This window comes from Macrotis lagotis, chromosome 4, assembly GCF_037893015.1.
Source record: "Macrotis lagotis isolate mMagLag1 chromosome 4, bilby.v1.9.chrom.fasta, whole genome shotgun sequence".
Classification (NCBI taxonomy): Eukaryota; Metazoa; Chordata; class Mammalia; order Peramelemorphia; family Peramelidae; genus Macrotis; species Macrotis lagotis.
Genome location: NC_133661.1, coordinates 187695165 through 187767253, shown reverse-complemented (window position 1 = coordinate 187767253; position 72089 = coordinate 187695165). Strand labels below are relative to the sequence as shown.

Sequence of the window (72089 nt, the reverse complement as noted above, 5' to 3'; positions counted from 1 at the left end):
AGAGCACATTATAAACTGCAGAATGGATGATTTTGACTATAGTAAATTAAAAGTTTTTGTATTAATAAAATCAATGTTGCCAAAATTAGAAGAAAAGCAGAAAGCTGGGAAACAATCTTCACAACCAGAAATTCTGATAAAGATCTCATTTCTAAAATATATAGAGAATTGCATCAAATTTATAAGCTCACAAGTCATTCCCCAATTGATAAATGGTCAAAGGATATGAACAGTTTTCAAATGAAGAAATCAAAGCTATATGTGTGTGTGTGTGTGTGTGTGTGTGTGTATAAAATCATGTGAAAAGATACTCTGAATAACTATTGATTAGAGAATGCGAATTAAAACAATGAAATATCATCTCATACCCATTAGATTAGCCAAGATGAGAAAAAGGGAGGACGATCAATGTTGGAGAGGTTGTGGTAGAACTCGGAACTTGATGCATTGCTTTTGGAGTTGTGAATGGACCCAACCTTTCTAGAGAGTAATATGAAATTGTTTCCAAAGAGCAATAAAATTGTTCATATCCTTTGACTCAGCAATTCCAATTCTAAGACTATATCCAGAAGAAACTGTAAAAAATGGGAAAAGTCCTACATGTTCCAAAATATACATAGGAGCTCTTTTTGTAGTTATAAAGAATTGGAAATTGAGGGGATGCCCATCAATTGAAGAATAACTAAACAAATTAGGGTACATGAATACTATGGAATATTATTGTTCTATAAGAAATCATAAATGGTTGGACTCTAGAGAAGCATGGAATGACTTATGGGATCTGATGCTGAGTGAAGGGAGTAGAGTCAAGAGAGCAAAGTATACATCAACATTATGAGATCAACAATCTTGATGGAAACAACTCCTTTCAACAGTTCAGAGAGCTAAGACAATTGTATTTGACTGGTCATGAGCGATTTTTATCCCCAACCAGAGGAAGAAAAATAAAACAAAACAAACCACACAGAAAAAAAGAAACAACCCTTCCGAATCTGATGAACACTTTATAAAAATTATCTTTTTCCTGTAATCCTAAATCCTCATGCCAAAAATTACTAATTTGTAAATATGTTTAACAAAATATGTATGTAAAATGCTAACCTGACTATTCCCTGCTGAGGCGAGCAGGGTGGGAAGGGAGGGTGGAGGGAAATTTTGTAACTTGGATATATGCATGTTCAAATGGATGAAAATAAACAAACAAATAAATAAATAAATAAACAAGCAAACAAATGAATAAATAAGTAAATACATAAATAAGTAAATGAATGAATGGATGAATGAATGAATGGATGAATGGATGAATGAATAGAATTTTTAAAAATTTATCATTGCCTTCTGGGTAGAGCTCTGGATATGAATACTGAGTTCTGCTTCAGATATGTACTAGTTATATGGCCCAGGCAAGTCATCTAAACTCTCTGTCTCAGTTTCCTCATCTGTGAAATTAACAACTCACAGAATTTTCCTCAGGACCAGATGAAATCATGTGTCTAAAGTTCTTTGCAACACTTAAAACAATAAACATCTACACTAAATAATTAATACATTTAGGTTAAGAAAAGAAATAACTAAGTTCAGAGAGCTAGGACAACTGTATTAGACTGGCTACAGACAACGTAATCCCCAACTAAAGAAAGAAAAATAAAACAAAACAAAACAAAACAAAAACCTTTCAGAATCTGATGAATACTTTATAAAAATTATCTTATGAATCTCTTTCTCTTAATTCTAATTCCTCATACCGAAAATGAATAATATATAACTATGTTTATAAAAAATGTATGTCCAAGTTCACCATTGAAGGGAGGAGGGGGAAGGGGAGGGGGGGAAAGAAATTTTGTAACAAAAATATACATGTTCATATGGATGAAAAAATAAATGAATGCATGAGTTTTTAAAATAACTAAATGGGAAAAATTCTTTGCATCAAATTTATCAGATCTTCATCTGGTACCTAACAGAAATATATGACCAAAAATAATTTTCTAATAGATAAAAGACAAAAGAATTCCAAATTATTAGCAATCATATGGAAGAATGTTTCAAATCACTAAGAGTAAGAGAGAAACAAACTAAAAGAATCCTGAGGAATCACCTCACACCCAACAAATAACAAAGAAAATATAAATGGTAATAATCAGAGTTGCTAGCACTAAAGAAAGGTCTATTGATACTTCATAGGGATTAGTGAATTGGTATAGGTATCTTGGAAAACACTTTTGGAACTACATGAATAAACATAATTCAAATATAAAAATACTAAAATGTCCATATCTTTGATGCAAAGTTTTCACTATTATAGAAAAACCTGCAAGATCATTGATTTAACTAAATGTCCCATATATACCAAAATATGTATAGCGGTATTTTTGTGCAAGCAAAAAATTAGACAAAGGTAGATAACCATTAATTAGAGAGAGAAAAATAACATAGTTGAGGAGTAGGAAGAGAATTGTCCAGTAATATGAGAGGGTCAGTTAAAAAGCATTGGCTTATTGTCAGGTTAAATATTAAAACTCCTAGAACAATACCATTTATTGAATTAGTATTTAATAAATATTTTGTTCTTCATTATTATGAATATATTATTCCTCCTATTTTTATCTTCTTTTTTTAATTTTAGAAAGGTTTTGTTTATTATGAGTTTTAAAATTTTTCCCCCAATCATGCTTCCCTCCTCCCACCCCCCACCCACAGAATGCAGTTTGTTAGTCTTTATATCATTCCCACCTATCTAAGTTGAATGTGATGAGAGTGTAATAATTTATTTAATGAAGAAACATATAGTATGAGATATAGCAGCATTACATAATAAGACATTTTTTTAAAATTAAAGGTGTATAGGGGTGGCTAGGTAGTGCAGTAGATAGAGTGCCTGTCCAGGAGTCAGGAGTACCTGAGTTTAAATCTGGCCTCAGACACTTAATAATTGCCTAGCTGTGTGGCCTTGGGCAAGCCACTTAACCCCATTAGCCTTGGGAAAAAACCTAAAAATAAATTAAAGATACATAGAATTTCTTTGGTCTTTGTTCCAACTCCACAGATACAGATGTCATTCTCTATCACAGATATCCCAAAATTGTGCCTGACTGTTGCCCTGTTGGTATGAGCAAGTCCATTAAGGTTGATCATCACTCCCATGTTGCTATTAGGGTATACAGTGTTCTTCTGGTTCTGCTCATCTTGCTCAGCATCAGTTCATGCAAATCCTTCCAGGCTTCCCTGAATTCCCATCTCTCCTGGTTTCTAATAGAACAATAGTGTTCCATCACATACATATACCACAGTTTGTTAAACCATCCCCCAATTGATAAACATTCCCTAGGTTTCCATTTCTTTGCCGCCACAAACAGAGCTGCTATGCCCAAAAGACAACAAAAATGGGCATATTCTTTGATCTAGCAATATCACTACTGGTTCTATATTCTTAAGAGATAATGTAAAATGGTAAAAGCATCATCTGTATCTTCTCTTTTTAATTGCAGTTCAAACAAAGAAAATTCTATTAAACAAATACTGCAGTTAAGAGCACTGTACTGTGGCTAAGAAGAGATACAAAGTATAGCTATGATACAGTCCCTACTACTGTGAAATTCATAGGCTAGTAGAAATATATAATATATATACACAAATAAACATTTTTAGCAATGAAAGAAATATTTTATTCTTAAAGTTAAAAGCTATCTCCAAAGTCATTTGGTCTATTCCAAGCCTTCATAGAAATAACAATTTAGTTTTAACTTTAAAATCTTCAGTTATTAGGAATTCAAGGTGCAGCTAGGTGGCACAGAAGATAGAGCACTGACCCTGGAGTCAGGAGGACCTGAGTTCAAATCCAGATTCAAACAATTAATACCTACTTAGCTGTGGAATCTTGGGCAAGTCTTTTAACCCCATTGCCTTGACAAAAAAAAAAGGATTCCAGTACCTATGATGGCAACCTATTCTATCTTTATCTGGTCTAATTTTAATAAGTTTTCTCTTATCACAGTGGTGACTCTTTTTAAATTTATGAATAGATTGCTAAAAATAGAAGAAAAATATTTAAGTAAGGAAAATTGATCCAATCAGTTTGAGGAGAAGCTCTTTGGTAATTAACAGAAAAGAAACTTCAAGTTGGGAAGTAATTTCACCCATTGAAGACAATTTCTAAAATGACAAAGAAAATCAGGACCCATAGACCAGAGTTATGAATGTGTTTTCCCACTCATTTACCTCTCTGCTAGGGTCTACCAGTAATATACCCATGGTCACTGCATGCATTGATGAGAGAGTATGACCCAAGTTTATTGGTAGACTGTAATGTTTTTATTATTTCTATTTTTTCTCCTATTGAGTAACTGTTATGTTTCATTATTACTGCTTTTGCTTTCTGTTGAACAAATATTATAACATTATTAATTTTACATATTTTCATAAATTGTTTGTATTTTAGAATAACTGGTAAATTGGTGACTGATTTTGTGAAAATGCAAACAAAATGTTGCTAACCCAAGAACTGCATTCATAAGTAGCAGAAATATATTAGACTGTCACACTGTAACAAATACACACACACACACACACACACACACACATAAACAAAAGCATACTAGCATTATACTCGTAGGGTCCTGAGGGAAAGTTTATCAGCTATAGCTGTATGATAGTGGTTATGATTAGTCCCTCTCTAGGAAAACTCCCATACATCCTTGAGTGAGGGCAAGTAGGGTGCATGAACTACCCAGAGAAAAGGAAGAAAGTGATGTCATCTTCATGTGATAATGCATCCAACACCACATCCATGAATAATATTGCCCATGAAAGAGTGCAATTACACACACACACACACACACACACACACACATATATATGAAGCAAAAATTTTCCTCTGCATTTATTATGTCTAGCTCTGTATTCTTTGTTAAAATAAAATGGGAACCGATTTTACCAAAAGGAGAGAGAGTCAAAGAATTTAAGGCATGAGGAATAATTTAGGTAAAGTGAAGAATCAGAAAAACAAAAGGTCTGTATTGTTAATCTTGGAGAGTCCAAAGTGAATGGATTATATTTTAAATTTAAAAAAAAACATAGAAAGGCCAAATAACACTGGATTATGAGGCACCTAGAAAACAAGCAATATGTTTGACTTTCACTTAATAGTGAATAGGGTATCATTAAAGAATTTTGAACAGAAAATTGACATGAATACACCTAAGACATGAATGAAGATAGCAAGTCTCAAAGTGTTATTTAATCCAGTTTGAAGGAAAAAGGGAAAAAATGTAGACTTTTTTTAACTCTGAAAATTATGAATTCCTCTTCAAGTATACATTTATTTCATTGAACCATAAAAAATCAAAATGAGGTAGAGTGGTAGAAGATAGCTGGCAGAAATGATAATTCTCAGATTGGATTATTCATTGACATTGGTAATGTTCCTAATGAAACCCTCATTAACTTTTTGAACTATGAAAATTTCAGTTTATCAAGGCATTAAGGAGGCTTTGACAATAAAGTATTTCTCAGTCTAAAGTCTTCTAATTTAAAAGATGTAATCTAGGTGGTAAGAGTTTAGGTAAATGTTGGATTAGATAAATAGCTCACATTTATTGCTCTCCATTGTCAATGATATCTAATGTTTGAACTATGTCTATGATTTCTCTTTGCTTGGAATCAAGTGATCATTTTTCATAATCCAGAATGCTTTTTTTAAAAATCCTTGCATTGCTATTTGATCCCAATGGCTGGAGCAAGATGATGAAGGGGACATATTCATTTGGAACACTGGAATAAGATGCACACTTTGTGCCATTTATGTGATTCTAAGGCATACCACCTTCAGAAGTTAACATGTGGCAAATGTGATTATCCTGCTAAACAGAAGAGGAAGCATAATTGGAGTGCAAAGGCTAAACAACACAAAACCACTGATACTAGTTGAATGAGGCATCCAGAAATGATCTATCACTGATTCAAGAATGGATTCCATGAAGGAACAACACCTAAACCCAAGAGAGTAGCTGTTGTAGCATCTAGTTCATCTTGAGTAGTCAACTGTTTGTTTAAAAAAATGTCCTGAATTTAAAAAGTAAAAAAAAAATTTAAATTAAAACTTTCACATCAACTCATAAGCAAAGAGACAAAAGTTATGACAGCACCACTAGAAGGGAAAAGAGATAATGGCTTTGTAGTAATCTAATAATCAAAAACTTGGATATAATACTGTCTCCATCATTAACAAGATATGTGATCTAATTTGATAATTCATTTAACTTCCATGAGTCTTAATATATTTCAGGAATAAATAAAGAAGTTGAACTGCATAAGTTTTAGTTCTAATATAATCAAAAGGGTAATTATTATAAAAGCATACTTCTCAATAAAAAATCTTCATCAAAGTCTTCCACTTCAATAGGATATTTTCAATGTTTTATTCTCCTGTAGTCATAGTATTGTCTTTGTATGTCTATAAGAGGACTATGTGTCTCTGAATGAAGATACCACTGACTGAGAATGGTTATGTCCAGAATAAATAATAAAAAATATTATTTAACATAGCTCATAATTGACTTTTAGATCTCAAATGAAGAAATGCACCCAGCTGAAAAAAATTAGCATCAAAATAAGTCTAGACACATTCACAGTCAAATATAAAGGGGTTATATATTAGATATTTTGGAATATTTTTATAATATTCCTAACTATTTAGGATAATGAGATAAATTTCACATTGTGACAAATTTCCTTATTTTAAAATTTTATTTGTGGATTCATTATGAAAAATACTTTCCACATCCAGAGAAAGAACTGAAGGAATCTGAAATCAGATCAAAAGATATTTTCATTTTCTTTATTTTTTGTATTTTTTCCTTTCACAAACCATTTTTGTTTCTTTTACAACATGATTAATATGTAGATAGATTTTACATTACAACACATATATTGAAAACATATGCAGCAAATTGCTTACCATTTTATTAGAAGGAGATGGAGAGGGAACAAAGGAGAAAATTTAGAATTCAAAATTTGATTTAAAAATGAATGTCAAAGGTTGTCTTTACAAGCAATTTGAAAAAATACAATTATATTTCTTTGTGAAGAACTAAAATATCAATAAATATGGATATTTCTACATGCAAAAAATAGAATCATATATGAAGCAATTAGTCTCTACTATATATAGCTTATTAAGCATATAAAAAATTTAATACAATAGTGCCAACACTGGGCTGCTTATCTATATCCCCTTCTGAACCTACTTCAGCTCTCATGTACTATTAATTTTTATTGCCACTTTTTCTTTCTTTTCTTCTTTCTTTTTGTATCACTTATCCCTGCCCACTCATTTCCCTCACCACCAAAAGGTAAAACTATACCAAGTACAAATAAGTAGAATCAAGCAAATCAAATTCATATATTGTCCATATCCAGAAATTTATGATTCGTTCTTCAAGAACATACCTCTCTGAAAAGAGCTGAACAGTCTGTTTCATCTTTAGTCCTTTGAAACCCATGATTGGCCACTTAATTGATCAGAGTGATAAAATCTATCAAAGTTGTCATTCATTACATTATATAAATTGATCTGCTGGTTTTTTCAAATCATTCAATCACTTCATACACATCTTCTTTGGGGTGTATGTGTGTGTGTGTGTGTGTGTGTGTGTGTGTGTGTGTCTGTGTGTGTCTGTGTGTGTGTGTATGTGTGTATTCCTTTCATTGTTCCTTATAGAACAAATTGCATTACATTATATGGATATAATATTACTTGTTCAATAGTTCCCTAATTGATGGGCCACCTGCTTTGCTTCTAGTGCTAATACAAACATTATGTACATTTTGGCCATTTCTTCTGATTTTATCCTTGGTGTGTATGTGTTATAGTGGTAAGACTAATACAAAGGTTTTGTAGAATCTGATGATTTCTTGAGTGTAGTTTTTCATTGCTCTCCAGAATGGGAGGACAGCAGTTATGATTTTTTTTATCAAACTTTCTTGAAGACACAGTGCTTTTAAATTTTTTTTCAATTTTAAATTCTCTCCATCCCCTTGACCCAACACCACACTGATGGTAAAAATATATATATATAAGCTATTCTGTTGATATGCTCTGATAGCCTCAAGGACTGAAGCATGACATGGAGAAAGGATGTTTACAAAGCCACATTAAGCATTAGGTAAAAGGAACAAAGAGTAAGAGCTTAAAGAAATTTTGAAGGCTGGTAAGCCCAACCTTTCTTCATTTTACAGATGAGGAAGTTGGATGTAGAGAAGTCATGTGTCTTAACCAAAATCTTAACCAAAGCAAGTATCTGAGGCAGTATTTGAACCCAGAAAATACTGACTCAAGGCCCATTGGCCTATATACCTGCTTTTATCCCTCATAACTCAAAGAAGAGAACACTATCATGGACTCATACTAGAGGGTCCAAAGCTAGGACTCAAATCACAGTGAAGAAAATTAATAAGAAGGGAATAACAAGGGGGCAGCTAGGTGCCACAGTGGATAGAGCACTGGCCCTAGAGTCAGGAGTACCTGAGTTCAAATCCGATCTCAGACACTTAATAATTACCTAGCTGTGTGGCCTTGGGCAAGTCACTTAACCCCCATTGCCTTGCAAAAACTAAAAAAAAGGAATAACAAAATTAGGTTCCTATAAATTAACATTGCTGTCCTACCAGCAGAATATGTTGTAACAATTGAACTTTTGCCAAATATGTTAGACACTGAGAGCATTTCTGTCCATTTAAAGCACAGAAACAACAAAGTCTATTAAGAATATTCTTGCTATTATTAACTAACTAGCAAGGATAATTAGTTACACAAGAAATTTACCAGAAGTAAAAAAATTAAAGTAAGGTCTACTTCTTCCCTCCCACCCCCATTTCCCTTTTCTGTCCCTGTGTGATGACTTCCTAATCTTCTGATGCTTCTTTGATGATCTACATTTTTCAATTCTCCAACATGGGATAGCATTATGCACACCTCACCTCCTTTCAATGAAAGTATAATTTATATGCTATTTGTGATATTTGCCCTGGATTCAGAAATCCTAGTATGTCCCTTATCCAGTGACTCTAAATGATCTCTTCACTTCCTTCCATCCCTGACCCTAACTACTGGTTGCCCAGAACATCATATGCTCCTTCATTCAATTAGTTTCTCAACCAGCCCTCTGGGAGTCAGGAAGCCTGCCTTTTTTAACAGTAAGGGATGGTCTTAGAACACATAAGAGACTCGGAGCATGCCAAAAAGTGTATCCTAATTTCATCTCTTCTTTCTGCATCCTTCTCACCATGGGAAAAAAAGTGTGACATATCCTTTGATTCCAAAGAAACTAACCTTGCAGAGCAAAGTGAACAGAGAATTGAGATTTAGGAAGAAGGGTAAGTAAATTAAAAGACTAAGATCCTATAAGTTTTGTTTCTTCATACATCAAAGATTCCTCTAAGTAGAAGAAATTGTCTCTTACTGAGAAAACAGATGACGAAGATACAGCTTCTAAAAAAGACTTAAGAAAAATGTTAAAAGGACAGAAATTCTAAGAAACTGTGAACTGGGATACTTTTTAAGGACACCTGTCTCCATGATACAACACTGGACAAAACATTCAATTAGAATGGTATACAAACCAACAAAGGCTACAACTTGGTGAGTACTATCTACTTCACTAAAAAAAAAAACTAGACATTTTTCTTAGCATTTAATATTTTTATATGAATGGAGAGAGGCTAGGATCTAGCTCATGTATATGATTTTTATCAGTGTAGGGATTGCCTGATGAGAAAACATCTTCCACCTATGCTTCACTTCATAGGGAGCTATAAGAACTAAAAGGAAAAAAATTGTTGAGGGTAACACAATCAGTAAATGGAACTCAAACTGAGGTGTACTTCGCTCCAAGTCCAGTTCTCTATCCACTTTATCCAAATACCACCACTACCTTGTCTACAGGGTTTTTCCCCCTCTGTCTCTTCATTCTTCCTTCTGATTTTTATTTTTTTTTTCAGAAGCCCTGAGCCCCATTTCCTTGTCTCCTGTTGCTCATTCATTTCAGTTAATACCTGACTCTTCATGACCCCATTGAAGGGGTCTTGGCTCTAATATCTTGGCAAAGATACTAGAATGGTTTGAAATTTATTTCTCCAACTCATTTTAGTGAATAAATTGAGGCAAAGCAAGGTTAAGTGACTTTTCCAGGGTCACCAAGACAGTAAGTATCAAGGGAAAAACAACTCTGAAAGATCAGTCTTCCTGACTCCAGGAGGGCATTCTATCCACTTCAGCAGATAACTGCCCCCATCTGTCTCTATCAACCTGAAAAATTCAAACAACTTATAGAGGTATGGGTTAAAGTTGTCCATAAAATAAAAATAGTAACCTAGTAAATTGTGGGGTGTGGAATGTAGGATCCTAGTCCCAAAATATCCAGAATCAATCCTGGCTGTCTGAATTTCTCAGCACTGTTGGGAGGTATATTGAATTAATGTATATATGGGGGTTGGGGGGGGGAAGGAGAGAAGATGCTAGAAAAGACTAAAAGTTATGGGATTTCAGGGCAGAGATAAATCATGAAGTTCTGGCATAATTTAAGAGAAAAAACAAGTAAAATATTTCATGGGAATGATCTGCACTTTGGTAGTCAGGAAAGTCAGTAAGTGAATCAAAAGTGACATAAGGGAATAATTTAAGACACCAAATAGAGGAGTTTATATTTTATGCTCTTCATCACCAGTTGCCTCTGGAATATTTTAAACTATATGGCCTGAAGATGTCTAAATTCAACATATATAAAAAATAACTCATTAATAACCTCACACCAAATATTCCCCCTCTAAATTTTCTAATTTCCATTGAGAGCACAACTGCGATTTTTACTGTTACCCAAGCTAAAATTTCAGTGTCATCCTCAATTTAGTAGCTCTCACTCCTATAACTTCTATCATTTCTATCTCACAACATCCCTTTCATCTGTTCTCTTGTCTCTATTCACACAGTTGCCACCCTCTGTAAGAAATTTAACATTTCTCATTTGGACTATTGTAATGATTTTCTATATAGTGTCCCCACCTGAAGAATCTCTCCACTCCAATCCATCCTCCCCTCAAGTGTCAGTCTGATTATATATCTTCTATGTTAATAAGTAAATTTTAGTTTATAGTCATTTATAATAAACTCTCTTTTATAATAATAAATAAGTTATATTACCTCAAGCTCAAAATAACATGGTCCTAACCTCCCTTTGCCCAGCCCTATTGTACATCATAGCCCTTTCACAATCTTTGTACAAACTACCTTTCTCTCTATTCCTCATACATGGCACTCCACTTCCTCTCTCATTGACCTTCCCCTGACTATCCTCCATTCTAATCTTAGCTTCAATTCGAAGAATCCTTAGTTTCCTTCTAAACTCTATTCTTCCCTGGGTACTTGTGCCTTGACTTCCCCTCTTCCCACTCCATTATCAAATCATCTGTTTTTATTTTGTATATGTCTCTTTATATGAATCTCATCTCCCCAAACTATATGATAAACTCCTTGAGATGAAAGCCTGTCTTTTTTTGTTTGCACCCCTAGGACCCACACTAATATTTGGTATATATAATAGGTAATTAACAAATGCTTGTTGAATGATTGAGATCAGGGAATATAGTTTGATATTTCTTGATCATTACTTTGGGCAAATTTTGATATTAGCTTCTGCTTCTTCAACTATAAAATAGACATAATACATAATAATGTAAACATTGACTTTATAAATTGTATTTTAATATTACAAATAATAATGCAAGTATTGGTTATCTCATAGAACTGTGATGAGGAAAGTACTTATAAAGAAAAAAGCATTAGATAAATGAGAGCTATTCTTATATCTAACAGTTCAGTGGAAATTCTGGCACAGAATATTGAAAAGTGACTGAGGAGGAAGCCAAGAATGCTGACTGTTTCCAGTGACTAAAGTTAAAACATAATTGCCATAATTCACTCAGGTCACTTTTGGGTTACTTAAAGACTTTCCTGAGAATAATAAAGTGCAGAACATTTTCATGAAATATTTTAATATTTTTTTCTAGATCATATCAGACCTTGGTAGTCTATTTCTGTCCTGCAGTCCTATAACCTTTATTTTCTACTGTTCATTTGACATTTATTACATTCAGGTAGCTATTAATTTACCTACAAAGCATTTAGGTACATCTCTCAAATATGAGCCTGTTGTATTAGGAATATCTTCCACAATCTGCTTCCCATCTTTTTACTGCTGACTATCATCTACATTCCATCTAAATTTCTTTGTTCATGTACATATCCTGGACCAATCCAGGATATAGATTGTAGGTCAAACTGGATTTCACAGGAGTGGAAAAGTAAAAAAATAGCAACACCCATGGTCACTCTTCCATCACCCATCCTCAATAATAAATGGTGACATCAACTCCCTTAACTAAAAACCTTATCTATTTGCCAAAGTTATATCTCATTTTGCCTCATAGCAGAGAACCCCTATTCCTGATCCTACAATACAATGCTCAGAGTAGGTAGAATCTGGTTCCTCTGAAACACAAATGAATTTCAACTTTAGCCCATTGTAGAGACAGAACCATTATCACTGGTACTCGTGGAAACTTTTTTTTACCCCTATGTAATCTAAGGGAGGGTCATAAAAGAGATATTACAAGAAAATTTGAAGAACGTGGAACTTATTACTTAAAAAGTATCCCCACTAAAATACATTCATTGTCCTTTACTCAATCCATGTGAACCACATATTTGGGAGACACCCTACTCCCATATCCTGATTGACAAGTTAGGACAGAAAGAATCTTCTAACACAGTTCAACAGGCATAATTTAATTGTCTCTAGTACTATAGGAATTCTAAGCACATTTTAATAGAAATATTAGTGATTATAAATGATTTTTAGTAGTGTCATAGTGTCATAAATTCCATATAATACCTTGAATACAATTATGGATTTAAGCTTTGTGAGTGGCCTGTGGTCCTGGTACCAAAAAGAAGCCAAAAACATTCCAAAAGACTTCTGGACTTAAGAAATATAATCAATTGTTAGGTTAGGAATGGTTATAATGAATATGGTGTTGTTGGTTATCTCTTCATGTGTCTTATCTACCCATATAAATCTGAGTAGTAGAATATCTCTTAGGCTGTTTTGTATTGCTTGTTGGCCCATTAGAATGTTTACAAATAGAATATCTTTAATAATAATAATTTCATTATTATAAATCCTATAAATGTTATTGATAATGATATCACTAATAAACTTGCATTTATAGAATGATTATATTTAATTTTACACAGTGTTTAAGATTTACAAAGTAAATCATTTCAGTCAGATGACAACTGCATAAGGTGGTTTACAAACAATATTATTCAATGTTTAAAATGAATGAATTAATAAATATTATATTATTGTTCTACTGAAGTTGAAAGATAAAACCTGAATTTTATGTATAGCAGTTTTTTACATATATCATCTTATTTAACCCAGACAGTATTCTGATATTATTGAGACTATAGATAATTCCTCACTTTGCAGTTGAGAAACAAGAATCAGAATGATTAAATGATTTATCCATAGTTATTCAACTGTAAATATTAGTGATGGGATTCACCAAAGCAAGAAGTGTTCCAACCCCAACATCAAGAATACTGAAGGGGAAACTGTGGGGTAGAGTATAACCAAAGTTGGAAAAGTTGACGAGAAATATCATGTCATCATGGGGGAATCAGGTTTCAATAAATTTCAGAAAATGTAAAGATTGAGAGAGGAAAAGATTTAGGAAAAAAAGGTTTTGGGGGTTTTTTTGATATTATTTTTATACTGTGGAATAAACATTCCAAAAGACATTGTGAAAAGGGTCAGCCAATCTAGAAGAGGACATTGTAGGGGATAGGACATAGTTTAGAGGAATGAGAGCAGGAGCAGCTAGGTGGTTCAGTGGGATAGAGCACCAGCCCTAGAGTCAGGAGGACCTGAGTTCAAATCCATCCCCACACACAATACTTACTTAGCTATGTGACTTTGAACAAGTTACTTAACCCCACTGCCTTCCTAAAACAAAAAAAAAAAAGAAGAAAAAAGAATTATAGTAAAGGAGTAATTGGGGAGCAGGGAAACATGTGTACTTTTGCAGCTGGAGTATCAGAAACACTGGAATAAGAAAGTATAAGGACATAGAAATATGATAATCAAAGACAAATGAGTACCAATACAAGGTAAGAATTTATTAGCAAGCACCATTACCAGACATTGTGCTAAACTCTACATTAGTGATTGAAAAAAAGTCTTTTGGGGTAAGAAGGTGATGAGGCTGTTTGAGTCAAAAATTCAACTCCATGGCAGTTTGTAATTTTGTGTCTGAGGCCAAGTGAGATCTGCCTCATAGTAGACAAAAAAGAGGGAAAGGCATGGCCTGGAGGCACATAGCCAGTGGCAATTTTGCCAGAAGCAGCTGAAGATATCTACATAGGAGAGGTAGTTTCTGAGACTGAGGATGGTTTCCAAAGCACTAGAGAATGCCTTAAGATGGAAACAGAGGACAAGAGGCTGGTGCCTGGGGAGTGCAACACAGAATTTAAACAATTTGCCCAAGATCAATCAATTAGAAAATACCAGATGTGTTATTTGAACCCAGTTCTTCCTGACTCAGAGTCCCACACTCTACTAGTTATTCATGATTCCTGCTTTATTGTCAATTAATCAATCAACAAGTATATTCTAAATGCTTATTATATACCAATCACTGCTCTAGGCATCATGGATACAAAGAGAAAAAGAAAAGACACTTTTCTCTAGAGACTTATAGTCTATCAAGGAGACAATGCACATGAAAAATTAGAATAAAAATATCATGTAATTTTGGGGAGGGAGGCATTAGGAAATCAGGGGACTCAAGAATGATCTCAGATGGAAAGAAGATCTTCAACTAAGCTCTGAAGGAAGCTAACTTCCAAATGGTGACTATAAGGAAGGTGTGCTTGGAAGCACAAGAGACAGCCCTACAAAGACACAGAGGGAAAAAAAGGAATAATTTTTTAGAGTAAAACACAAATGATTGTTATTATTAGAGAAACAGCATGGCATAGTGGATATTGATTGAGACTTAAAGTCATTAAAGACTGGATTCAAATCTTGCTTTGGATACTTTGCTAAATTCACATGAAGGCTATAATATATATACATATATATATATATTTCTGTAAATAAAAGATAATGGATATAAAACCCTTTAAAAACTAAACAAAATATAAATTTGAATGATACTGTATTCTTCCTGTCAAAAACAGAATTTTCAGAACAGAATTTCTTCCATTTTTTGACTATAGATACAAACTTTATAATAAAACATTAACAAACAGAAAGGAGGAAAGGGGAACTCAGTTGGAGATAATGATATAGATTTGAGGAAAGAAATGGAACAGTATAGTTCTTCATTGGGGGATAATACATAATATAGTCTACTTTGATAGTAGCATCAGCATGAAACTTAACAGGAACAAGAAATAGAAGCTATATTGTAGAAATCTCACTATAATCTCAATAATAATCTATTATACAACTGAATAATTGAAAAAATGTTTCCATAGAAGTTGTTTGGTTTTGTCTTTTTTTTGTCAAAATATCTACATTGGAGTATATGAAACCATAGTCATGAGAGTTTTAGAAATGGGAGAGTTCTTAGTCATTTTGCAAATTTGAGGAATCAATGAGAGACAAGGAATAAGGCAGCCTGTGTCATGGTCATTTCTGGCTTTTCCATAGGGTCAGGAGCCATGAATATATCAGGAGGAAACAGATTGACTGAATTCATCCTCCTGAGCTTCCCCTGCCCCAGAGAAATGCAGATCCTACTCTTTGGAATGTTCTTTCTAACCTATTTCCTGACCCTGATGGGGAATGGATCCATCATCTATGCAGTGAAGTTGGATCACCAGCTCCACACCCCCCATGTACATTCTGCTGGCCAACTTTTCCTTCTTGGAGATCTGCTATGTTAATACCACAGTTCCTAACATGTTGGCCAATTTTCTCTCTGAGACCAAGGCTATCTCTTTCGCTGCCTGCTTTCTCCAGTTCTACTTTTTCTTTTCCACAGGTGCCACTGAGACCATCTTTTTATGCCTCATGGCTTTTGATAGGTACCTGGCCATTTGTCAGCCTCTGCACTACCCCAGAATCATGACAGGACATTCTTGTATAAAACTAGTAGTCCTCTGCTGGGTGAGTGGCTTCCTTTACTTTCTAGTCCCTATTTGCTTCATGACTCAATTACCTTTCTGTGGTCCAAATATTATTGATCACTTTGTCTGTGACCCAGGACCCCTGTTGGCTCTGTCTTGTGCCCCTACCCCAGGGATTGAACTTTCCTATTCTATCCTAAATTGTGTCCTCCTCTTTGTCACTTTATCTTTTATCCTTGGATCCTACACTCTAGTATTCAGAGCTGTCTTGAGAGTTCCTTCAGCTGCTGGCCGGAAAAAGGCCTTCTCCACATGTGGCTCCCATCTGATTGTGGTCTTCCTGTTCTATGGGACCCTCATGGTAATGTACATCAGCCCAAACTCTGGAAATGCATCTGGTTCACAAAAACTTTTCACTTTATTCTACTCAGTAGTAACTCCACTGGTGAATCCCCTGATCTATAGCCTGCGTAACAAGGAAATGAAAAATGCTCTAAGAAAAATCCAGATGAGAATAAAAACTATCCAAAGAAGATGAAAGATCTTTGGTTGATTTCCCTAGAGTCTTTACCTAATCCTTTGTCCTGTAGTGTATCAACTGTGGCCATTCCCTCATACACAGCTATGAACTCAGGGACTTAGCCCTTCATTGGATCAGTCTGTGCCCCATCAGATTAGGGTGGTATTGTAGATAAATGGATAGTGGATAATAAACTAGACAGAGTAAGAAAAACCCGGATTTAAATTCTACCTCTAAAACTTACTAGCTATGGTTCCCTTAGAATTTTTTTTTAATTTTCTTGGGCCCCAGGTACTTACCTATAAAAATGAGTGTCATCCTCAATTACTTCTAAGTTCCCTTCCAGTTCAAAATCAATTATCCTAAGTTAAGCCAACCTGGCTCAAAATTAGATTCAAATCACTCTACTCTGACTGCTATCTTTTTATTCTTAGCTATCCAACTGGTTGTATTTACCAGCCCTGACTTCTGATAACTTCTTATTGTTTGGTTGCTTTTCAGATTCTTTGTGACTTCTTTTGGGATTTTCTTAGCAAAGATACTGGTTTGTCATTTCCTTCTCCAGTTCACTTTACAGATAAAGAAACTGAAGAAAGTAGGGTTAAGTGATTTGTCCAGGGTTATACAAATAGTAAGTGTCTGAGGCCATATCTGAACTCAGGAAGATGTGATTTTCTGATTCCAGGTTGAACCCTCTAACCACCATACCACCTAGGAGCCCAGGGTCTTCTGATAATTACCTGTACCTTAATGTATTCCAAGTCTTCCTGAATTACTTCTTCCCTTAGAGCTCTGATATTTTTTAATATCAAACACACCAAAACACTGGAAATGACTTACACACCAAAATCCAATGGTGCTCTATTATTGCCTTTCCTCTCAGGTTAGTCTCAAAGCATCAAATTAAGAATATAAAAGTAAAATGTTGCATTGCATCTCAAGGCACTGACCTAAGGCTGAGTTCTATATATGAAAAGATATTGGCACACTACTAGTGTAAAAAGTTGAAATTTTGCCATTCCAAAGGTCCCTTATACTGCACTCCCTGGAATGTTAAAAGTAATTGACATAGGACCTGAGTTTCATTAATGTAAGTTGTAATTGATAAGACTGACTGATATGAAGGTATTGCTGCATAGTTAAAATAGAGAGTTGGTCTTGAGGTTAGAACAAGATGCAATACAGAGTGAGAAACAAAAATATATTTAAAATCATAATGAAACTGACAATAAATATGATTTGTTTTATAGAAATTGCTTTTTTAACCAATCTCCCCCCCATAAATACATAATCTTGTAATTTCAGGATTCCTAGAGTAGTATTTAACTTACTTAGCCACTATTCTTTTTCATTTGAGATATTTAGAAAAGTCTCTTCCACCTCTGAGAATCTATGGTTGGGACTCTAGCAAAGCTGGCATAAATTTCACTTATAACTGATATTCCAAATAACAAATCTATCTTTTCCTTGTAGTTTATGAAAATGAAACTTCACAGTTTTTCCAGTATAATACATATATAAATACATATATATATATATACATATATATACATATATATTTGCTCACATAACTATCAGTGTAGAGGAAGGAAGTAAAATTGAGGGAAATGAGGCAAGCTTTTTACTCTTTCAAAAGAATTCATTGGTATGGGTACTCCTTCTTCTGAAGCAAACAGCAACCTTATATGCTTTGGCAGGTGGTTCTGCAGGAGTTAGTGTGGTCCAAAATATTGGCCAGCTCTTTTGGTGTTGAACTCAGGAAGATGTGATTTTCTGATTCCAAGTCCAACTCTCTAACCACCATACTACCTAGAAGCCCAGGGTCTTCTGATAATTACCTGTACTTTAATATATTCCAAGCCTTCCTGAATTACTACTTCCCTACAGCTCCGATATTTTTTAAGATCAAACACACCAAAACACTGGAAATGACTTACACACCAAAATCCAATGGTGCTATATTGTTACCTTTCCTCTCAGGTTAAAATTTATCTATGATAGTTCTCAGATCAATGGACTCCCCAGTAAAATCATTTCCTGTTAGAAGAATCTGTTAGAGAGCCTTTGATAATCTCAAGATCACCTCTATGCTATGGAGCATCAAGATATGAAGCTTTAGACACTATTTTTTCTTCTGAAAGCATTTTAAATGAAATTGACAGAGAGCTCATAGGCTTTCCATAATTTTTGCTATTGTTAGCTTAATTGTCTTAAAGCTCTTTTAGCTTCTAGGGAACCATAAATAATGCTCCCAAAAAAAGGGTAGTCCTTCTAGTATTGATTTTATACAGAATTTCATTACTGGGTGTATTTTATTGGTTTTAGTGATTCCAAATGTGTGTCCCAATGACTCTAGAGGAAATTAATTTTAAGTGGAATCATATAAGAATTAAAATCAGATACCTATAATAAGACCTACGTTTACATTCAGACATTTTCCAAGCCTAATTTGGAAGAATCTTCTTTCTTCTTCTTTTACTTCTTCCATCTCTTTTGGTTAGATGGCATCAAAATCCTAGGGCCCTAAGTCCTCAGTCCCGAGTAGAGTATAAATCAAAATGGTTGCTAGCCTTAAAAGGCTATATAGAAATTTTTTTAAAAAAATTGAAAGGGAATACATATGAAGTTGAAAGCACAGGTTTGTTAGGAAAGTAAATTACAAAACATTTCAGATGACATCTTTATATCCCTTTAAGGTATTTAGGGTTAATATGGGGGCAAAAAGGATTCTTCCTTTACCAACACTATCCAGAAATGAAGGAATTCCCTATTCTGCTTTGACTAGACCTATGTTTTCTTTTTTTAGCTTAATCTTTTTTGAATTTATTTCTTATTTTATATTATTACAATAATTTTGTTGTGAAAGTAATCATAAACCCCCCACCCCACCCCCAAAAAAAAGGATGAGAGAAAAATAAATGTACTTCAGTCAGTATTCAGATTCCAATGGCTCTGTCTCTGGGATGAGTTGCCTTCTTTATCACTAGTCCACCAAAGAACATGTTTTAACATTTTTCCCACAGTTGCTATCACTAGCTGTATTTCCCTCCACCTTATTCCTTCCCACTCTCATTTTTTCTATTCTCTCTCTCTCTCTCCTTTCACCCTGTCCCTGCTCAGAAGTGTGTTGTATCTGAGTACACTCTCCCACAATCTTCCCTCTCTTCTATCACCTATTCCTGGTTATCCCATCCTTTTCTTCTCATTTTTCTCTAGGGTAAGATAGATTTCTATACCCTATTTAGTGTGTATGTTATTTCCTCTCTGAGTCATTTCTGATGAGAATGAAGGCTCATTCATTCCCCATTACCTTTCCTCATTCCACTCCATTGTAAAAGCTTCCTTTTGACTCCTAGGTGAAATATCTTAGCCCCTTCTTACTCTCCTTTCCCTTCTTCCAAGTACATTTCTTTATCACCCATTGACTCCATCTTTTTTACTATATTATACCATCATATTCTGTTCCTTCCTGTGCTTTGTCTATATATATATGCTCCTTCTAACTGCTCTTATGAATGAGAATGTTCATAAGAGTTATCAGCATCTTCTTCCCATGAAGGAATACAAACAGTTCAACATCATTAAGTTCCTCATAGTTAGTCCCTCTTATCCACCCTTTCTATAGTTCACCAAGTCCTGTACTTGGAGATCAAACTTTTTGTTCAGCTCGGTTGTTTCAACAGGAAAGCTTGAAAGTCTCCTGTTTCATTGAAAATTCAGCTTTTCCTCTAAAAAAGGATGTTCAGTTTTTCTGGGTAGTTGATTCTCAGTTGTAAACCAAGATCTTTTGCCTTCCACAATATCATATTCCAATACCTATGAGCCCTTAATGTAGATGCTGCCACATCCTGTGTAATCCTGACTATAGAGCCATGACAGTTGAATTGCTTGTTTCTGGCAGCTTTTAGTATTTTCTCTTTGGAGTTGTGGAGTTTAGCTATAATATTTCTGGCAGTTTTTCTTTTGGGATCTCTTTCAGGAGATAATCAGTGAATTCCCTCAATTTCTCAGGGATCAGGGCAATTTTGCTGTATTATTTCTTGAAAAATGAAATCTAGGCTCTTTTCCTGGTCATGACTTTCAGGTAGCCCAATAAATTTTAAATTTCTCCTGCACCTGTTTTCAAGGTTGGTTGTTTTTCTATTAAGATACTTCACATTTTCTTCTAATTTGGGGTTTTTTTTGGTACAATTTTATTTCTTCCTAGGTCTACTTCCTTTAGTTGCATTCTGTATTTGAAGGAGTTATTTTCTTCAGAGAGCTTTTTTATCTCCTTTTCCAGCTGGCCAATTCTGCTTTTTAAGGTATTCTCCTCATTTGCCTTTTATTTTGTTTTTTCCATTAGGCCTGAACTGGTCTTTAACATATTTTCTTCAGATTTCTTTTTTGTGTATCTTTCATCAAGCTGTTGGTTTTCATGATTTATCTGCATTGCTCTCATTTCTCCTCCCAATTTTTCCATCTCCCTTAATTGCTTTTCAAAGTCTTTTGAATTCATCTATAGTCTAAGCCCATTTTCTATTTCTCTTGGAGGTTTTGGATATGGAAGCTTCGATTTTGTCATAATCTAAGTATATATTGTGGTTCTCCATGGGATCAAAGTAATTTTCTATGATCCGATTCTTCTTTTTCTGTTGTTTGCTCATTTCCTCAGCCTATGACTGATTTACCATACTTCCAAGGGTTTTTTTTTTGGGGGGGGGGGTGGGACAATCCACAGGGATCTTAATTCCTCTAAGATCTTATGAGAGGCTTGAGACCCTCTTCTCTACCCTGGAGCTGAGAGGATGGTCCTGCTTGGCTATGGTAGTGTGGAAGCCCAAACTGCAACCTGGATCTGGGTGTGGACAAACAACTGAGTCCTGACCCAGGGAGAGCAGAGAGATTTCTGAAGTCTCCCTATACCCCCTTACTGTCTATGGGATGAGAGCTCTGAATGAGCTAGGTGGCTCTGCCAACTCCACTGCAGGTTCTTACTGCAGGACTGCTTTGAAGTCAGAGATCCTCTCCGCACTCACTCTGGTGCAACAGAGTTCTCTCATCACCCCTGACGGCTGTTCATGATGATTAAATTGCCCCCTCTGCCACAGACCCAAGTGTCCAACTGGGCTGTGCTATGCTGCGGCTGAGGCTGTGCTGCAGTTTTCCCAAGCTCCAGTCCTGACAGAGCATACCTGTCCTGGAGATCTTCTAAGTGGTCTTGGACTGGAAAATTGTATCACTCAGTCCGTCTGTGGATTCTGCCCCTCTATATTTTGACTAGTCATAATTTGATGGCTTTTGGAGTTTGGGGGGGGGAATGAGTTTCCAGAAATTCCTGCCTTCATGCCACCCATGTTTTCTTATAAACTATTATATTGTGTCTGCTCACTTCACTGTGAATCAGTTCACACAAGTTATCTCAGTTTTCCTAAAAACCATTTAATTCATCATGTCTTACAACACAATGTTATTCTACTACATTAATATGACAACTTGTTCAGCCATTCTCAAATGATGGGCACCGATTTAATTTCTCATTCTTTACTACTACAAAAAGTTTCTATAAATAGTTTTGTACATGTGGAATTCTTTTTCTTTTCTTGATCTCTTTGAGATATAGACATAATAGGGTGTGCACAATATGCTTACCTTTTGCTTTTCAGAATAGGTGGATTAATTTAGTGTTCCACCAACAATGCATTAAAATACTTACCTTCCCTATCAAATATTTTTTATTTGCCTTTTTCATCAAGTTTATTTGGTTGATATTTAAAAGCAATGGAGGAAGAGAGTGTGTTAAAAGATATAGGCTAAATAAATGACTGGATGGTTACATAGTTTCAAGGAATTTTTTTCTCTGTCTTTGGCCTCAGTTTCCCCATTTATAACAAACTCCAACTTACAAAATATTATCTTTCCTAGTGTATATGAAAGTGTAGGGCAGCTAGGTGGCACAGCGGATAGAGCCACTGGCCCTGGAGTCAGGAGTGCCTGAGTTCAAATCTAGCCTCAGACACTTAATAATTACCTAGCTGTGTGGCCTTGGGCAAGCCACTTAACCCCATTGCCTTGCAAAAAAAAGTGTATCAGTGGAAGGGTTGCTTCAAATATAGGTGTTTAAAATCATATTAATATGGCAATACACTAAGATGAAGTCTTTAAGGTTTGTTTCATAATAGAGGAAATCTAAGACAAAATTACATAGACCAGAAAATAGACAATCAGACCATGGACAAAAACATTCATCAAATTGACACTGAGATTCAGAATCAGGGATAAAATTAGACAAAGGTATGGAGAAAAAAGACAACAAACTAAGCAGCATTATATCTCTTCATGTTCTAAAATTAGTTATTAAAGAAGTAAAGTTCTTAACTTCCGACCAAGATGGCAGAGAGAAGACAGGCACAGTTTTAAAGTCTCCTGATCTTTCCCCATCTATGATATGAAACAAACCTCTTAACAGAAATCCAATCAACAAATCCCAGAAAGAAAAGGCAGGAGAAAGAACATCTACCTCAGGACTTGTCTTCCACAGTTGTGGGTGAGTCCAGGCAGGGAGAGCAGATCAGCCCTGCATCAGTCTGATTAGCAACTGGGTTGGAGCCCAGGAGCCTGAGGGCCTGAGAACCTGACTTGCATGATCAGAAGTGGGCTAGAGCCTGGTTGACCATGGGGGCCTGGGTCAACTAGGGAACAGAGGCATTGGTGTTGGCGCAGACCTTATGGAGCTTACTGACAGGACTGGGGGGAGAGTTCTGCTACAGGACAGCTGCAGATATCATGCCTGGGCACCTCTGAAATGGAGGAAATCCCAACCCACCCCTCCGTTTCAGACTGAAGCCTCTTCCCAGAACACAGTTACAGACATTCTGCCCCAGGCAGAGGTATATAAGCAGGAGAACCAGTTCAGCTGACAATAGGGAGAGTGATGAACTCACCCCAGGGTATAGTCTACCACTGATTGAAAACAAAAGTATTTAATAGCTTCAATCACTCCCTCCAGGACTAGGGAGAAGGCCTCAATCAAGGTCACAGATACTCCAGAGAAAGCAACCAGCACCTCCTACTGGCCTGTCAGAAAAATTGCACTCAGTGAGTAAAGCCTCTAGGGATCCCAACACCAAACTTCTGTGAACCATCCCCCCCCCCCCCAACTCAAGGTCTTAGCAAAATGAAGAAAGGTCAGCAGAAAGGTGGATCCATAGAAAAAAAAATTGGAAGGGAAAGACCCTAACTCAGAGAGACCAAGAACCTCTGAGGAGAATATGATCTGGTCTTCAGCACAGAAAGATTTTCTTGAAGAAATAAGGAAGGAGTTTAAAGATCAATTGGAAAATTTGGGATAGTCAATTAACACCTTGCAACAAGAAAACCAATCATTGGAAAACACAATTGGACAAATACAAAATGAGACTAAGTCAGATCCACAATTGGGCAAATGCATAAAGAAAATAATTCTCTCAAAACCTCAATTGGTAAAATGGAAAGATCTTTCAAAAATAGAATTGACCAATTGGAAAAGGAGTTGCAAAAGGTAAATGAAGAAAACTCCTCTCTTAAAAAAAAAAAGAATGGAGTCTGTGGAAACTAATGACTTCATGAGAGAGCAAGAGTCTATTAAACAAAATGAAAAAATAGAAAAACTTAGAAGAAAATGTAAAATACCTCATCAGCAAAACCACTGACCTCAAGAATATATTGAGGAGGGGCAACCTGAAAATGAATGGAATTCCTGAAAACATTGAAGAGAAAAAAAAATCCTGGACTTAATATTACAGGATCTAGTGAGGGAAAATTGCCCTGATATCATGGAACCAGGGGGCAAAGTAATTATTGAAAAAATACATTGATACCCTCTGTAAAGAGATCCTAAAAATAAAACACCAAGGAATGTTGTGGCCAAATTCCAGAACTATCAGATAAAAGAGAAAACCCTGCAAGCAGCCAGAAAGAAACAATTTAAATACCAAGGAGCCACAGAAAGGATTACTCAGGACCTGGCTGCATCAACATTAAGGGATTGAAGGACCTGGAACAAGATATTCCAAAGAGCAAGAAAGCTTGGAATACAGCCAAGAATCCACTATCCGGCAAAGCTGAGCCTTCTTTTTCAGGGAAAAAGATGTACATTTAATGAAATGGAAGAATTCCAAAAATTTCTTATGAAAAGACCAGCGCTAAATAGAAAATTTGGACATCAAACAGGAGGCTCAAGAGACACATGAAAAGGTAAAAAGAAAAAAGAAAAAGGGGGTAAAGAAAAAAAATACTGCCATCCAATAAGTTGAAACTGGCTATATCCCAGCTTGGGAAAAAAGATTCTCATAACTCGAGAACTGTAACTCTAACAGAGAGAATATACCTAGCCAGAGGTGATGGACACTTATGACTTATCCATGAGGCTTCTATCCAATGGTATGAAACTGGCTATAACCTTACTTGGGAGAAAGACTCTAATAACTCTCAAGAATTCTAACTCTATTAGATAGAATGTACTTAGCTAGAAGTGATGTATGCTCAGAATTTTCTATGAGTCAGATAGAATGATTTAAAAATACCTCCTCCTTAAAAAGGAGGACAAAAAGGAGATGGGAAGATGGAAGGGATTGAATGGGTTGAATATCCTTACACTGAGAGGTACAAAAGACCTATGGTAATAGAGGGGAAGAAGGGAGGATATGAGAAACACCAGGATCTTCTTCTCATCAAACTTGGCTTAAACTTAATTTACATTCATACTCAGTTAGCTTAAAAAACATCTAACCTTTCAAGTATTAAAAGGGGGAAAAGGGGAGGGGGACAGAGAAAGGGAAGGGGAGGAAAAGGGGAACTTCCAGAAGTAATGGAAGAAGGGGAAAAGGAAAAGGGGAAAAAAGGGGGAGAGGTCAATTTAAGAGGACAAACACACTGAAGGTGGCAGTATTCAGAAAAAAAAATACTGGGGCATATGAACAAAGGGAAAAAAATGGGAAAACACAAACAGAAGGAAGATAGCATAGAGGGCAATCAAGAGTCAGTAATTATAACTTTGAATGTGAATGCGATGAACTCTCCCTTAAAACATAAGTGAATAGCAGAGTGGATTAAAAACCAGAATTCTACAATATACTGCATACATGAAATTTATTTGAAGAAGAGAGATACATATAGAGTAAAGGTAAAAGGTTGGAGCAAAATATATTTTGCTTCAGCTGAAGTGAAAAAAGCAGGGGTAGCAATCTTCATCACAAACAAAGCAGCTGCAAAAATAGCGTTAAAAGACATAAGGAAGGAAACTATATCCTCCTAAAAGATACCATAGACAATAAAGTGATTTCAATAATGGATACATATATATATATATATATATATATATATATATATATATGCACCTAATGAGATAGAATCCAAATTCTTAGAGAAGAAGCTGAAAGAACTACAGGAAGACATAACATAGACAGCAAAACTCTACTAGTGGGAGACCTCAACCCCCTACTCTCAGATCTAGATAAATCGAATCATAAAATAAACAAGAAAGAAGTTAAGGAGGTAAATAGATTGTTGGAAAAACTAGATATGATAGACTTATAGAGGAAATTGAATGGGGACAGAAAGTAATAAACCTTTTCCTCTGAAGAACATGGCACTGATATAAAAATTGACCATGTACTAGGGCATAAAAGACTAATGATCAACTGCAGAAAGGCAGAAATAGTGAATATATCTTTCTCAGATCACAATGCAATAAAAGTCATATGAAATATTAAGCCAGGGAGATATAGACCCAGAACTAACTGGAAATTGAATAACCTCATTTTAAAGAATGAATGGATCAAACAACAAATTGTAGAAAGAATTAATTAGTTTATCCTAGATAATGACAATAATGAAACAACATAGCAGAACCTATGGGATTCACTCAAAGCAGTTGTCAGGGGATATATGATGTCTTTAAATGCTTACATGAATAAATTAGAGAAAGAGGAAATCCATAAACTAATTATGCAACTAAACAACTAGAGAAAGAACAAATTAAAAATCACCAATTAAATACCAAATTAGAAATTCTAAAAGTTAAAGGAGAAATTAATAAAATCGAAAGCAAAAAAATATTGAATTAATAAATAAAACTTAAAGTTGGTTTTGTGAAAAAAACAAAAAAATTGATAAACCTCTGACCAATTTGATTTAAAAAAAAAAGAAAGAAGAAAACCAAATTGCTAGTATCATAAATGAAAAAGGTGAACTCACCACCAATAAGGAGGAAATTAAAGTAATAATTTGGAATTATTTTGACCAACTCTATGCCAATAAATTCAACAATCTAAGTGAAATGGATGAATATTTACAAAAATATAAGTTGCCCAGGTAAAATGAAAAGATTAAATACCTAAACAACCCTATCTCATAAAAAGAAATGCAACAAGCCATCACTGAACTCCCTACGAAAAAATCTCCAGGGCCTGATGGATTCACAAGTGAATTCTACCAAACATTTAAGGAACAATTCATTCCAATTCTATATAAACTCTTTTTAAAATAGGGAAAAACAGAACTCTGCCAAACTCTATGAAACCAATAATGGTACTGATACCTAAACCAGGAAGAGTTAAAACAGAGAAAGAAAATTATAGACCTGTCTCCCTGATGAACATAGATGCAAAAATCTTAAATAAAATCTTAGCAAAACGATTAGAAGTTATCACTAGGATAATACAATATGATCAAGTAGAATTCATCCCAGGAATGCAAGGTTGGTTCAATATTAGGAAAATTGTTAGTATAATCAATTAAAACAACAACAAACTTATCAAAAATTATATGATCATATCAATAGATGCTGAAAAAGCTTTTGACAAAATACAGCACCCATTCCTGCTAAAAACACTAGAGACTGTAGGAATAAATGGACTGTTCATTAGAATAATAAGCAGTATCTATCTGAAATGATCAACAAGCATTATATTCAATGGGAAGAGGCTAGAGGCATTCCCAATAAGATCAGGGGTGAAACAAGGATGCCCATTATCACCACTACTATTCAATATCATATTAGAAATGTTAGCTTCAGCAGTTAGAGAAGAAAAAGAAATTGAAGGAATTAGAATTGGGAAAGAAGAAACAAAACTCTCACTCTTTGCACATAACATGATGGGATACCTACAGAATCCCAAGAAATCATCCAAAAAACTACTGGAAACAATCAGCAATTTTAGCAAAGTTGCAGGATATAAAATAAACCCTCATAAATCCTCAACTTTTCTATATATGACTAGCAAGATACTGCAGTAAGAGCCAGAAAGAAAAATTCCATTCAAAGTAACCTCAGATAATATAAAATTCCTGGGAGTTTATTGGCCAAGGCAGACTCAGAAACTTTTTGAAAACAATTACAAAACACTTCTCATACAAATTAAATCAGATTTAAATAACTGGGTACTACTACTCATGAATAGCTAGAGCTAATATAATAAAAATGACTATTCTACCAAAACTAAAGTACCTGTTTAGTGCCCTACCAATCAAAATTCCAAAAAATTACTTTAAGGAGTTAGAAAATGTGGTAAATAAATTCATAAGGAGAAATAAAAAGTCAAGAATTTCCATGAATTCAATGAAAAAAAAGTGCAAAAGAAGTAGGATTAGCCCTACCAGATCTAAAATTATACTATAAAGCATCAGTCATCAACACTGTCTGGTATTGGCTAAGAAATAGAGTGGTGGACCAGTGGAATAGACTAGGTGCAGTAGCAGGAAATGATTATATTAACCTGCTGTTTGATAAACCCAAAGAGTCCAACTATTGGGATAAAATCTCTCTCCTAGATAAAAACTCCTGGGAAAATTGAAAGTTAGTATGGAAGAACTTAGATAAGACCAACACCTCACACCCTATATCAATATAAGATACAAATGGATACAGGATTTAGACATAAAAACCAATACTATAAGCAAATTAGAAGATCAAGGACTAGTTTACCTGTCAGATCTATGGAAAGGGAAGCAGTTTATGACTAAGGAAGAGATAGAGAACATCACTAAAAACAAACTAGATGATTTCAATTACATTAAATTAAAAAGTTATTGCACAGACAAAATCACTGGAACTAAGATCAAAAGAAATGTAGTAAACTGGGAAACAATCTTTACAACTAGTGTTTCTGACAAAGGACTCATTCTCTAAAATATAAAGAGAACTGAGTCAAATTTAAAGAAAAAAAGCCGTTCCCCAATTGACAAATGGTCAAAGGATATGCTAAGTCAATTTACAGATGAGGAGATAAAAGCAGTCCATAGTCATATGAAAATTTGCTCTAAATCGCTACTTATTAGAGAAATGCAAATTAAAGCTTCTCCGAGGTACCACCTCACACCTCTTAGATTGACCAATATGACCAGAAAGGACAATGATCATTGTTGGAAAGGTTGTGGGAAATCTGGGACACTATTACACTGTTGGTGGAGCTGTGAACTCATCCAACCTTTATGGATAGAAATTTGGAATCATGCCCAGAAGGCAACAAAAATATGTATGCCCTTTGATCCAGCAATACTAGGTCTATACCCTGAAGAGATGATGAAAAAGGTTAAAAACATCACTTGTACAAAAATATTCATAGCAGCCCTGTTTGTGGCGGCAAAGAATTGGAAATCAAATAAATGTCCTTCAATTGGGAATGGCTTAGCAAACTTGTATATGTATGTCATTCAACACTATTGTTCTATGAGAAACCAGGAGTGATGGGAATTCAGAGAAGCCTGGAGGGATTTGCAAGAACTGATGCTGAGTGAGATGAGCAGAACCACAAAAACACTGTACACCCTAACAACAACATGGGGGCAATGACCAACCTTGATGGACTTGCTCATTCCATCAGTGCAACAATCAAGGACAATTTGAAGCTGTCTGCAATGGAGAATACCATCTGTATCCAGAGAAAGCATTGTGAAGTTTAAAAAAAGACCAATTTTATTCATTTATTAACTTTAATTTGGAAAAAACTGATATCTTATTGTCTGACCTTTCTATCTCTTATACCTTATGCTTCTTCCTTAAGGATATGATTTCTCTCTCATCACATTCAATTTGGATCTTGAAAATTGCCTTCTGTTGGGGGTGGGGGAGGGAGTAAGATTGGGGGAAAATTGTAAAACTCAAAATAAATAAAATCTTTTTTAAAAAAATGTTTGCCTTGGGGGGAGCAGCTAGGTGGCACACTGGATTGCCTTACCAAAAAAACAATCTACAAGAATATGATCAAACTGGGATATTGATTTGTTGTATGAAATGATGAGGTCATTGATTTAGGAAAGCATGGAAAGATTGGGACTTATGGAGGACACTGTCTACTTTCAAAGAAACAGATGACACACACACAAACATGACATAGTCTTACATTTGTGTTTGAGTATATATTTGCTTTATATATATATACATATATGCATAATTAGAAATTTCTATACATCTCTGTTAACAACGATGAGTATAAGTATGTCTATATATAGACACACTTAATCATAGTCTTCTTTGGCAGAAGGAGAACAGGAAAAACATAAAGTAAATGGTGAAAAGCAGAAAATTAAAGAAAACATACAAGGAAGCGAAGAAAAACTGGACAGCTTTGAAAAATTTAAGTGGTATTTATTATACAGGCTTTCCTGAAAAAGAAATTTATCATTTTATATTGAATCCTACAATTTGTTGTACACATTCCAATGTTATCCTTTTCTTTCCTAATTTCATATTTAAGTATAAAATTTTAAAATAATAAAAAAGAACTGTTCTGTTGTTTCTGTTACACATTGATTCTCACTTTCTAGAACCTTAACATGGAGACACAATGGAGGATCCAAAACTACAGGTCTAGAGTGCAGATAAGAAGATGGTATGAGAGAGAAAAAAGGGAAAGAAAAGATTGAGGCTTCTCCTCAGATTACCAAGGCAAACCATTTACTTATTCTAAGAACACTAAAAAGCATTTTCAACTAAGTCTAAACATATCCAGTTCCAAGAATTATAAGGAAATCAGGGTATTTGACTCCCTAAAATTAATAAGTTCCCAAGAGAAAGAAAAAGTTGAAACATAATTAATGCAGTCAAACTTGTAGACCTTGTGAGAGAATTTCAACCTTTCCCAAGGCTATTCTGCCCTTCTCTGACAACTTCCATAATAAGTCTTCACCGTATGGCACACAGTTCAGTGACCCTTGAGACAATCACTGAATTGCTTACCATTCCTCTCACTAACTGCAGGTTACCTAGAATATATGCTCTTAGGTTCTATTTGTAAATCAATGTGTACCCTAGGACATATACAAAGTTGTCTTTCCTGCCTGGATTGAAGAAAAGAGAGATAAGACACAGAAGACCATAAATGGAGTTTAAGGCTTGTCTCTTACTTCTATCTCTGCCACTTCACCATATTGCTTTGAATAAAAAAAATACAGGAAATGATCTAAACTTTGGTGAACCTAGAAAGGTTCATCTTTTTATAAAGACAAGAAAAGGGATCAAAGGAATTAGAGAGGAAAAACTGAATAAAAAGCTCTGATTCAATCTGATTCAATTGATCTTGTTTCTCCTAAACATCTTAAAGTCTCCCCCAGATAGAATATTTACTTTTTTTTCCTTTATTGAAAACACAAATTTGGAAAGTATCTATAAGAAAAAGTAATAAGATCTGAGATTCCAGGGCAATGAAGTCCTACCACTTACATGGATCACAAGACTCCTTGTTAGAACAGTGGACAAATCACTCCATCAGAGGAAGCCATCCAGATCTTCAAAGATCAGCAATTGGTAAGTAATACTGAAAACTGTTCTTGTAAATTAATCTCTAATAGGAATTTATTTCATTCATGCTTTTCCAAAGACCATTTCCCTTTTTTTGCTTTGTTTTATGTCTCATGCTTATTTTAATCCCATAGTGTCCTAGGTTCCATTTACTTAGAATTCTGAGTTAAAAAAATTTACAGCCTACCTGTTCTGATTATTATCTGGAACAACATTGTCCAGAGACTAAAAGGAAAGCCTAGTCAGTGGTAAACCTCGAAAGCCATTTAAAATCTTTCCTTACCAAGATTATCCTGAATCAGATACTAGAATATGAAATTTCCTGGAGACCACTGTATACACTGGCATCATTCTTTAGTGATAATAATTTGATGTAATACGAGAGAATTGTCACATTGCCTTCTGGTATAGAAAAAAAACACTGACCTTGAAGTCAGGATATGTGAGTTGAAATTCCAAATCTGATAGTTCCCTAATTATATGATCTTGACCAAGTTATTTTACTTCTCTGAGTCTCAATTTCTCAGAAGCAAAATTGGATGAATATCTGTCAGACTATGTACAAGGTTCATTTCTAAGGAAAATAAATAAAACACACAAACTTTAGCAGAGTTTCTTAGCATCACTACTTGAAACTGCATTTATTTCCTAATTAAAGACTTTAATGATGTATTACTATAATGTCCTAAGTATCATAATAGGCTTTATGAACTTAGATGAGAGAAGGTTCATATCTCTAACACAGACTAAGTGGAAATGTAAGTTTAGTCCTAAGTAACCTTCATCATTATCATCATTGCCTTCATATAGAATGTTAAAGTTTGCTTAGTGTTCTGCACAATAAATCATTAGATCTTAATGACAACTTTGTAAACTTAGTGCTGTTTTTCCATTTTTCAAATGAGGGAACTGTAGCTGTGAAAGGTTATGTGATGGATTATTAAGTGTCTGAGACAGGATTTGAACTTGGATGTTGTTGATTGTACATCCAGTATTATATGCATTGAAAAAATTTAATGTCTAAGAAAATGCATGGCCTATTAGCTGCTGCTAAGTTAGAAATGTTTTATACTGCTACTGTTATTTAAGTTTTCAGGTATTTATGCCATAACATAAATGATACTGTGGTGGCATCAAGGTTGTGAGTGGAGATTATGTCTTAGTTTGTCTTGTATCTCCTTGAAAATCTTCATATATATTACATCTTCAATAATTCTTAAACTTCATTTTCATTAAGAATATAATAAGCTGACATTCATACAGAATGTTATGGTATACACATGAAAATATGTTTCCTTACCTGAGTCACTCAGGAATCTTATGAAATACAGTCAACAAATGAATGAAGCATTTATTAAATGATAACTATAAGTAAAATACTGTATAGAAGCTGGGGATACTAATAGAAAAGTAAGACATTCTCTGTACTCAATTATATTCAATGGGAAGCTAACAAAGAGGATGAATTATCTGATTTACTAGAGGAGGGTATTAAAGTTGAGAGATTAAATGATTCCTTCTTTACTAACTGATTAACAATAAAATCACATTTTAAAGCATATAAATGTTTTCAAAATTATATGTACACATATAAAAAAATAAAATCCAATTTGATTCTGACAACAAACCAGTGAGCCATAAACTACAGACTTCTTATACTTATTTTACAAGTAAGGTTTAGAAAAGTTAAATAATTTGCTTATGGTGTGATAGAAGGAAGACTTTGTGAAAAGAATGGAATGTCAAATAGGATGATGAAATAGGAGATGAGATTATTATTATTCCTATTAGATAGGGAAAGATATGAGCAAAGGCATATAAATGCTACAGTACAGTAATTATCTAAAAATAGTGAGTGATTTACTTTGACTGAAGTGTTTTCCCCAATACAATGTGAAATCCTTGATGACAGAAACTATTTTTACCATCTTTTGTTATACCAGGTGCTCAACATAGTGTTTGACACAAAATAAGCACCTAATAAATGCTTGCTGTTGATGATTATGATAGGGTAGACCCTAGAGCAAGATTGCAGAAATCTGGGCATTTCACTTCAAGTGATTAAAATTTAGAATCAGGAGAACTATTGCAAACAGGTCTAAGTTGGTCTACACAAAACAGAGAAGCAGAGTTTTAGAATAAGGAGTAGCATTAGAGATTCCATACTTTGTAGAAGAATGAGAAATAAGAAATAAGGCAATCTATCATGCTCACTTTTGTCCTCTCCACAGGTTTAGTAGCCTTGAACATATCTGGAGGAAACAGAGTGACTGAATTCATCCTTCTGAGCTTTCCCTGCCCCAGAGAAATGCAGATCCTGCTATTTGGGGTGTTCACTCTGACCTATGTCTTGACCCTGATGGGGAATGGATCCATCATCTGGGCAGTAAGGCTGGATCAGCACCTCCACACACCCATGTACATTCTACTAGCCCACTTTTCCTTCTTGGAGATCTGTTATGTTACCACCACAGTTCCTAACATGTTGGCCAATTTCCTCTCTGAGACCAAGACCATCTCCTTCACTGCCTGCTTCCTCCAGTTCTACTTTTTCTTTTCCACAGGTATCACTGAGCCTTTCTTCCTATCTCTCATGGCTTTTGATAGGTACCTGGCTATTTGTCAACCTCTGCATTACCCCACAATCATGACTGGAAATTTCTGTATCAAGCTAGTGCTATTCTGTTGGTTGACTGGCTTTCTTTGCTTTCCTATCCCTATCTATTTTATGTCTCAATTGCCCTTCTGTGGTCCAAATGTCATTGATCACTTTATCTGTGATCCAGGCCCCCTGTTAGCTTTGGCATGCATCCATGACCTAGGAATTGAGCTTTCTTTTTCTATTATACCCTCTCTTGCCATCTTCCTCACATTCCCTTTCATCCTTGGGTCCTATACTCTGGTGTTTAGAGCTGTATTACGAATCCCTTCAGCAGCTGGCAGGAAGAAGGCTTTCTCCACTTGTGGATCACACTTGACTGTTGTCACTCTGTTCTTTGGAACTGTCTTGGTCATGTATATGACTCCAACATCAGGACATATAACTACAACACAAAAGATTATCACCTTGTTTTATTCAATGTTTACCCCTCTTGTGAATCCCCTGATCTACAGTCTTAGAAACAAAGAGATGAAGACTGCCCTAAGAAAAGTACAGATGAGTATGAGAATTCTTCCAAATAAGTGAACTAGAATTTTAAATTGCCTTCTCTTGCTCCTAATCATTCCCTAATTAAATGCACCTATTTTCATACATTCTAACCATTCCCTCTGCCATTCCTTGACTAGCAATGAATTGGATTTATGTGAGGGAGGTCTGTGCAAAGTCACTAGCCTCACTTTCTTTTTCTCTTCCAAAGTCATCTGGGTCCTGTGGCAGGATATATATCAGAACAGGTAGAGATGCCCACTGATACTGTTAGAGACTTTAACCTTTTTTAAGCTAAGTTCTTTTTCAGGTCTCAGTTTGACTGAGTAAATACTCATTCAGTAATTAAGAAATGAGATAATGAATGAGCTATTTTACCTAGTGGGAAAAAAAATCCGTCTAAGAGGGGAAGATCCTCAGGGTTTCTGGCCAAAATAGAAACCATTGCTATTCATACTCACACTGAGCCATCAGAACCCTAACAATGAACAAGTGAGGTTTGGCCTGGGTCAATCAATGACACCCAGAGTGATTTGATCATTTGTTTTGCAAGGCAATGGGGTTAAGTGGCTTGCCCAAGGCCACACAGCTAGGTAATTATTAAGTGTCTGAGGCCGGATTTGAACTCACATACTCCTGACTCCAGGGCCGGTTCTCCATCCACTGTGCCACCTAGCCACCCCCAGAGTGATCTGATCATTGAAGGAAGTTATGGATCAATTATTTCAATGACTATTTTCCCCACTGGTTGTAAGATATCAAGGAAGTTTTCCTTGCTGATTTCTTGAAAGATGTTCAGACTTCTTTTTTTTGATCATGGCTTTCATACAGTCCAATAATTCTTAAATTATCTCTCCTAGATCTGTTTTCCAGGTCAGTTGTTTTTATAGTGAGGTATTTTACACTTTCATCTATTTTATTATCATTTTTTTCATTTTATTTAACTGATTTTTGATGTCTCGTAGAGTCATTAGCTTCTACTTGCCCCAGTCTATTCTTTAAGGAATTTTCTTCTTCAGTTAGGTTTTGCATCTCCTTTTCCATTTGGTCAATTTTGTTTTTAAAGAAGATACTATCTTTTTTCCATTTGACCAACTGTCTTTTTGAAGGAATTATTTTCTTTTTTGCAACTGCTCACTTGTATTTTTAAAAGATATATTTTATTCAGTCAATTTTTGTGCTTCCTTTTGCAAAATTGTGAATTTCTCCTGTATTTCTTTTCCAAAATTTTCTATTTGATTTTTTTAATTTAATTAAGGCATTGGGGTTAAGTTACTTGCCCATGTTCACATAGCTAGGCAATTATTAAATGACTGAGACTGGATTTGAACTAAGGTACTCCTAACTTCAGGGCTGGTTTTCTGAGGACTGAGCCATCTAGCTGCCCCTTTTTGGATTTTTAAAATACTTTTTTAGATCTTTCGAGAAATCTTTTTTTGGGCTAGACACCAATTCATAGTTTCCCCTGCAGCTTCACATGTAATACTTTTTCTGCCAACCTCTTCTGAGACGGTATTTTGTATGCCATCCTTATCTCCAAGGTAACTTTCTAAAGTCTTGCTTTTTCTCTGACTTTTCTTACTGATTCTGAGTTTTGTTTGGACACTGTCCCAAACTTCTTGTGTTCGGGGGGAAAAGCTAGTTCAAAGACTTTCTTGTTGAGAACTCTAGAGTGCTGCTCACTAGACTGCATCAAGAATTCGAGCAAGTTTGCTCATTAGGCTGGACTTTCCAGGTTGGGAACTCTATCAACTTTAACACTGACTGAACAGGGGACCCTTATTAGAAACCTGCCAGCTGGTCTGCTGTGCCATTGACCTGCTGAGCCTGGAGCTCCAGGGACCTCCACTCCATATCTCTCCTTTGACTAAGTACCTCTGGCTGGTCCTTTCTATGCCCAGACCATATACTCCTTATAGTTCCCTAACCTGAGCACACTCCTGCTCCATAGGAAACGGACCTTGCTGGAAGATGCTCCACTCTGTTCTTATGTGCATGCTGTCATTCCAGAGTACATATAGAGGCTTGATTAATGTTGTTTCTGAGGAAAAACTGGGAGAACTTGAGGAAGCTCCTAGATTCTCTCTGCTATCTTGGCTCTGTCCCCATAATTTCACACATTTGCAATTGGTGTATCTATTTCTATGCAACCTCACCAGCATTAAATTTTGTTGATTGTAATAATATTTGGAAATTTGATGTGCAAATTTGTACCTCAAATGTGATTTTAATTTCCATAATTTTCATTTTTAAATAAAAGTGAGTTTATCAAAAATTTATTGTGTTTCCATTTCTGGAAGTTATTTATATTCTTTGATAATTTATGCATGAAAGGGCATAGCTTACATTGATAAATTTATAATGTTTCTGTTTTAAATGTCAATGTCTTATCAGTAAATTAGCCAAAAATGTTTCCTAAATATGGTATTTTAATTTTATAGATTTTATTTTCTTGATTTTTGATATAACAGAATCAAGCTTATCTATTATTTCCTTAATTACTCATACAATATGTTTAATAGAAAAAATCATCTTCTCTTGACAATGGAAATATACACCACATTTTGTTAGATTTTATTACATTCTTTGAGGCTAAAGATTGTCTCATTTTTGTATTTCTATCTCCTGTGCTTATTGAATGTCCTGTTATATAACATGTGCTTAAAAATACCTATTGATTGAGTTATGTTTTCATCATATTTAAATTTACCATCTAGGTGCAATTCATAGATGTATAATATACAAGTTATGCTTATATTTATATATATATATGTGTGTGTGCACATATATATATATATATATATATTTCTTGCCAAATTACTACCTACTTTTTTTAAAAGAATTCTGCTAAAAAAATAAATTCTTCTCTAAATTTAATTTCCCATTGATCTACCAAACACTAAACTTTTGCATATCATTTGATTAGTTGTTAATATATACTTGTCTTCTGTGCAACTAAAATGCAATATAAATTCCTTGAGATCAAAAACTTTTTTTATTCCTTCAATATCTAAAGCAGAGATTTACACATAAATATTTATTGAATTGAATTAAATACTTGACAGGAAGAAAAAACATGAAATCTCTGATCTCTTGTTAACTGTACCAGTTAAGCAAAATTTTGACTATGAACCAAATTTTGAATAATCCACTGAAACATCTTCAACATTTGGTCATGGAAACAGTATATGTAGTCATTAATATCTTTAAAAGACAATGGTATCTTGGAGTTTCAGTTTAACTATCTATCACTCTGAGAAATGAGTGAGAAGACTGAGAATATAATTGTTGTTCTGCCAAGATTCTTGCCTGTGACAGCTCAAAGAAAACTGTGAGAAGGCAAAAGACCAAGAACTCATTTCATGAGAGAACTGAGTTTACTCTCCTCTTGCTCTAATCATGTCCCAATGGTACAAATTTGCAAGCACTTTTTTAATTCCCAGTCCCAAAAGGAAAAAGAAATGAAGTTGAATCTTATCAGACAATACCATTCTCTTCCCACAGGATAGCAATGGGAGTAATCTTCCCTTTGGTCAAAACCTCTACAGCAACACCAGCAGCAGTATTACTCTTTTATTTTGAGACTAGAGTCTTGCCTGATTAGTCACACCTGATTACAATAAACCAATTGCTCACAAGTATTATGAGGGGGAGGGGAGGGGTGGGGTGGGCAATGTGGTTCAAATACAGATAAAAATAGACATAGCTAACTTCTTCTCCACCTACTATTTTCTTTCCAGGAGAGGTCGAAATAGGTTAGACATTCTGCTCTCCTTGGAGAGAAGGAATACCAGAGTTATCTTTATCTGTTCCTTTAAATATTAGTAGTCCAGGGAATATACTTTTCAGGTTCAAGTTAATCTTCTCATCATTAATCACTAGAGAACCCCAAGTGTTATTTCCAAGATTTGATTCCCTTTCTGCCAAATAGTCATTCTACAATGAATGTACAAAAAATAGCATATAACAAATTCAATTAGCCAAGTCAATAGCAAAACAGAAATCAGATAAAATATACATATGAGAATACATGTCAGAAAATACATAATAAAAGAACTCTTCCAATGATAACAAGATAGCTCTGCTCTGCCACAAGGGAGTCCCAAATCTCACTCAAAGACAAACTCCCAGAAGTCTCTGGTATAACAAACTGGGGACAGAAACTTGATGGAGACTACTAGACCCTCTCATTCCAGCTTCTTCATAGATTCCTTTCAGAAATCTGAAGTAGGTTTGTCATCATCCATCTTCTCTCTCAAAGCTGGGAAGTGACTCAGAGACAAAGCCAAAGTGACTCAGAGACAAAACAGATTTAAGAACATAGACTTGATAGTTCTAAGAAACCAAACTTCTCTTTTCTCAGGCTCATGCCAATTCCCCTCAACCCTATTGTGAGAAGAGTGGGAAGAGAGTGTCATATCTATAGACTTTGGTATTCAGGATAATTTTATAGTTCCTCAATCTGCTCAACTCCCATGATTTACTCCCTCTCACAGGAAAGGACTAGTATTTGGAGTTATTTATATTTATTGATTTTAAAATGCACTTTTTTCTTCATAAATTTTTTATCATTCTTTCTTTTTCTCCATCCTATAATCCCTATTCCTATTTTTCATCCTCAACCTAACCCCCTTTAGTTATTTTTCAGCCTATCATTACTCATTGGTTACATTCCCTTCCATCCGCTATTTTGATTCTTTAGTTAAGCAGTTCAACTCTTCACTATCTCTACACTCAAATCTTTTTCTCCTTGTCCTGTTGCTGATTATGCCTTGTCAAACATCACATCCTAATTATCCCTACCATCTTCCAAATCTCATCTACTCTCATGTTGCTCAGTGGAGACAAGAAAATTAAAAATCATGCTGAAAGAGACTGCTAAAAAAATGTTACATAATTACTAGTGAGATATCATTGCAACAAGGCAATTCTTTTGTACTCCTCTTATGATTCATTTTTCCTTTTAGCACAGCAGCTATTCCAGACTACTCCTTTAGCTGAAGACATCACCTTATACTTTAAAAAAAATTGATGTTTCATTTTCTTCCTTCTCCTCATCTCATATCCCCAAACATCTTCTCCCACTCTCTTCTCTTCCATTCCTATTTTGCATGAAGATGAAGTCCTTCTCATTGCAGAGCAAACCCTCTACCCACATCACTTACCGTCCCCATCTTCTCTGGTAGACTGTCTATTATTACCATTTTCCTTTTTTCATTGCTCATTACTCATTTATTAGAGTGAAAAAAATCAAAAGTCAAACTAAAAATCCATCTTGATAGTTGGAATATGATATAGAAAGGAAATGGGACACAGAGAAACAGGTTTTGGCATATGGATTTCTCTGAAATAGTTAAAACCATCAGTCCCCTACTTGTAGCTTTGTTGTAATCCATAGGGAGATGGTCAGTTTGTAGAATAGGTAAGAAGAGAGATGCAGTAGGGAGTGGGAAAGTAAAAGGAAATGTTTACTGTTTGTTGGGATACTCCTGATTTTGCTTCCTGGTCTTGTCTTGGGCTTCCATAGCTTCCCTGACACTGTACACAGACTCTCCATAGGTTTGATGGGTTTCAGATTCTTATCCAACATATACATGATGGGAAAGTCACTAGACAGTTTCAGCTCCATAAGGGCTTCTTCAGACAGCCCCTACAGATGTCTGACAGTTCCACAAAGACCACTGCTATAAGCTATAATTAGGACATACTTTTCCCTTTATCTAAGGTTAGAGCCCACTTTCCAAATGGATAGAAAGCCCAGGCAAAGATTTCTTTTTGCCTTTCATAAGAAGGTGACTATAACATCTATATAGTGACAGTCTTTACTGAAATGATTGTAGAAGGTGTGGTTGGCATTCAATGAAGAGAGTGGGCTTTGTTGAGGCCTGTCAGACCCACATTGTGCCACTGATTGTGCATCTGGTCCTGTGAACCTAACTGGACAATGGTATCTAGCACTACTCAAAGGGTACAAATTTCTCTCTTCTGGATTAAGGAAAGAAGATATCAAATTTACTTTTTGTAAAATTCCTGTCAAAAACCCCCAACTTGTCTCAACTGAACTAAGGAGGAAAAAGTATTTTCTACTCTTCAGACAAGATCAAAACAGATATCTTGAGACAGGCAATTATTAAGTGCCTGAGGCCAGATTTGGACTCAGGTCCTCCTGACTTCAGGGCCAGGTTCACTGCACGACCTAGCTGCCCCAGACATCTTGAGACTTTTAAAGCCAAGCAGGGAAATAACAGTTTGGGTGATCTGCTTGAGAACCATGGAAAGAGCCAGAAAAGCTGAGGAAAATAGAGAGGTGATAACAGAGGAGAGATCATTAAAGGAACAGTGATTGTTGATCACATTGTAACTGAGGTTATGATCATATACATGGAGGAATGGGAACAAACAGTACTCATGAAAAAGGATAGTGGTAACCCTGCTGACTCTCCTAGAGGACAGATGTGTGCAAAGGTGGTCAGACTTCATGAAACTGTCATTATTTCATCTTTGATACATACACTAGAGATTGCCAATCATCTTTCTAAATTGATAGTTAGAGGGTTTCGTCTAATTATGAGAGTATATCCAGAAATTTCCTTATTGTGACTACTTTTTTTAAAGAGTACATATTTATGTTTTTGTTTTTTTCTCTCAACACATTCAATTGTGATCAATGTATATAGCATGGAAACAATGTAAAGATTATCAGACTGCCTTCTGGGGGGGGGGGGGAGGGAAGGAGGGGGAAAGTTGTAAAATTCAAAACCTTACAAAAAATGATAGAAACTATTATTGTATATAATTGGAAAAGAAAATATTTTTTTAAAAAAGAAAAAAGATATATATTGAAAAGCTTCACTTCTATAGGTTATTAAAAAATTGGGGAAAGTAGAAGGAATACTCTATCTAGCTGCTCAATACTGTATCTAGCTGACTGATCCTGAGAGTAATATCCTTATTAACAAGTCAACAAGTATTTTTCAAGAACCTACTCTATGCTGGGCTTACTACAGACTTACTCCTGTGTAAAGTGTTGGGAATATGAATACAAGGAGAAATGAAGATCTCACCTTCAAGAAACTTAAATGTTAATGGGGAAGGAAAGATAAAGTTAAACTGAACTGTGGGGAATGGGAGTTAAGGCACACAGGAGTGGGGAGCATTGTAGAGAATAAGCAAAGGGTGAGGACAAATGAAGACCTGCCTGGCATAGGCATCCTCATTAAAATATAAGTTCCAGGAGGAATCAGTCAGAGAGAAGAAGTATTTCTAATGGGAGAAATTCAGAAGTGAAGTGATCTTCCAGGGTATAGAAGTCTCTGTGGATTATAGGAAAGAGTCTAGGCAGGTCAAAGATGGAAAGTATATGAGACCTTGGAAGGCCAGGAATCTTATTCCTCTCCATACATTTGAAAATCTAGTTCATACTTACATTTCTCTTCACAGGCCTCTTTAATTCCCAAACATGTCTTTACACTAACAGTCTTCATATCCATTCATACCTCTTCCTCTCTATTTCCCTTAAATCCTTTAAAATTCAGCTCAATGTTTATCTCATGAAGATTTCTCATTAGTGATAACTTATCAAGAAATATCAGGCCAATGACCTAAAATCCTGGGGAGGGGGGGGAATTAATTTAAAGGCCTATGGAAATGGGCCTAGAAGAAGATTATTCCACTCTCCAACAGAGAAGAGAAGCAGCTGTCACGAACATTGCAGATGCTAAAGAAACAGCTCCCTACAGAGTCCTTGCTCAGCTAAGAACAATTTTTCAATGATTTCCTCAGTTGTGTTCATGAATTGGAAACTACTTGACATCAAGGCCCAACAGAGTGAATGTAAAGGTCTAGGAAGGAGTCATCTAACACTCATCATAGAGATACTGGTGAGATTGGACAGGACCCTGATACTAGGCTCCATTTACACCTTCAGAACAGGTAGAACAAGAGGAGAAGCCACTGCCTGAGTGGAAAGATAATGACTACTCAGAAATGTAATATTTCTCCTCAGAGACTTAGAGAAGAAATTGGCCATCAGGTCTAAACCCCTCATTTTATGATAAGGAAATTAAGTCCCAGGGAGGTTACCATATACCCCCATGTATAAGACACAACCTTTTTCAAAAAGATTGAGGTCTAAAAACTGGGAACATATTATACAGTAGTTGTAGTTTTTTTTTACTTGCATTTCCCACTTTTTCACACTTGTCTTTGAATTCATTTTTTTTCATTTGTTGCTGGTATATTAGGTTATGTTTTGGCATGTTCTGCCCAGAAGTGGCTTAGTAAATATTTTCGTACAATGCTGAATTCAAGTTAAAAGTGATCCACTTTGCAAAAGTGAATGGAAATCATGCTGCTGAATGTTAGCTTGGTCCTCCTCCAACTGAGAAAATAGTCCAAGACTGGCTACAGGAAGAAGCCTATTGATAATGACCCTGGCAGAAAAGACCATGATCGACAAGTCAGCCAAATGGCCCGAGTTAGAGAGGGAATTGAAGAGATGGACTGAAAAACAAAAAGCAACTGGAATTACTGTGTCCACAATGATGGTTCAGCATGAGGCAACAAGAACTTCTTATGAAAAGAAGTGACTGATTTCAAAGGAGGAAACAATTGGTGCTTCAGGTTCATGAAACAGAATGGACTAAGCATGCGTCCATGCACCAGACTTGCCCAGGGAGTACTTGTGGTCAACCCCAGACCAGAGAACAGTCAGAGGAGAACAGTCAGAGCCTCTCCTGAGACAGTGATTCCTCATCAAACACAGATGATGACACACTAATGGATGGGAGTTTTAACAGTGATAAGGAGTTGTATGAATTTTATGATGAATAAAACTTGAGTTCAATAACTTTATGTAATACTTTTTTTTTCAAATTTCAGGCCCCAAAATTAAGGTGTATCTTATAAATGGGGAAATATGGCAAGTCAATTGCCCAGAATCACACAGCTTGTGTTTGAGAAAGAATCTGAACATAGGACTTCTAAATCCAAGTTCATGTCTCTATATACTATGCCTCCCAGCTGCTTCTGCCATTCCCAGATAGATTTTTTTTAATTAGGTTCTTTGCCTCATTTCTTTCTTACCTAGGTTTAATCACTAACTGGGCATTGTCTCAATAAAACTGAGACATATTAAAGACCTAAACATAAAAAGGAGAAAATCTCCCACTGCATCCAGGGCCATCTCCAGTCATTATGATTTATTATATCTGCTCACTGAACCCCATTGACTCCAGAGAAGAGATGTAGCTGGTGACTTTTCACAGCCGTCCCTCACTTAAATTCAATTCACTTTTATATCATGTCCCTGGTGTCATGGTCCTCTTAGAGGACAAACAACAGACAGGACAGTTAATAAAAGCTTTGAAATTAATTTTTGTTTTGAGGGAATTGGCAAATATTCATTTGGATTTATATGAGCCATTAAAAAAATAATGGTTGATTAAATTATCATTATACCATCTCAGAGACTGGAAGGCAGGAGCTGCAATTAATTATTCTTTTTTTACTGAATGGGAAGCTGAATTAAAAGCAAGTCTTTCCTAAAGAAAACAAGAAACAAAAAACTTTTGATTTCTAGTTCTTGCCTTTTACCCACAAGAATTTGATCCTTGCCAAAGCTAATGTCACCCTAGAGGTTATTTGAATCAAAGCTCAGGGGGAAAAAAGCTCCTAAAGGGGCATTATGCACTGGCAGGATCAGTCTTTCTTCTGTCTTCCAGGATTCCTGAGAAGCAAAGCAAAGACACTAAAACAGAGGGCAATGGGCAGGCTATGTAAATCTTTCCAAAATAACATTTACAAGCTAGGTCCCCAGAGAAGGCAGGCTCTTATGGGGAGAGAAATACTTAGCACTGTTTTCCCCTGACACTGGTCTCCATCTATAGACAACCAAATTGATACCTCAAATAATGGTTTCTTTGGATTGTACTAGATTATTCTTGTAATCCATTTCTTCCTCTTCTTCTCAAGCTTCTAGTAAACTTCTAGCAAACCAAATCTATCTCTCCACCTTTTCTCTTGGAGAAATAATGGATAGGATGTAAGTTTGTCTTTGTACCAGATAGGACACTAGGTTTTCTCTTTAGTAAAAATTAAGGAGGAAGAAGTAAAAAAAAAAAAGATGAACAAGCATGACTTTGGGATTCTCTGCCCTGGCCCACAAAAGTAAGCAATACAATACTTATATCAAAAAAATCATCATGAAGTTAGCCTGTGCTAACTTGCTTGTCTCTAAGAAATAATAGGATAAATAATAATAATGATGATGATGATGATGTTTTAATAGTTTTCCTTCATTTTCAAAGAAGACTATGACAACAGAAAGGTGATGCATTAAAAATGAAGCATTAAAGAAATAATGTTTGATTGAGTTATCATTATACCATCTCAGAGACTGGAAGGCAGGGGTTGCAATTATTTATTCTATTTTACTGAATGGGAAGCTGAATTAAAAGCAAGCCTTTCCTAAAGGCAAAAACATTTTTGATTTCTAGTTCATGCCTTTACCCATAAGGATCTGATTCTTGCCATAGCTAAGAAGTCATTTGAATCAATGTTCAGAAAAAAAAACTCAAAGTTCCTAAAGGAGCATTATGACTGGCAGGATCAGTCTTCTGTCTTCTAGGATTCCTTAAAACCAAAGTAGAGAGACTAAAACAGGTCCAGTGGCCAGATATGAATCAGGACCACTGGAGATGGCCATGGATGCAAGGCAGTCAGGGTTAAGTGACTTGTCTAAGGACATACAGCTAGTTAGTGGCAAGTGTCTGAGGCTGGTTTCAACTCCTCTCTTCCTTACTCCAAGACTAGTGCTCTATCCACCATGCCACCTAGCTGCCCTAGATCCATAGATAGATAGACAGACAGACAGATAGTTATAGACAGACAGATACATAGAAAGAGAGAAAGAGACAAAATGTATCCCCTCCAGGAATGACTGCCCTTTCTCACAACTGAGAATGCTATCCTTACATATGTGAGCTTTGAACACAAAACATGTGGTTGAAAATATAATTGTCATCTTGCTGGAGGTTTCTTTCTATAACAAATAAGCATACCAAATAATTGATCTGAGTATTCAGGTCTTGTTTCAGTTCTCTGAACTCACTTTTTAGACACCTCCAAATGAATAACCGATTTCTAATCATACAACTTAGTGTTGGGAATTAATTTTGAAGGAAAAAAATAAATATCAGACAAAATCTTTTTCTGCCCTGGAGTGGCTCTCTGATTTATTCAGACTATTTTCTCTGATACCACACTATCAAAATTATAAGTGTAAATAGTTCCTTGAAATTTGGTATCTAAAATTAATTTTTTTCACAAATTCAAAGCAGTTTGTTTATGTTGACATAGGTTAAAGTCATTTAACCTGCAGAATAAAAACTACTGCAATGCTCACTGAAAACTGAAGGACATTTTGGTGACTGGAAGTTACTTGCATTTGGAGCAAAAAAACAGCAGCTCTCTGCCAAACCTGGAGGAACAGCAACAAAATGAGCATAGGTACATAATAATAATGCATTCTCAAAAGTAATCTTTTGGGGCAGCTAGGTGGCATAGTGGATAAAGCACCGGCCTTGGAGTCAGGAGTACCTGGGTTCAAATTCGGTCTCAGACACTTAATAATTGCCTAGCTGTGTGGCCTTGGGCAAGCCACTTAACCCCATTTGCCTTGCAAAAACAACAACAAAAAAAAAAGTAATCTTTTGCCTTGGTCCAAAATCCATTGCACAAAGAAGCTGTATTTGGAGCTGTGGCTATAAAGATGAGCACTTTGAGTCCCATTTTGTAGCAATAAGTCTTATTAAGGAACTAAGTGGCATATTGAATAGAATGTTGATCTTGCAGTCAGAATTTTTGGGGGGGATGGGGGAGGGATCTAGACGATGCAGGAGATAGAACACAGGCCCTGGAGTCAGGAGGGCCTGAGTTCAAATCTAATCTCAGACACTTAATACTTAGCTGTGTGACCTTGGGCAAGTCACTTAACCCCATTGCCTTGTCAACAAAAAAAAGCAAAAGCAAAATAGGTACCTGATTAAGACACATTGGTTGGTTGGTTCCTGCTCTTCATTATCAAAGAAGACCAAAACAACATCATTATATTTGAGAAAAATTACAGTATATTTGATTGTGACTATCAGACCAATATGAACTCAGAATGCTCTACCACAAGTTGGCCACAAATAGTCCATGTGAACACCTGGTGTGGGTACTCCAAACTTATGAATGTCACATTTCCTCTGAGCTGCTTCAATTCTGCCTTCCTCATAGAGTGCAGCCCCCTCACTGATGAGGGCACTTCATGCTGGACGGTCCTTATTGCCAGTGTCTCCCAAGCTGTACAATCAATTCTAAAGTTCTTCAATGAGATCTTCGGGGTGTCTCAGTATGACTTATTCTGACCCCCTTGTGAACACTTGCCCTGTGTGAGTTTGCCATAAAATATTCTTTTTCGCAAGTGTATGGCTGTCATTCTAACAATGAACCCAGCCAATCACAGTTGCACTTTCTATAGTGATGTTGGAATGCTGGGCAGCTTAACTTGAGAAAGAAACTCAGTGTCTAGTATCTTCTCCTGCCAGGTGATCTTCAGAATCTTCCTAAGACAATTTAAATGGAAGCTATTCAGTTTCCTGACATGGTGCTGGTAGACTGTCCAGATTTCACAGGCATAAGGCAATGAGGTCAGCACAATGGCTCTCTAGACCTTCAGTTTGGTAGTCAGTCTGATACCTCTTCTTACCTACACAATCTTTCAGACCTCCCAAATACTGAGCTAGCTCCAGCAATGTAAATGTCAACCTCATTGTCCATGTGTGCCAAGGTAAGTGAACTTGTTCACAGTATTCAAACCTTTACCATTTGCTGTAATAGATGTTTCCACATACAGATAGTATGGTGCTGGTTGATGAAGCACCTGTGTTTTCTTGGTGTTAATTGTTAAACCAAAATTAGCACAAGCAGCCGAGAATTGATCCATACTTTGTTGCATCTCAGTTTCAGAGGCTTCATTGAGGGCACAATAATGTGCAAACAGATCATGCACAAACACTCCCCCCTATTTTGGTCTTGGCTTGAACCCTTTTCAAGTTGAAGAATTTGCCATCAGTGTGGTGGCTGATGTTGAGGCCATGTTTGTCCCCATTGAAGACATTTAATAACATGGCTGAAAACATGCTAAAAAGAATTAGAATGAGGAACCATCCATATTTCACTCCATTGGTGACTGGGAAATCTCAAGAGCAATGTGCACTATTCAAAACCTGGACATGCACACCATCATAAAACTGACATACAATACTGGTGAACTTCCCCAGCAATTAAATTCTGACATAATTTTCCATAAACCCTCATGATTGACAGTATCAAAGGCCTTGGGCAGATCTATAAATGTTGTATGCCAGCCTCTTTTCTGTTCCTGGCAGTCAGTGAGGAGAGCAAAGAATAGTCTACCTATCAGATCCATGGAGAAGACAAGAAACTATGACCAAACAAGAGAGAGAGAACATTATGACATGCAAAATAGATTATTTTGATTACACTAAATTGAAAAGGTTTTGTGCAAACAAAACCAATGTGACCAAGAAGGAAAACCAAAAGCTGGGAAATAATTTTACATCCACTTTTTCTAATAGAGGTCTCATTTCTAAAATATATATAGACAATCAAGCCAAATTTTGAAGAATACATTTCCCAAATAACAGTCAACAGATATGAATAGGCAGCTTTCAGAGGAAGAAATTAAAACTTGAAAAAAATAAAAAGGAAGAAAACATATAAAAATCAATTATAGTATAAAATGTGGAAGGGCTGAATTTACCTAGGAAATTGATAGCAGATTAAAATTTGAATTTAACAATGTGCTGTTTTCAAGAAATGCTATAGGGGCAGCTAGGCACAGTGGCCCTGGAGTCAAGAGCATTTGAATTCAAATCCAGTCTCAGACACTTAATAATTACCTAGCTGTGTGGCCTTGGGCAAGCCACTTAACCCCATTGCCTTGCAAAAAAAAACTAAAAAAAAAAAATGCTATAAAAATAAGAGATACACAGAATCGTATTTTAAAATATCAAGAGTAGAATCTATTATGTAAAAAGCATGTTTCCAGGCAAAGATAAAACTAAAATGGACTTAATGAAAAGAGAAAAATAGGGAAACTACGTTATATATCAAACATGCTATTCAATACTGTTTTAGACCATTTAAAAAAGCAAGGGGCAGCTAGGTGACTCAGTGGATGGAGCACCGGCCCTGGAGTCAGGAGTACCTGAGTTCAAATCCGGCCTCAGACACTTAAGAATTACCGAGCTGTGTGGCCTTGGGTAAGCCACTTAACCCCATTGAGTTGAAAAAAAACCTATATAAAAAAAAGCTAAGAAGTATAACCATAACTAGGGAGTATAATACAGGATCTATATGAATATAAGCATAAAACACTTAATATTCAAATAAAATAAGGTCTAAATAATTAATGTAGTATTTTCTGTTCATGGGTACTGTTCATGGGTAGTTATATAATGCCTTCTCAATCAAATTATTAAAAAAATTATTTACTAAGCAAGAAAAAATAATGTAAAAATCTTTTGTTAGAACAAAGAGTCAGGAACCACAAAAAGATCAGGAAAAGAAAGATGTAAAGGAAACAGACTCAGCAGCATCAAACATTAAACCATATTATAAAGTGACAAAACTGTTGTTAGTATAAAATGGAAAATTTTGAATATTTCAAATAATAGTTGAATAAATTTGACATACACAGATAAGAATACAAGGAATGAAGACAGTTTGGAGGAGGAGTTAAGGAACAATTTCTCAGAATGTGATTGAGTTGGAATATTGATGGGTTATATGAAATGATGAGCTGGGGCAGATAGGTAGCAAAGTGGATAGAGCCCCGGCACAAAAGTCAGGAGGCCCTGAATTCAAATGTGACCTCAGACACATTTACTTATGTGACCTTGAGCAAGTCACTTAACCCCACTGCCATGCCAAAAAAAAAATATGAGATCTCCTAATTTGACTTGTATATTAAAAAAGGAAAAAGAAAATAAAAAGAAATATGAGTTGCTTGATTTAAGAAAGCATGGAAAGATGAACTTTGAAGAAGGATGCTGTCCACTTTCAGAGAAACAGATAACAGACACAAACATGGCATAACCTTACATCTGTGACTTAGTATATATTTGCATATATGTGTATAATTAGAAATTTCTACACATGTGGTTAATATGTGTATATGGATATATGTATGTATATAAATTTATAAAAACATATATACCAACTCTTAATTGTAGTCTTCTTTGGCACAGGGGGAACAGAAAAAAACATAAAGTAAGAAGTGCATAGCAGACAATAAAATAAAAACTACAAGGAAGCAAAGAAAAATTGGACAGTTTTGAAAACTTTAAGTAGTATTCTATTATACAGGCTTTCTTGAAAAGGAGATTTATTATTTTATATTGAATCCTACAATTTGTTGTGTATATTCCATTGTTATTCTTTTCTTATTTCATATTTAAGATTAAAATTTTAAAATAATAAAAAGAAATCATTGATTCTCACATTGATTCTCACTTTCCAGAACATTATCAGGAGACACAATGGAAGATCCAAACCTACAGGTCTAGAGTGCAGATAAAAAGATGGCATGTGACCAAGAGAAAAGAAGCAAAAGAAAAGATTGAGGCTTCTCCTCAGCTTATAAAGGCAAACCACTTACATATTGTAAGAACACTAAAATGCATTGTCAACTAAGTCTACACATATTTTGCTCTGAGAATTGCAAGGAAATCAGGATATTTGGCTCCCCAAAGTTAATAAGTTCCCAAGAGAAAATGTTTAAACATAATTAATATAGTTAAATTTTTTAGACTTTGTGAGAGAATTTCAGCCTTTCCCAAGACTATTCTACCTTATCTATATCCATAAGAAGTCTTCATCTTATGGCACAAGAATTCAGAGATCCTTGAGACAATCACCATTGCCCTCCCTAACTGCAAGTTGCCTAAGACACATGCTCTCAGGTCCTATTTGTGACTCAATGCACACCCCAAGACATGTGCAGAGTTATCTTTCCTACCTGGATCTGAGAAAAGAGAGATATAAAACACAGAAGCCATAAATGGGTCTTTTAAGGCTTGTTGCTTACTTTTATCTCTGTCTTCCCACTATGTTGTGGGGAAAAAATGATACGAAATGTTTTAAACTTTGGTGAATCAAAAAAGCTTCATCTTTGTTATAAAGACAAGAAAAGAGATAATAGGAATTAGAAAAAATGGGTATTGTGAAATGCTTTGATTCAATAGAACTTGTTTCACCTTAAACATCTTAAAGACTTCCTCAGATAGAAAAATTATTTTTCCTTTATTGAAAACACAATTTTGGAAAGTATCTATAAGAAAAAGTAATAAGATCTGGGGTTCTAAAGCAATGAAGTTCTGTCACTTACTTGGATCACCAGACTCCATAGTAGAACAATGTGCAAACCAGTCCATCAGAGGAGACCATCCAGATCTTCAAAGATCAGCACTTGGTAAGAAACACTGAAAACTGTTTTTGTAAATTAATCTCTGATAGGAACACATTTCATCAATGTTTTCCCAAATATGATTTCATTTTTTCTTTGCTGTATTTTATATCTCATGCTTGTTCTAACCCCTATGGTGTCCTGGGTTCCATTTATTCAGAATTCTGAGTTAAAATTTTTTCCACCTTACCTATTCTACTTAACAGGGTCAACAGTGACCAGAGACTAAAAAGAAAGCCCAGGCAGTGGTAAATTTTGAGCCCTTTAAAATCTTCCCTTACCAAGGTTATCCTGAACCATATACTAGGGTGTGAAATTTCCTGGATACCACTGGGTACACTGGGATCGCTCCTTTGGGGTAATAATTTGATGTAATATGAGAAAATTGTTACACTTCCATGTGGTATAGAAAAAAGAACACTGGACTTACAGTCAGAAGAGGTGAGATGAAATCTCAAATCTGATAGTTTCCTAATTATAAGACCTTGACCAAGTTACCTTACCACTCTGAGTCTCAATTTCTCATAGGCAAAATGGAATGAATGACATCTGCCAGACTATGTATAAGGATTGTGTCTAAAGAAAATATGTAAAACACAAAAACTTTAGCATCACTAAAGATTTTTATCATCACTACTTGAAATTACAAGTACATTAACTAACAAAGACATTTATGATTTTTTACTGAATTATCCTAAGTATCATGTTATATACCTTTAGGATAATCGTGAGTATCATAGGCTTTATGAACTGAGATGACAGAAGGTTCACATTTCCAAAAGTTTCTAAATGGAAATGCAAGTTAAGTTCTAAGAAACCTTCATCATCAGCATTGCTTTCATATAGAATTTGTAAGTTTGCTTAGTGTTCTCCACAAAAACACATTTGATCTTAATAACAACTCTGTAAAGTGAGTCTATTATTACTTCCATTTTACAAATGAGGAAACTGTAGCTGAGAAGGGTTATTTGATGATTGATTATCTAAGTCATTGTTTGAACTTGGGTGTTCCTGATTCTATATCCAGTATTGTATATACTTAAAAAACCTAAAAGTCTAAGAAAATATGTGGCCTATTAGCTGTTGCTAAGTTAGGGATGCTTACACTACTACTGTTGTTTATCTGTTTTCAGGTTTTTGCCTTAACATAAATGATACCGTTAGGGGTATCTAGATGACACATTGGATAGCACCAGTCCTGGAGTCAGGAAGACACTTAATAATTACCTAGTTGTGTTACCTTGGGCAAGTCACTTAACCTTATTGTCTTACAAAGAAAATAGGTAGATAGATAGATGATAGACAGATGAAACTGACTGATAACAAGAATGTGAGTAGAGATTATGTCTTAATCTGTCACATATCCCCTTTCAAAGCCTTGAGCAGGTTGTATATATTACATTTTCAATAATTACTTTTTAAACTTTATTTTCAAAAAGAATATATGTAGTTGATATTCATTCTGAAAGTTATGGTATACCCATGTGAATATGTTTCCTTATCTGATTCACTCAGGAATCTTATGAAATGAATTGAATGAATGAATGAATAAATGAATGAACCATTTATTAAGTGATTGCTATAAGCAAAACACTGTACTAAGTGCTGGAGTTATGAATAGAAAAGTGCACTCATTCATATTCTAGTGGGAAGCTAACACATACAGGAGAGGATGAATTATCAGATTTAATGAGGAGAGAATTAAAACTGAGAGAGTAAATGATTTCTACTTTCCTAGCTGATTAAAAGTAAAATCACAATTTAAAGCACTTAAATGTTTGAAAAATTATATGTATACACATATAAACAAAAACATAAAATCTAATTTGATCCTCACAACAAACAAACCAGTGAGCCATAAACTATAGGCATCTTATACTTATGTTACAAGTAAGATTTAGAAAAATTGAATGATTTCCTTATAGTGTGATAGAAGGAAGACCATGAAAAGAATGAAATGTAAACTAGGATGTTGAAATGGAAGGTAGAGGTTATTATATTGTTCCTATTAAATAGGGAAAGATGTAAGCAAAGGCACATAAATGATACAATACAGTAATTATCTTAAAATAAGGAGTTATTTAATTTGACTGAAATGTCTTCCCCAACAGAATATGTGATCCTTGATGTCAGAAATTATTTTAACCTTTTTTTTTTGGTATATCATTACTCAACACAATGTTTGACACAGAAGAAACACCTAATAAATACTTGCTATTGATTATTATGATAAGGCGTACCCTGGAGTCAGATTGCAGAAATCTCGGTATTTCAGTTCAGGCCATTAAAAATTTAGAATCAGGAGAAGTTGAATTGAAAACAGGTCTAAGTCGGTCTACACAAAACAGAGAAGCAGAGTTTTAGAATAAGGAGTAGCATTAGAGATTCCATACTTTGTAGAAGAATGAGAAATAAAAAATAAGGCAATCTTTCATGCTCATTTTTGTCCTCTCCTCAGGTCCAGTAGCCTTGAACATGTCAGGAGGAAACGGAGTGACTGAATTCATCCTTCTGAGCTTTCCCTGCCCCAGAGAAATGCAGATCCTGCTATTTGGGGTGTTCACTCTGACCTATGTCTTGACCCTGATGGGGAATGGATCCATCATCTGGGCAGTAAGGCTGGATCAGCACCTCCACACACCCATGTACATTCTACTAGCCCACTTTTCCTTCTTGGAGATCTGTTATGTTACCACCACAGTTCCTAACATGTTGGCCAATTTCCTCTCTGAGACCAAGACCATCTCCTTCACTGCCTGCTTCCTCCAGTTCTACTTTTTCTTTTCCACAGGTATCACTGAGTCATTCTTCCTATCTCTCATGGCTTTTGATAGGTACCTGGCTATTTGTCAACCTCTGCATTACCCCACAATCATGACTGGAAATTTCTGTATCAAGCTAGTGCTCTTCTGCTGGCTGACTGGCTTTCTCTGCTTTCCCGTCCCTATCTATTTTATGTCTCAATTGCCCTTCTGTGGTCCAAATGTCATTAATCACTTTATCTGTGATTCAGGCCCCCTGTTAGCTTTGGCATGCATCCATGACCTAGGAATTGAGCTTTCTTTTTCTATCATACCCTCTCTTGCCATCTTCCTCACATTCCCTTTCATCCTTGGGTCCTATACTCTGGTGTTTAGAGCTGTATTACGAATCCCTTCAGCAGCTGGCAGGAAGAAGGCTTTCTCCACTTGTGGATCACATCTGACTGTGGTCTCTCTGTTTTTTGGAACTGTCTTATATATGTATATGACCCCAACATCAGGACATATAACTACAACACAAAAGATTATCACCTTGTTTTATTCAATGTTTACCCCTCTTGTGAATCCCCTGATCTACAGCCTTAGAAACAAAGAGATGAAGACTGCCCTAAGAAAAGTACAGATGAGCATGAGAATTCTTCCAAATAAGTGAAATAGAATTTTAAACTGCCTTCTTCTCTTGCCACTAATCACTCCTTAGTTAGATGCAGCTACTTCCATACATTTTGACCCATACCCAATGTCATTCCTTCACTAGCAAATAAATTAAATTTATGTGAGGGAGACTGGGCAAAGTCACTAGCCTCACTTTCTCTTCCAGAGTTCTCTGGTTCCTGGGGCAGGATATATATCAGAACAGGTGGAGATGACTCTGAGTACAGTTAGAGACCTGGACCTGTTCAAGCTCTTTTTCAGGTCTCAATTTAAATGAGGAAACACCCATTCACTAATTAAGAAATGGGGCAATTAATATTTTTGAATATTTTTTGCATTTTTTTGAAAACATATTGAATAAAATGAATATTTTATCCAGTTTAAAAAAAATAAATCTAGGAGGGGACGATCCTCAGGGTTTCTAACCAAAACAGAAACAATTCCTATTTACACTCACTCTGAATCATCAGAACCCAACAATGAACAAGTGAGGCTTGACCTGGTACCTATTGGTCAACCAATGACATCCAGAATAATTTGTTCGTTGAAGGAAGTTATGGGTCAATTATTTCATTGACTATTTTCTCCACTGGTTCTAGGATATTAGGGCAGTTTTCCTTGATGATTTTTTTTGTTTGTTTGATGGTTTTTAGGCAAGGCGATGGGATTAAATAACTTGCCCAAGACCACATAGCTAGGTAATTTTTAAGTGTCTGAGGCCACATTTGAACTCGGGTACTCCTGACTCCAGGGCTGGTACTCTATCCACTGTGCCACTTAGCTGCCTGCTTAATGATGTTTTAAAAAATTATATAATATTTTATATGCTTTCCAATAATATACAATAATAATATCTACCAATCACTTTTGCAAGATTTTGAATTTTACAGTTTTCCCTCCTTCTTCCCTTCCCCCTTCTCTCCCCACAGAAGGCAATCTAATATAGTCTTTACATTTGATCTATGCACAAATCAAAACTGAATATGTTGAGTGAATAAACATATCCATAAGGAAGAAAGAAAATATTAGAGATAACAAAATTATGCAGTACATGAGAAAAGTTCTCAAAAATTGAAGATAATAATCTTTGATCTTCATTTAAATTCCTAAGTTCCTTCTCTGTATACAGATGGTATTCTTTATCGTGGATCCCCCTAAAATTGTCTGTGATCATTGCACTGTTGAAGTGAGAATGTCCTTCAAGGCTGATTATCACCCCTTGTTGTTGTTAAGGTGTATAACATTCTTCTGGTTCTGCTCATCTTACTCAGCATTCTTGATGATTTCTTAAAATATCTTCAGACCTTTTTCTGATCATGACTTTCTGTAGTCCAGTAATTCCTAAATTATCTCTCCTGAATCTGTTTTACAGGTTAGTTGTTTTTCCAATAAGGTATTTTTATACTTTCATCTATTTTATTTTATTTTTTGATTTTACTTAATTGATTCTCGATATCTCATAGAATCATTAGCATACACATATCTTAGTCTATAAGGAATTATCTCCTTCATTTAGCTTTTGTGTCCCCTTTTCTATTTGGTCAATTTTATTTTATTTTACTTTATTTTATTAGGTTCTTGCAAGGCAAATGAGGTTAAGTGGCTTGCCCAAGGCCACACAGCTAGGTAATTATTAAGTGTCTGAGACTGGATTTGAACCCAGGTATTCCTGACTCCAAGGCCGGTGTTTTATCCACTATGCCACCTAGACGTCCCTGGTCAATTTTATTTTTAAAGAAGTTATTATTTTGTTCCATTTGTCCAAGTGCCTTTTGATGGAATTATTTTCTTTTTGCAATTTCCCATTTGTATTTTTAAAGGATTTCTTTTCTTCAGTTAATTTTTCTGCTTCCTTTTGCAAAATTGTGAATTTTTCTTGTATTTCTTTTCCAATTTTTCTATTTGATTTTTAAAATTAGCTAGAAACCAATTCATAGTCTCCCCTGCAGCTTCACATGTAGTATTTTTTCTGCCAACCTCTTATGAGACTGTATTTTGCCCATCCTTATCTCCAAGATAACTTTCTAAAGTCTTGCTTTTCTCTGACTTTTCTTACTATACTCAGTTTATTTGGGCATTGTCCTAAACTTCTTGAGTTGAGGGAGTAGCCAGCTCAAAGAGTTTCTTGAGAACCCTAGGGGCTTGCTTACTTGGATGGGCTATTTTATTGTGAATGCCAGCAGTTTGCTCACTATACTGGACCTTCCAGTTTGGGAACACTAACAACTTGCACACCAACTGAACAGGAGGCCTATATTGGTAACTTCCAAGCTGTCTGCTGTGCCACTGACCTACTGAGCCTGGAGCTCCAGGGACCTCACTCCAGATCTCTCCAATGACTAAGAACCTCTGGTTGGTCCTTTCTATGTCCAGAATATATTCTTTTTATAATTCCCTAACCTGAACATACTCCTGCTCCACAGGAGACAGACCTTTCTGGAAAATGCTCCACTTAATCTTTTGTGGATTCTATCAATTCAGAGTCCATATAGAAGCTTGATTAATTGTTTCTGAGGAAAATCTTGGAGAGCTTAAGGAAGATACTGGCTTCTCCCTGCCATCTTGGATCTGACCCCATGATTACACATAATTGCAATTAGTGTATTTTTCTGCAGTCTCACCAGCATTAAATTTTCTTGATTTCAATAATTTTTGAATAATCAGTCAAATGCAGTTGTCCTTGCTCCCTGGGTTGGAGAGGATTTGCTTCCATCAAGGTTGTTCATTTCATAATGTTGTTGATGTGTGTACACTGTTCTCTTAAAAGTGGTTTTAATTTCCATATTTTTTTCATTTTTAAACAAAGTGAGTTTTTTTGTCAAGAATTTGTGTTTCCATTTCTTTGAGTTATTTGTATTCTTCTGTCAAAGACTATAGTGTACATTGATAAATTTTTGTTTCATATGTTTTAGATGCCAAGATTTTCATCAGTAAATTAGCCAAAATGTTTTCTAAATATGTTATTTTTATTATATGTATTTTATTTTCTTGAGTTTTGTTTTAGCAAAATTGAGTTGGCAGGAAAAGTACTACATATGAAACTGAAGGGGAGAATATGAATTGGTCTCCAGACAATTTTAAATATCAAACAGAAAAAAATGGGAAAAGAAATATAAGAGAAACTCACAATCTTGCAAAAGGAAGCAGAAAAAATTGACTGAGGAAAATAAATCCTTTAAAAATACAAGTGGGCAATTGCAAAAAGAAAATAATTACTTTAAAAAGACAGTTGGTCAAATGGAAAATTTTAACAAAATTAACAAAATACTGTTTAACAAAATTGTTTTTAACAAAATATTGCTTCCTTAATTTTTCATACTATTTGTTTAGCAGAAAAAAGTCATCTCCTCTTGACAATGGAAATAAACACCACATTTTATTACTTTCTTTAAGGGTAAAGATTGTCTCATTTTTGTATTTCTATCTCCTGAGTTTATTAAACATTCTGATATATAGCATGTGCTTAATAAATGCCTATTGATTGAATTATAAGTTTTTACTTATATTTAAATCTACCATCTAGGTAGGAAGATGTATAATATATAAGATATCTTTCTATATTTTTTTGCTTAATTGCTACCTTCTTTTTTAAAAGAACTTATGCTTAAAAATAAGTTCTTCCCTGATTTAAATTTGAATTTCCCAAACATTAAACTTTTGTATATTATTTGATATCTCTATTCTACCATTTCTCTATTGTTTGCCCACCAAATATGTTTGATACATCCTACAGAAAACTTTTCTAATCCCCCTTTTTAGTGCTCTATTCTTCCTCAAATAATCAAGTATATACATCTGTGCAACTAAGGTGAAATATAAATTCTTTGAGCTAGAAAACTAATTTTTCTTTTTTTTTTATTCTTTCAATATCTAAAACAGTGATTTGCACATAAATGTCTAATTAATTGAATTGAATGCTTTACAGAAAGAAAAAAAAAGGAATCTCTGATCTCTTGAAAATGTACCAGTACAGCAAAATTTGACCAGGGACCAAATTTTAATTGTTTGGATAATCAACTGAAATAATGGATTCAATATCCTGACATGGAAACAGTATATACATATATATGTATATACATATATATACATATATATAGTCATTAATAATTTTATCTTCTTATACTTTAATAAAAAAATAGATAAGTATTTTCCCCAAACATCTTCCACTCTCTTTTCTTCCATTCCTGTTTTGAATGAAGATGTGGTCTGTCTCATTGTAGAGCAAACTCCCTACCCATATCACTGGAACCACCACATCTTCTCCAGTAGATTGTCCTTCTATTATTCCCATTTTCCTTTTTTGTTGCTCATTACTCATTTATTAGAGAGAAAAAAATCAAAAGTCAAGCTAAAAATCTCAACCAGAGTCTTGGGATATGATATAGAAAAAAAAATGGAACAAGTAAGACAGATTTTGTCATGATCTGGAGATATTACACTTCCATATAACAGAACAGGGTGTCTAAAATGTATTGCTCAAGGGAGTAAAACCAAGAGAACAATGTAAACATCAACAACATTATGAGATGAACAACCTTGATGGAAGCAAATCCTCTCCACAGTCCAGAGAGTGAGGACAACTGCATTTGACTGATTATAGACTATATTATCCCCAACCAGAGGGGAAAAAAACAAAACACACAGAGAAAACAACCCTTCCAAATCTGATGGACACTTTATAAAAATTATCTCTTATGTATTTCTTTCCCTCAATCCTAATTCCTTATGCCAAAAATTACTAATTTGCAAATATCTTTAATAAAGTATGTAGATAAAATGCTAGTCTGACTGTTCCCTGCTGTGGAGAAGGGGTGGGAAGGGAGGGTGGAGGGAAATTTTGTAACTTGGAAATATGCATGTACAAATGGATGAAAATAAATAAATTTTAAAATAAAAAAATAACAAATAAAATGTATTGCTCAGTGTCTTAGAAATCAAGGAAGTCTCCCTCTCTAGCGTGACATGAGATCTCTGATGACTAGCCTGTGGGACAGTTTAATTTCAAAAGCCACTTTGGTAAAGTAAATCAAAATAAATATTAGAGCATAATCTCAAGCTCTCAAATTCACTTATTTTGGAATATGGAGTAAAAATGATCAAAACAAGACACAATTTTTAAAAATTAACATCCAGGTTAAATTTGAGTTATTATTATTGTTATTGTTATTGTTGTTGTTGTTATTATTATTATTATTATTATTATTATTATTATTATTATTACTATTATTATTATCCATGGGGAAAATATCCTACAAGCAAGACTGGATCATAGGAATGTCTAAAACAATTTCTTCTTTTGACACACTACATTAACACGTGGAAGACATGATAAGTTTTATTATGTCCTTATCCCTAGCCTCCAGCAAGGCTATTATTGAGGAGATAAAAGGAGTCATTTTAACTAATATGATTGAGGGAAGAGGCTACAGGATAAATATGGATTAATCTGAAATAGTTAAAACCATCAGTGCCCCACTTGTAATTAGGTTTTGTAATCTATAGGGAAATGGTCAGTTTGTAGAATAGTTAAGAAGAGAGATGCAGTAGGGAGTGGGAAAGTATAAGGAAATGTTTATTGTTTATTTGCTTGTTGGTTTATTTGCTTGTTTGGTTTCTTGGCCTTGTCTTGGACTTTGACAGCATCACATGATACTGCACACAGTCTCTCCACAGGTTTGATGGGTTTCAGATGGGAAAGCCAGTGGACAGTTTCAGCTCCATAAGGGCTTCTTAAAGCAGTAGTCTTTAAGCCAGTGGACAGCTTCAGCTCCATAAGGGCTTCTTCAGACAGCCCCTACAAATGTTTGACAGTTCCACAAAGATTACTTCTTTAAGCTGTAATTAGTACATACTTTTTCCTTTATCTAAGGTTAGAGCACTCATTCCAGATGGATAGAGCCCAGGCAAAGATTTCTTTTAGCCTTTTGTAAGAGGGTAGCTAAAAGATCTACATAGTGACAGTCTTTACTGATATAACTGTAGAAAGTGTGGTTGGCATCCATTGAAGAGAATGGGTTTTGTTGAGGCCTGTCAGACTCACATAGTGCCACTCATTAAGGCACCTGGTCCTATGAACCTAACTGAAAAATGGTATCTAGCATTAATCAAAAGGTACAAATTTCCTTCTTCTGGACTAAGGTAACAAAAAATCAAATTCACTTTTTGCGAAATTGTTATCAAAACTCTCAACTTGTCTCGACTGAACTAAGGAGGAAAAGTATTTCCTATACTTCAATCAAGATCAAAATGGATATCTTGAGACTTTAAAAGCCAAGCTGGGAAATGACCCTTTGAGTTATCTGCTTGAAAAATCATGGAAAGAGTCGGAAAAGCTGCCAACAATAGAGAGGTGTTTACAGAAGAAAGATTGATTTTAAAAAATGGTAATTGTCAATCTCATTGTAATTGGGCTTTCTTATACCTGGAGAGTTGGGAACAGACAGTACTTATGAACAAGGAGAGTGATAACCCTGCTGACTCCCCTAGAGGAGAGAGCTGTGCAATGGTGGCCAGACCTCCTAACACTGTCATTATTTCATCTTTGATATATACATATATATATATATATATATATATATATATATATATATATATATCCTAAAGATTTCCAATCATCTGTCCAAGCTGATAGAACATTTCATTTTAGTCTTGCCTTTGTCTGATTCTGAGATGATACCCAGACATTTCCATATTGTGACTACTTTTTTTTAAGAGTATATATATTTAAATGCTTCACTTTTATGGGTTTTTAATAAATTGGGAAATGGAGAAGGACTACTGGACCTAGGTGCTCAAGAGACAACTACAGAATGACTCTGTACTGACTTTATTCAACAGGAACATCCTTTGACTGACCTTAGGACCTTATTAACAAGTCAACAAGTATTTATTAAGTACTTACTCTCTGTTGGGCTTACTATGGGCTCACTCCTGAGTAAAGTTGTGGGAATACGAATACAAGGAGAAAGAAAGATCCCACCTTCAAGAAGCTTAAATGTTAATGGAGAAGGAAAGATAAAGTTAAACTGAAAAGGGGGAAATGGGAGTTAAGGTGCCCAGGGGTGGGGAGCATTGTAGAGAATGTGCAAAGGGTCAGGAGTATAACCAGTAGAAAAATGAAGACATGGTTGGTATAAGCATCCTCATTAAAATGTAAGTTACAGGAGGAATCAGTCAAAGAGAGGAAGTATTTCTAATGTGAGAAATTCAGGGGTGAAATGATCTTCCAGAGTGCAGAGATCTCTATGGATTCCAGGAAAGACTCTGGATGAGTCAAGGATGGAAAGAAGTATGGGAGACCTTGGAAGGTAAGGAATCTTTTCTCCATACATTTTAAAATCTAGTTCATACATCCATACTATCTTCATATTCATGATTTACCTCTTCCTCCCCACTTCCCTTAAATCCTTTAAAATTCAGCTCTAAGTTTATTGCTTGAAGATTTCTCATTAGTGTTATCAAGAAAAATTTCAGGCCACCTAGGCTGTACATACTATGCCACCCAGTTGCTTCTGCCCCTCACGGTTGATTTTTTTTAAACCATGTTTGTTGCCTCCCTTCTTTCTTGCCTAGGCCTCAATTTCCTCAATCAAACTAAGATCTATTGAAAACCTAAGTGTAAAAAGACAAAAGTTTCCCATTGTATCCAGAGCCATCTCCAGTCATTCTTATTTATATCTGCCTACTGAACTCCAGTGACTCCAGAGAAGAGATGGAGGCTGGTGATTTTGCACAGCCCTCCCTCATTTAAATTCAATTCACTTTTATATCATGTCCCTGGTGTCATGATCCTCTTAGAGGACAAACAACAGACAGGACAGTTAATGAAAAGTTTTGAAATTAATTTTTGTATGGGAGAATTAGCAAACATTAATTTGGGTTTATATGAAGCATTAAAGAAACAATGGTTGATTAAGTTATCATTATATCATCTCAGAGACTGGTAGACAGGGGTTGTGATTATTTATTCTATTATACTGATTGGGAAGCTGAATTAAAAGCAAGCTTTTCCTAAAGAAAATAAGAAACAAAACATTTTTGATTTCCAGTTTATGCCTTTACCCATAAGGATTTGATCCTTCCCAAAGCTAATGTCACCCTAGAGGTCATTTGAATCGATGCTCAGGAAAAAATAAAACAAAGTTCCTAAAGGGGCATTATGCACTGGCATGATCAGTTTTTCTTCTGTCTCCCAGGATTCCTGAGAAGCAAAGCAAAGGAACTAAAAACAGAAGGCAGTGGGCAGTCTATGTAGATATTTTCAAAACAACAGTTAGAGGCTAGGTCTCCAGAGAAGGCACACTTATGAGGGGAGAGAAATACCTGGCACTGAGTTTTCCCCTGGCACTGTTCTCCATCTACAGACAACAAATTGATCCCTCAAAGAGCTAGATTGTGCTTATAATCCATTTCTCTCTCTTTTTCTCAAGCTTCTAGCAACCTTCTAGTAAACTAAATCCATTTCTCCACCTTTTTTCTTGGAGAGATAGTAGATAGGATACAAGTTTGTCTCTGTACCAGATTGGATACTAGGCTTTCTTTTTAGCAAAAATTAAGGAGGCAGAAGTACAAAAGATGAACAAGTATGACTTTACCCTGCCCCAAGAAAGTAAACAATACAATGCTTATAACGAAAATCATAATGAAGTTAGCCTGTGCTAACCCTTACTTGTTTCTAAGTAGTAATAGGGTATATAGATAGATCAATAGAAACTTACATAGATACATGGATAGACGAGAGAGAGAGAGAGAGAGAGAGAGAGAGAGAGAGAGAGAGAGAGAGAGAGAGAGAGAGAGAGAGAGAGAGGTAGACAGAGATATATATAGAGAGAGAGAGAAAAAAAAATTTATCCTCTTCAGGGATGATTGCCTTTTCTCACAACTGTTCTTAAATTTCTCACTATTCTTAAATTTGTGAACTTAAAACACAAAACATGTGACATGGCTCAAAATGGACTTGTCATCTTTCTGAAACTTTCTGTAACAACTAAACAGACCAAATAAATCAAAAATTCAGGCCTTGTCTCGGTTCTCTGAATTCACTTCTTAGTTCCAAATAAATGACCTATTTCTAATCATACAATTTGTTGTTGGGAACTAATTTTGAAGAAAAACTTAAATATAAGGTAAAATATTTTTCTACCCTGGCATAGCCCTTTGATTTATTCAGACTATTTTGTCTGATACCAAACTATCAAAGCTAAAATTCAAAGTTATCAAAATCAAAAGTGTTGTATAAAGCAAATAGGGTTTTTTTTTTTAGATTTGGGGTCTAAATTCAAATTTTTTTCACAACTTCTTTCAAAGCAGCTTATTTATGTTAACTTAGGTTCAAAGGCATTTAACCTTAGTAACACAAACTGCTGCAACAACCACTGAAAATTTAAAAGAGGTTGCCTCTTGGTGACTGGAGGTCATTTGCATTTTGAGAGGAAAAAAACCCAACAACACTCTGCCAGGCCAGGAGGAACAGCAGCAAAATGAGCACAGGTAAGCAATAATGCCCTCTCAGAAGCAATTTTTTGTCTCAGTCCAAATACATTGCAGTTTATTGAATGGTATTGCACAAAGGAACGATATTTGGAGCCATGACTATAAAGACGAGCATATCTCCCACTTTTTTATATATTCTGGGCAGCAGCTGATTCTCCCTTTTTATCTTATCAAGGAACTAAGTGGCAGTTTGAATAGAATGTTGAGCTTGGAATCAGGAAAAAAAATTGTGTTGGGGCAGCAAGGTAGCACAGTGGATAGAAAACCGACCCTGAATTCAGGAGGAACTGAATTCAAATTTGACCTCAGACATTTGGTCCTTAACAATTGTGTGACCTTGGATAATTCACTTAACCCCATTGCCTTGCCAAAAAAGAAGAAGAAGAAGAAGGAAGAAGAAGGAGGAGGAGAGGAAGAAAGGAAGGAAGGAAGGAAGGAAGGAAGGAAGGAAGGAAGGAAGGAAGGAAGGAAGGAAGCAAGGAAGCAAGGAAGCAAGGAAGCAAGGAAGCAAGGAAGGAAGGAAAGAAAGAATTGTGTTTGAATCCAGTCCCAGTCATTTACTAGCTTTGTGATCATGGACAAGTACTACAATTAGCACAAAGACTGACTCATAAATACTTAATAAATTTGTGTTTACCCATGACTTTCCAACCTCAGTTTCTTCATTTGTTGAAATGAGGATGTTAAATAGCACATCCCTCACAAGGCTATTGGAAGATCAGATGAGATAAGAAAGAGGCAAAAAACTTTTATAGTGTCTACTATACAATAAATACTGCTTTTGCTTTAAAAATATTTTTCACTTGAACCTCACAAGAATGCTATGAGTTACATGATGTTATTATCCCCATTTTAAAGTTGAGGAAGCTGAGGCAAATAGAGGATTTAAACTAGATATAAAATATTTTGAAAACATAGTTCTATTGAGTACTTATCTTCGTCATCATCATCACATTACCATCATCATCATCAACATCTTCAAGAAATGAAACTGACCTGGTTTCCATGGCTTCATTCAGTGGCAAAAATCTATAGCTACAAAAGCATTCTTTGATATCTGGGAGTGAATGTTTTTATTGGATTTATAGAACTTAAATGACCTGTGTAGCAATAGTTACCTCCCTCCCCTTTTCCAAGGACCCAGAATAGCCATTCACATAAAATAATAGAACTAAAAGAACTTTATCAACTATATGTCCCAAGGCAATTAGAGATACAGAAAAGAGCACTGATTTCCTAGATTATGAATTTTTATTATAAGAGAGAATAGAATTGTTTAAAAGAAAAAATCATCAATAATGCATTAGAAAATATAAAAGAAAATTAAAATTAGAGATATATAATAAGCAATTGTGCTACTATCTTGTTAAAATATATACTTTTTAAAGCATATATATTCATGTTTTATACAATTCTGATATTTTACTATATTAAAATATTTGTTTACTAATGTTTCTTCAAATCATAATTTTTTTTTAAAGTTTAGAAAAATATTGGGCTTAAACTTAAAGATACTTCTTCTCTAATCCCATAATTTATAAGCTATGTGATGACTTAATTTTTCTGAGTTTCCTAATCTGCAATAATATGTGCATACCTACTTCACTGTACTGTTGTGGAGAAAGTATTGTCTAAGCCACTTCCTAAATGAAACCTGTTTTTAGCATAAGGTCTCACATTTACCCCAACCATTCTATTCTATGACAAGGCTCATCAAGGTCCATGGAGATTAACAGAATTGCATAATATTTAAAATATAAATATGAAATTACATGTATATTTAATGCATGTGTATATGCTCATGTATATGAGTATACATGTGTATATGCTTAAGCATTATTTATGCATGTTTTTATATCTGTATTATAGACAGCTAAATAGCATAGAAGATAGAATGCTGAGTCTAGAGTAGAAGCCCTGAGTTCAAATCCAACTTCAGATACTAATTAGTTGTAGGAACCTGGGCAAATCGCTTAAGCTTTGTTTCATTTTCCTTCTCTGTAAATAGGAACTAGAATAATATCTATTCCTTAGCGTGTTTGGCAGATCAATTAAGATATTTGTGAAGTACTTAGCACAATATCTGTGAAACTATTTAGGTGCTAGGTAAATGTTAATTGTTTTTCTTGTCCTTGTTATTATGTAATAAGAAGGAGGATTGGGGTACAAATTTTCTGGCATTTAACACTCATTCAACACTGTTTCTTCATCAAGTTACAGATGTGTGATTAAGATGATAATTAACTTTACTAGTGAAAGAGTTACTAAAACAGACTGGTAGTCTCAATGAACCAGCATTCAGTTCTAGATTAACTTTCACCAGGATTACACAGATATCTGTGCATATGGACTTTCCCTTTGCCTAAGTAAACCTAGTTTTTAAAGATGCATTTGGGTATTTCATACCTTATTTTTTGACATTCAAATGAGACATAAACTGAGAAGTCACCTTTAAAATGGGTATCATATATAAGAACATATTGTTATGTAAAGAACCAATTTCTTAACCATCATCTTCCCTAAAAAAAGCAGAAAAAATAAAGACTTAATAAGTTTAGAATACAGGAAGCATCCACTCAAAAAGGAATGCAATATTTTGCTAAGCAATCCATGATCAAAATTACAAATGATGATAGAAATTAACTACTTTAAAAATGACTTAAAGAAAATTAGACAAGACCCCCCCAATGTGTCCCCAGTCACCTATCATCATGTCTGAAATTCTCTTACTAGAAATTCAGTTAAAATTTTGATATTTCAATATTATGTACTCCATTATCAAAAGTTATATGAGAGAGTAAAATAATTTTTTTAAACTAAGGCCTTAGTTTAAAAGATAATTTGGAGCAGAGAAAACTAAAAGTATTAAGCAGAAATTAAATAGTTTATGCCCAGTTTTATATGATCCATAGTGAAAGAAGGAATAGTAACTTCACCACAGGTCCAATGAAACACTGAACTAGTGAAGTTCCTCTACATTTTAAATATGTGATATTGACTTGAAAATTGCTTGAAAATAGGGTACATTTCAAAGAGAAATTTTTTTAAATAATAAAAGTAATATTTGAAAAGAAATTAAGTCAGATGCCAAAGAGAACTCACATAAATAAGCTATTTCAAAAGAAATAGATAATAGGTTGAGTGAAGCAGAAATCAGAATGTAATACAATTTTACAGTATATAACAATGAATTGGAGGATTCTATGTTCATATTTTTGAAGATTTTCTCCAATAATAAGTCCACTGTCAAGTAATAATTTTGGACACCTTGTATAGTTTACAGGCAAATGACCTTCTTCAACCCTTACAACAGCTCCAAAAGCATCACTGGATTCATCCTCCTAGGATTCACATACACTGGAGAGACTCAGAAACTTGTCTTCCTGCTACTCTTGACAATTTACATTCTGACCCTCTTGGGGAATGGATCTATTATTTGTGCAGTATGCTGGGATGAAAGAATTCATACTCCTATGTACATGCTACTAGCCAACTTCTCCTTCCTGGAAATCTGCTATGTCACTACCACTGTCCCCAACATGTTGGCCAACTTCTTCTCTGAGACTAAGGTCATCTCCTTCTCTGGATGCTTTCTCCAGTTCTATTTCTTCTTCTCTTTAGGTGCAGTAGAATGTTTTTTCCTAGCCATCATGGCATTTGATCGGTATCTTGCCATCTGCCGACCTCTACACTACCACATCATCATGACAAGACAACTCCGAACCAGCCTGGTTGTCAACTGCTGGATAATTGGTTTCCTCTGGTTTCCTGTCCCCATTATCATCATTTCCCAGTTGTCCTTTTGTGGTTCCAAGATCATTGACCATATTCTATGTGACCCATCCCCAATTCTAGTACACGCCTGCACACCAGCACCTATAATGGAATTTACCTGTTCCTTCTTGAGTTCTATGATTCTAGTTATCCCCTTCATCTTTATTATAGGGACCTATACTCTGGTACTGAAAGCTGTGCTGAAGATACCTTCAGGAAGAGGTAGAACAAAAGCCTTTTCTACCTGTGGTTCACATCTAGTTGCAGTGACTCTTTTCTATGGATCTGCAATGGTGATCTATATGAGGCCAAGATCTGGTCACAAAGCAGAGACTCAGAAGGTTGTGACCCTGTTTTATTCCATGGTGACCCCATTCTTGAATCCTGTCATCTATAGCCTTAGGAATAAGGAGATGAAGAATGCCCTGAGGAAAGTACTAGGACTTTAGAATGGAAGTCTTTGTAAAAGATATCCTTTGAGATCGAATTAGACTTTTAATTCCTCCGGAGGTAAAGAGTCAAGAATAATTAGTAAATGTAAGAAACTTGGTCATCATTTAATTCAACTTCACTCACCTATGGAGTTCCTTAACGTTCCTCACAGTTAATATGTATAATTTCAAAACTTTTACTTATCAGTAGTTTTTTGAAATTCAAATAAAGGAAAGATTTCCCAACTATAAAGTTCCTTTAAAAATTGACTATTAACTCTTTTATTCACTAATAAATAGAAGGAAATACTTTTAAATGCCTTTAAATACCTTTCTTTTATATTAGACTCTTTTATATTAGACTCTTTGTTTTTATACACAGAAAATGTAAATTATCTTATTTGGAGTACTTCTGAAAATAAAATCATAGTGAATGTATATATCTTTTTTTACAGAAAAATTTGTCACCATTCTTCTCCTTGTCTACTTAAATTAGTATTTCATATAACTAAAAGGATGTCACAGAACTATAGATCAACAGTTGGAAGGAATCTGAGGTATCCAATCCACTCATTTTACAGATATGTAAACTGAGGTACAGAGGGGCTAAGCACATACAAGACCATTTATGGTCATAATTCAAACTCAGGTCCCATGACTTCAAATTCATACTTCAAGTTCATTGCTTTTTCCATTGCATCACACTGTATTGCTACTTCTTCTCATATTTACTTAGAAATTTTCTTTTAAAAGGAACAGTACTGGGGCAGCTAGGTGGCACAGTGGATAGAGCATCAGCCCTGGAATCAAGAGTACCTGGGTTCAAATCCAGCCTCAGACACTTAATAATTACCTAGCTGTGTGGCCTTGGGCAATCCACTTAACCCCATTTACCTTGCAAAAACCTAAAAAAAAAGTACTGCCATTAATCACAATAATGTCAATGAAATCAACATGGAAGTTGTTTTATTTTATTTTGTTTTGTGTCTCAAATCGTCTGAATCAAGGGACATATCTCTCCTTTTGTTTAGTAAATCCAATAAAAATTTTGTTGGGGTGTGTGTGTGTGTGTGTGTGTGTGTGTTTGCAGAGTATATTTTGGAAGGAATTGAAAGAAGTATTTGTAGGGAAATGACTCGTGAAAAAGAACCAAAGAACCAATATATATCATTTTTTAATCTGTAAAACAAATTTCTATCATTTCAATCATGCTTTTCAAATATTTACAAAATTATAAAATATTGTAAGATATTGATTTATGTCCCCTCCTACTGACACAAGCTTTTTAATAAAATCATTCTCTTGTAACCTGTCCTTCTCACTAAAATGTTTTTCATTCCTGGCTCCTCTAAATTGTGACTTAGTAACAAAAGATTTACTATGTTTATTTCAGTATCAGAAAATGTATCTTGTGAATTGAATCCTTCATCTTAACTCCAGACAATTCATAAAATTACCCTTTAAGTGGCTTCCATAAACCAAAGAATGCATTCCATATAGAGAGATGAACAGATATCATCAATAGAGATGATGAAATAGAAATAGATGGAAATAGAAATAGAGATTATACATAGAGAGATACAAACCTAGAAAGATGTATGTTTGTGTACTGTGACTATATAATGAGAACTGGCTAAGCCCAACCCTTCTAAGAATTTATAATTTGTACAGTTAATGCAACACTTATAGGATTTTAAAGCATAAACAGGAGTTATGTGACTGGTTCCAAGTCTGATAAGCATATGTTGATGAGATGGACTTATGACTGACTTGTTCAAAAGACACCAAGAACACTTGAAAGATATACTGCGGTATAGAACTGCAGCAGTAATCAAAAGGCTTTCGTTGACCTTCACTGCTTGACTGTGTCCAAATGAAGAAGTAAGCACTATAATAATTGTTAGGTAGAAAGTATTCTGTTCATAGCCCTGTTGTTGCTTTTTTTGCCTTTGTTGCATTTATTATTCCTGATTTTAGATTAAGGAATATTAGAATTATTTATGGATTCAAATTAAGGAATATAGAGATATTAGAGGATTATCCATCAGAGTAGGAGTTGGAATAAATATCCTCAAAGCTTATAAATATAAAAAGAGAGCAAAAATATGTATGTATATATACTATATAATATTTACATACTATAGATATATACTCATTTATATACTATAGATATAAAACAATAATATACAACAGTCAGTAAGCAATGGTTCTAACATTGTAGTTAGAAATTAAGATGAACCCATTTTTAACAAGAATTTCAAAATACAGAATGGACGCAAAGTGATTAAGTTAATATTTAACTAGTAGTCCATGGAACTCAACATTGGAATGAAAGATGTCTCCTTTCTGGTAAAAGAGATTCCAAAATGGTCTCCTCATGAAGAGGTTAAAGAGAATATCCATAATAGATCCAGTTCATTAGTTTTGTTGACATTTTAGCTATTTCTTGAACCTGCATGAGTTAGTTTAGAAAGAATTCATCTCTCTCAGGTAATTATAGACTTCAGAAATTACAATACCAAAGGTAAGCACAAGGAAAAACTAATAGTGATCAACAGAATTCTAGAAGTTACAATTCTTATTTTAAAAACAAAGCAGACTTTCAATAGATCATAGGATTCCCAGTTATTATAATAAATTTCCATTTTATGAAATAAGGCAGTTGTCATTTTGATAGAAAGAAAAGATACTATTCCAGCATTTGATTTGGAAACTCCAATCTTCAGAATGAGGGTAACAATGGATTGAAAGGTAAATTCTTCACTACAGGTCTATAATCAGTGCAGTCCAAAAGTATTAGAAAAATTTGTAATCCAAATCAAAGCTGATGTGATAGGAATGATCCCAATGTCAGAAAATTTTCTAAAGTAATAGGTAAGTAGAGGACCATATTTGCCAAGTCAAATAGGAAAGAAACTAAAAACCTTAGCCAAGCTGTCTACCACCAGCATGGTAGCATTATATTTTTGAAATTGAAATAGATCCATGATTACCATTGTTATGAAAGGAATGCCTTTGTATCATTTACTTCCTAATGCCTTTCACCTCAGCCTAAAGAAAAGTAGTTATGACCTTTATTGAAAAAAATAACTATCCTATTGAGCATCCACATAGGGTTCATGAGCTAATGTACTCATTGGTACACTTTTTTTATTTTCAATCAATAATGATTTATTGAAGATTTACTATATTTCAAGCACTTAAGATGCAAATATAGGCAAAAAAAGATAGTTCCTGGCTCCAAGGACCTTATATTCTTCTTTTATTTAATTCAATTATTCATTTTGCCAATTATATGTAAAGAGAATTTTCAATATTCATTTTTCTGTAAAATGTAAAACTCCACATATTTCTCCCTCCCTTTCTTTCTTCTACCCTGCCCTTGACAACAATATAATATAAGTTATACATGAACAACTTTGTTAAGCATATCTCCATATGTTGTTTTGTTGTGAAGGAAGAATCAGGATGTTAGAGGGAAAACTCTGAAAAGTGGGGGAAAAAGCAAAAAGCAAATTTTTAAAATTGAAAATAATGTTCTTTGGTCTGCATTCAGAAAACATAGTTCTTTCTCTGAATGTGGATGGCATTTTCTAACACAAGTCATATAAGAATTGCCTCTCAATGTTTTTCTTAAGTTTACTTATTCATGATTCATTACAGAAAAATAGTACCCCAAAACATTATATACCATAACTTATTCAGCCATTTATCAATTGATGGGAATTTTCTGGTTTTTGCCACTACAAAAAAGAGCTGCTATAAATATTTTTGTACATATGGGTCTTTTCACTTTTTTATTATTGCTTTAGAGTACAGACATATTA

At 34.9% G+C, this 72089-nt stretch overlaps 3 protein-coding genes and 2 pseudogenes across 3 annotated transcripts; all 5 read left to right on the top strand.

The window, feature by feature from the left end:
- Positions 1 to 5739: 5739 nt before the first annotated feature.
- LOC141520157 (large ribosomal subunit protein eL37 pseudogene) lies at positions 5740 to 6031 on the top strand (annotated as a pseudogene).
- Positions 6032 to 15745: 9714 nt separating this feature from the next.
- LOC141520155 (olfactory receptor 11G2-like) lies at positions 15746 to 16727 on the top strand (annotated as a pseudogene).
- A 16946-nt stretch (positions 16728 to 33673) lies between these two features.
- On the top strand, positions 33674 to 34654 carry LOC141521968 (olfactory receptor 11G2-like). The gene has a single exon (XM_074234998.1). It carries the CDS (start codon positions 33674 to 33676, stop codon positions 34652 to 34654), a length of 981 nt encoding a protein of 326 aa, XP_074091099.1.
- Positions 34655 to 53582: 18928 nt separating this feature from the next.
- Positions 53583 to 54563, top strand: LOC141521967 (olfactory receptor 11G2-like). Its single transcript, XM_074234997.1, has one exon. The coding sequence runs from the start codon at positions 53583 to 53585 to the stop codon at positions 54561 to 54563; it is 981 nt and encodes a 326-aa protein (XP_074091098.1).
- Positions 54564 to 67344: 12781 nt separating this feature from the next.
- On the top strand, positions 67345 to 68280 carry LOC141520154 (olfactory receptor 11G2-like). Its single transcript, XM_074231976.1, has one exon. It carries the CDS (start codon positions 67345 to 67347, stop codon positions 68278 to 68280), a length of 936 nt encoding a protein of 311 aa, XP_074088077.1.
- Positions 68281 to 72089: the final 3809 nt, after the last annotated feature.

Bases quoted from the DNA above. Each gene is read 5' to 3' on its own strand.
- LOC141521968 (XM_074234998.1), top strand. From the start codon at position 33,674: ATGCTCACTTTTGTCCTCTCCACAGGTTTAGTAGCCTTGAACATATCT.
- LOC141521967 (XM_074234997.1), top strand. From the start codon at position 53,583: ATGCTCATTTTTGTCCTCTCCTCAGGTCCAGTAGCCTTGAACATGTCA.
- LOC141520154 (XM_074231976.1), top strand. From the start codon at position 67,345: ATGACCTTCTTCAACCCTTACAACAGCTCCAAAAGCATCACTGGATTC.